Source organism: Papaver somniferum, unplaced genomic scaffold (genome assembly GCF_003573695.1).
Source record: "Papaver somniferum cultivar HN1 unplaced genomic scaffold, ASM357369v1 unplaced-scaffold_80, whole genome shotgun sequence".
Taxonomy (NCBI): domain Eukaryota; kingdom Viridiplantae; phylum Streptophyta; class Magnoliopsida; order Ranunculales; family Papaveraceae; genus Papaver; species Papaver somniferum.
Window position 1 is genome coordinate 787453 of NW_020650971.1, and position 72089 is coordinate 859541.

Consider the following 72089-nt stretch of genomic DNA (forward strand, 5'->3'; position numbering starts at 1 on the left):
GCTTCATAATTGGGAAAACGTTTTAGATATGTAATGGTTTTGTTCATTATCTTCCGTTCGCTAGAGAAAGTCTACAGTTTTGCAGGTGGGTTGGAAGACCTGTATGTAAGCGTTTTTCTATTCGGATCAAGGCTTTATAAGTCCTGCAGTCTTGGCAATGTACTGCAGCTTATGTGTCGTAAGAGTTTCGAGATCTGTACGTCTCTTGATAGTCTCTCAGGCTTGTTTGGGTCCCTGGAATAGTCGGCTTTGGGTTTTAGTTTTTTGTGTTATATAGACAGTGCTTGTATTGCAGGCTCTTTATTGTGATCCCTGTATGCTAGACTCTAGTTTGGCTTTTTCTTTCTCTTTAATACAACCTTTTTTTTCTGGGAAAAAAAAAATTACATGTCTTTTTCGCCAAGGAATTATTATTATTGAATTAATTAACTAATTTTATGTTTTTATTTTGGATCGGTGTGACTATCGTAATCTTGTTAGTCACAACTTAAATGTGTGATGACATAATATATTTGCAACAACGATAATCATGACTTTCAAATAAAAAAGATAAATCATGTAACACCTCCACACAAACACATATATGTACGGAATAATGGAACAATATTTTATGACAAACGATATTTTACCTCAAAATGACATGTTTTACGTGTAAAATTTGTATGGGAATGATGAGAATAACCAGTTTTGAATGATGCTTTGTTGGATGAATCCTATTTATTCGATAATTATATGATTGGAGACAAATATAATAGTATTTATTTTCTTTTTCAAAAAAAAAAGTTGTAACTTGTAAACTTTTAAACAATGGTTGTACGTAGCTCTTACTAAATTTCATAATAATATAACGCGTATATAATTTCAAAAGTAATATTTTAAAAAATTGAAATGAGGAAGGAAATTGAAATTTCAACAAAGTAGGTTAAGATCTTTAATGTCGTCTACAGGTATGGGAAAATCTTTACTTACTACACTATGTGTCTCTAGTCTACATGTCATTCTAACATGTCATTACTACCGGGTATAGATTCTAACAACCAGTAAGCCATCTGGTAGTTCAGTTTTCGTTATCTTTCTGTTAGTGTTGATGTGATAAGTAATACAAAAATGGTAATAGCGTGTTTGGATGCAGTAGTAGAAGTCAGAAGTGCTTCTCCAGAAGCAGAAATCAGAAGCATAAGTCAGAAGTCCAGATTTTTTGTTTCACAAAAAGTCGGCTTTTCTGCTTCTGGAAGTCATTCTGAAATTCTACACCCAAACTGACTTCTTGTTTTTTTACTTCTAGAAGTCAAAAAGTTACTTCTGGATGTGTATCCAAACACGCTATAAATGTACCGTCTAACACAGACAATATAAAAACCGCATAGACACATGGTGGGCCCATAAACAAAACTTCATATTTTCCTGTACACGTGGGCCCATTTTTTATGTGAGTATGCGGTTCATAAATTGTTTGAACTGGTGGTATGTTCAGAACTCCTGATAAGTGTATTAGTTGTAACATACACGTCTCGCTTCTCTCTTGTCCTTGAGCTATGCTTCTCTATAAAAGCATAATGTGTATCACTCTTTTTCTTTTAATTCTCAATACAAGTTCCTAGATCTTATATTACTAACTTAATAACGAGATCTTACGAGCTAGAATGCTAGATCGATATAGTGTCTATGTAATTTAGTCTTTATGTCATAGTGCACACTTCTTGTACATGGACAAATAGAGGTGTAAATTGGGTTGTGCCAGCACGAGCATAGCCCAGCACAACACGTTAAAATCTGAACCCAGCCTAGCACACGATTTAGCCCAGCACGGCCCAACACGTTAGTTTCGTGGGCTATGCTGGGTTAGCCTAATCGACACAGTAACACAGCACAGCACACGACACAGATAAGCACGTGGCCCAGCCCAGCACGTTAAGAAAGCACGTCATAACATGTACAAATACACCATATAACAAAGCATAATATATAATATTTTTTGTATATTTCATAAAAGAGTCACTATTCTAGCTAGTTTTTTACATTTGATGTTGGCTTATTTATAACCACGCATATAATACCTTAATATTTGGAAAATATATTTCAATATCGTTGTTATAATGTCGTCACATATATTTGACTAGAACATTAATTTACATGACAATAATCCAATTTTATATTTGATGGGCTATTTCTTTTTATTGAATAAACTTGTTAATTTTACTTGAAATAATTTCAAATGATATGTTGTCTACTAGAATAACCCGTGTCATAACGGTACGGCATGAAATGATATAATTTTTTATTATAATGATTTAATTAAATACTATAAACTATGATAAGACTTATTTAGACCCATGAGAATTTGTAGTTATGAAAATCTTAGATATGTCATACAAATAACGGAACTGCCTTGATATGATCTGATGTATGATAAATGTATAAATATTTGTTACATTACAATTATTGGTGGTGCACTTTCTGGAAAAATTACCATATGTTTCCTCCTCCATTTGAAGACCCTAATTGTGGTTTTGATAAGGACATAATTTATGGTTTTATTTACTACATAGAATTTAAATAAATTTCTGCTCTCATCAACTGTGATTTTATAAAACAGGTAAAATCTGGAACTTGGCAAGGTTTAAAATTTTAGTACTACCAAACCCTTTGGGTTTAATATGAACTCATCTACTCTAGGATGCGTGCACGATAATTATAACACCTAAAAGTTCCTCAAAAGTTTCCACTAAACATTTAATACATGTACTCAACTGTAATCTTAGTGCACTTTTATTTCAGAAGTACAGTTAGTTTACACATTTGCTCAACACTAGACTCTATTAAAATCAACATGCATACACATTATTGCTCAAATTTTCTCTTGATCGTAACTTATCATATTTTCTTTTTTGATAAAGATTCTAATGTTGTTCATTCTTTATAGTTTGACGAAGGATGGCTAATTTATTACTAATTATAACATTAACTATACATGTTTTAACTCCAAGAGATATAAATGATGGTCTTTATTTACTTTTTTCTCACATTTAATGTTTCTTTATGATCATAATGATGAGGAAATCTAATGAATGCATATTTATAATTCAAGAAGGTTACAAATTTTACATCCGTGGGATATCTTTGGTTGGGATGAGACTGGGATGGTCGGATGCAATAAACCAGACAACACTTTTCACCTGAGGAAACTCCAACTTCAAACCAAAAACTTGAACCACTAATATTATAACTGCTGTTGAATACAGAATTCTCCAATTCCCCAAATTATAGTAAAAAATACATGCATGAACATTTTATTACCATCAATTCTACCGAATACATCTTTCTACTATATTAACTGCAAGTAAATCAATATTTCTCCAATATGGAAACCACCAATTCTGTTTATTTAGAAGTAAAACAAAGAACAAACCCCAAAATCCAACTGCACACCCCAAGGCAACAATAGCATATAACAACAACTTCTCTTTCCCTTCGTCTTGATCGTCTTCCTCAACTTTACTTGAAGGACTGGTATCGCCAATATCAACGTTACTCTCACGGTCACAAACTTTCTCCAAAGGAAATCCACACAATAAATCATTCCCGACAAAAGCATAACCATCCACACTCAATGTATCAAAGTGACTTGCTCTTGGAATCCGACCGGTAAAATTATTATTAGATAAGTTTAGGAACCCAAGGGAGTCGATTGATGTCAAAGATTGTGGGATATGTCCAGATAATCGGTTACAACTTAAATCCAAAGATTCTAAACTTGACATATTTCCAACACTCGATGGGATATTTCCAGAGAGAAGATTATGGGACAGATTAAGCATAGCAAGTCCTTCTAGTAACCCTATCTCTTGTGGAATGTTTCCAGTAAGAAAGTTACACGACAAATCGATTCCTAAACTGTATATATCGGACATCTCAAATTGGGCCATGGTGCCTTTTATAGACACTTGATATTGCATAGTGTAACTTTGATATAAATCCAACGATAATGGCACAGTGATCCCATCAGTGCTTATAAAAAGTTTACTTGTTAGGGTCGTCAAGTTTCCTAGTTTTAATGGAATTGGACCCGAGAAATCGTTTAACGATAAGTCTAGTATTCGAAGTTCTTGCAAATGGATGATGTCGTTAGGAATGGACCCATTAAATCTGTTTGACCTCAAAGAAAGAATCGCAAGGCGTTCGAGTGAACCAAGACCAACGGGTATATTTCCTTCAAATTTGTTGTTTCGTAAGTTGAGAACTCTCAAATACAACAAACTTCGGATCAACATAGGAAACGGACCATTAAGATTGTTGTCACTTAATGCAAGGTATATCAGATTTGTGTGTTGAAGCTCATTAGGAACGTTTCCAGTAAGATTGTTGTTGCTGATGTCTAGAATAATAAGATTTGTGCAGTACCCTATACTATAAGGTACGATGCCAGATAATTTATTGCGGGAGAGGTTAATTATGAGATCATCTTGAAAAATAAGAATAGGAATTATGAGATCCCATTTAGTGTTTCTTGGTTTTTGCGAACATATCGAAGAAGGAATTGAACCTGATAGTTCGTTATTTGATAAATAAAGATTGTTGACACTTGGAGGTACTGGAGGCAGATGACCAGAAAGCCTGTTCTTAGACAAATCTAAGATATTGAGATTTTTGAGTTTAGAGATGCAAGAAGGGATTGCTCCTGTGAGGTTATTAGAGGACAGACCCAAATACTTCAAACGAGTCAAGTTACAAATGGAAGTAGGGATAAATCCTTGCATATTCAGTGCTTCCAGCCTTAAACTCCTTAGTTTAAATTTAGTTGGATATAGGTGCTGATCTGTAACCACAGTTAAATTGTTAGAACTCAGGTCTAATGTAGTTAGGCTTAGCTCATCGATCAAAGAAATCAGTGAAACTGTTCCCGTGATTGAGTTTTTGGAAACATCAAAGGAACCAAGGTTTTGGAGCTTTGTGATGCAACTTGGTATGGTTCCTGTTATATTATTAGACCCTAAATCAAGATATTGAAGAGTTACAATCTTACAGATGGATTCCGGTATGGGTCCTTGGAAATTATTGAAAGACAAATCGAGATAGTTTAGTTCTTTGAGATTCGAGATCGAAGAATGGATATAACTTGTTATTTTGCTGTCGTCAAGGTCTAGGCGCTGCAGCCGAGAAAGATTGTAGATTGAAAAAGGTAAAGATCCTTGAATTGAACACCATGCGGCAGAAAGAGAGACTAATTGCGGTGCATTAGATATTGAGCTTGGAATTGGTCCCGTCATTTCAGTAGCGGATATATCAAGTATTTGCAGTTTAGGCCAACGATATTCAAACATCCTTGTTAGATCAGTGTGAAGATCATCGTTATCACTCACATCAAGTTCTTTAAGTTGAGGAAGATAAGGAAGTGAACCATGTAAACTACAAACAGATAAATCAAGAACAGAAAGTGAAGTTAAATTAGCCAACTGTATTGGGATTGCGGAGTTGATATCATTGCTACTCAGATAGAGAGTGGAAAGATGGGAAAGATTTTGAAACTGGAAGATTGGTAAAATTGGACTAGATATATCGCAAACAGAGATATCAAGATATCTAAGATTGGAAAGATATGAAACATCTTCGGAAAAAGTATCCTTAGAAGATGTTGCCTCAAAGAGATCAATTCCACTCAACTTTAACACATGGAGATTAACTAAACCTCTCAACCATTTTGTAGATGGTGATTCTAAGCAAGAGGAATGGAAAAAATATTCGATTGGTGGGCAAGAAAGATCAAGGTATTGTAAAGATGATACGTTGCTGAAATGTGCCGAAATTGATGTTGTAAAGTTTGTGAATGTGAGATCAAGATGGGCGAGTTTAGTTAGATCAGAAAACCGAAATGGAATTTCTGATTGCTGAAAGTCATTGAAGGAAAGATCTAGATACTCCAGATGATTAATGCGGAGTAGGGAAGGAGACAATTTACCTTGCAGTGCAGTACTTGGTGGATCACCATCTCTGTAACTAAATTCATTGATATAATCTTCAAGCTTGGTGTTCCGAAGATCGATGGAAACCACATGAAGAGACTCTCTTGAACATCCGATTCCTCTCCATTCACAGCAGTTTCGATGCTGGAAGATATCTTGCCACGAAGACAATCGACCTGATGGGTCGTCCAAAGATGACTTAAAGTTTAGCAGAGCCTTTCTTTCCTCTTCATGGCATCCATGAGAGGATAATAGGCATAGAATGATGCTGATTGATAAAAAGAGCAAGAAATTAAGAAGAGTTGGAAATGAAGTTATTTGAGTGGTCTTATTGAATGAATTCATGGCTAACTGTATATATATCAACTTTAATGCTTTTGTTTGATGAATAAATTAATATGCAGAATGACTACTATTTATAGACTTATCATGTATTACAGTGATCTTTTCAACCAAAATCATTTCATTGCTTTGCATTCATATGAGTTCATACGTACAAGTATATTGGAGAATTGTGATTCACGTGTTTGTGGAAGGGTACCCGAGATAAAAATCAAGCCAACATCTGTAAAGAAATGACTCAAGCAGTCAAAGGATCAAAAATATAGGTTTTGCATTTGGTCAAACTGGGTTTAGTCTTAGAACCCTTCAAAGGGTTAGTTTAAAATTCATATGCAATTTCGAAATCTGCCGAATAACTGTTCATCACAAGTTTGGGTAGCTTGCTGAGGAAGCCTACAAGCATTTTGCATTTGCATTTGGAGGTTACCTTGTTTGGCTCTAGAGACTATATTCTTATGTCGTGCGGCTGTGAATTTCTGCCAACTTCTCTTGATGGTTTACATTAAATGATCAGTAAAGCATAGGATGAGTCACCTTCCTCCAGCGCCTACGCCAAGAAAAATAACTAAGATGAGTCACTTCTACAAAACTGTAATCCACACCCCTCTCTTCTCTTTGCCTAACTCTTCTTTCCTCTGTTGTAACGAAAAGTCAGTGAACAAGGGTAGTAATCGTCACTATGGGCCTATACATCCTTATCAAAATTGAAGATATATATTATCGAGAAACAACGTATTCAGCCAATACATTTGTTGTGCGTCTCAGCACAAGTTTAGGGTAGCTATATCGGCAATCACATACTCTCTCCGTTGTACTTACTACTTGATTAATCCACCAAACACGTTCAATATATGGTTTTCTTGTCTAATATTTGTTGAATACTACTACCTAGCTAGTCCTTGCCAACTATGTGTGAAACGCGGGGTTCGTTCATCTAGCTAGAACACGTCTGAATGTTATAATCTCAAAGTTAGCGGAGCCAAGATTTTTACTTGGATGGGGCACCTTCGCACCTTAGGCTTGCTCAAACTCAGCACAGTAACAGAATGTCCAATTCATCATAGTTATGCTTTCAGCTGGCTTTTCATTTTTAAGAACACCACAAATTTAGCTCATGACTTCATGACCTCTAACTCTCAACTCTTGATTTGTCTATAATTCTCAACCTTGATTAGTCACCAAATTATAAATATGCGGTTTACATGTTTGATCAACAGTCACAAACAAGTCGAAAAAAAACTGTTTAAAACTGTTCGAACAAGTAATATCAAACAAATATGGTTAAAGTTGTTTCTTTGAGAGTTATAACAAACAAGTCTCTGAAAACCTGTTCAAAATTGGTCCGAAAACAGTTTAGAAAGTGATTTCGAATATCCAAACCAAACAGGCTCTGATAGGTTAGTCTTTCTCCACTCACAATTTAGTGGAAACAATGTTTTCTCCCTCTAAATTTCAAAAAAAATGGGTGTGTCCAGTGTCTCACCCACTCCTTTAGTGGCGCCGCCCATAGGTCTAGGATATCCTTCATTACTATCTTGTGTCGGGAACAATTGAAAATGGATGACTATGTAAGCAATCTTAGGATATATAGTACATTCGAAAATCAAACTACCGTGCTACTATTGATGAACATGTTTGTGGAAATATGATCACATTTGATAAAATGACTCTCGTTCAGTGAATGGATTCATCATCATCATTCCATATTCTCTCCGTAGAACTTAATCGACCAATCACGTGTGATCTTAAATTGCATGTTTGATCTTAGATTGCCATATAATGTGGGACTAATAATCTCAACACGCCCCTTCCGTGTAGTCTCGTTGGGTCTAACACGTGGACAATAAATCGGGTGACGCGAATAAAGGTGCGGTCAAATGACTCAACACCAATAACCTGCTCTGATACCATGTTAGAATACAGACATCCAACTCGAAACCAATTGGCGATGAGTGGAGAGGCCCTTAAAAATCATAAACTACGGGATCTTGGATTGCCCGTACATTCTGGGACTAATAATCTCAACACCGACGAGAGAAGATACATCATCTTCATTATGCGAGGATAAGATACATTATCTTCATTATGCGAGGATACTCAGTTGAATCTTGACCCTGCTTAGTAAATTTTCCATTATATTTTGTCCTCTGTATCATGGACTTCCACGTCTCATTTGCGAAAGTTTGCAACCCCTACCTCAATACGCGTTTTATATGGCTTTTCGGAATAATCTGCGAATAATTCGTCCGTTGAATATGCCATAGATTCTCAAACGTCCACACATTGGTCTTGCAACTTCACGATGTACACGACCTAACATTTAGGCTCATTCCTACGCACATGTACCACAACTGATTTTCCATTTTAGCACCCACTTTGGTATGCCAATTAAAGTCCCAAATATATCGGTGTCAAATATATAATATAGGGATTACATGACAACGTTTCTAATGAGCGATATGGTGTCCATCGGTGTAAGGTCAAAGCATCACTAGATGGTCATTTCAGCGGTAGCGCTAATCATGATGTCGCTCGCTGGGTTCATATCGCTAATCAGTTCCTCATCCAACGACTACAATTTCCTCCTCTATCAATATCGAAGTTCAAACTCATTTCAACACAAATCAGAATTTTAAAATCTCTTTAGGATTTTTCAATCTGCAATTTTTTTTTATCACTCTTCCAATTCTTCAAATAGTATGGATGAAAATTTCAACATGTCTGAGTTCATAGCAAAAGAACATGCTGCCGAAAATCAAAGAGTTGCTAATGTGCAAAATCGAATTAGGAGGTGATTACCAAAATTTACTACCGAAGAAGATGAATGTATTTGCAGGGATTATGTTTTGATTACTGAGACTATATTTCGCAGATGCATTTCATCCCCAAACATTTATGGGAGAGGATACTTGGAAAATTTCAAGAACAAACAATAAACCCCAACAATCGTGATGTTTCATGGTTATGTTATCGCTTCACTGTAACGAATAAGGAAATTAGTATATATCTTGTTTTACTTGGGCAAGAAGGTCCAAACTTGAGGGATGGTGAAACCATGATGAAACTTGTACAAAGCTGTCGTGCGGAATATCATCGCATCAACGGAAAAGACTTCCATTTTAAAAGTTGTTTCGAGATTTTAAGAGGGTTGCCCAAATATAATCCAATAGTTGGCCTTGTTTGGTAAAATTTATAATTATCTGTTTATGATTATAGATAATCATAAATTGATAAATGATTTTGTTATAATCGTTTTAAAAATAAATTTTTCCAAACACTTTTTTCAGATAATTGATTATCTTAGAATGATGATCTCAAAAAGGAGAGGAAAGAACAATAATCTAGGATATTTGTGTTGTCTTTTTGTCTCTCACTTGATAGTTTAGAGAAAATTCAATTTGAGTTCCTTAGGAAAATAATTGATTATAATAAATTTATTAAAACAACTTTTTCTGTTTATGGAAATAATAGATTTTTTCAATTATGATTAAAATAAACAATTATTCTAATGGTTACCAAACGCATATAGAATCAATTATAATCTGCATAATGGATTATAAGCTGATAATCAATTAAAATAATGGTTACCAAACAACCTCTTTATGTTTTAATCTCTTAATTATCAACCTAAGTTTAAGTATTAAGTTTTAATATTTGTCCACCTTTAGTTTAAAATAAAATGTAACTATAATTAAAATGTAAGACTGAATTAAGAATAGAATCAAACTTAATTTTCAACAATACCAGTCAAATTTTCAAATTCATTAAACTTCAAATTAATCATTAATAATCATTTTACAAGATATAAAACTAGACAATTATAATTTGAAAAATAAAAATAACTAAACTTTAAAAATAAAAATTTGGGACAATGTTCTTCATCTTGTTTATCTTCTTCATTTCATAAAGCTTTTCATAAAACTACAAATCAATGCACTTGAACGGAGTTTCCTTTGTTTATCTTTTTCTTTGTCTTTAAATTTGTTTTGCCTTGATTTTCCTTGCCTTGAAATTTTCTTAGCCTTTTCTTAGTTGCATTTTGACTTGATTAATATCCAAAACTTGAAGACTTCCTTGATTTTTATCTATTTCTTTATAACTATCACATATCTTCTTAACGACATCATGTACTACTCCAGAAAAATCAAGTTGGGTTTGAAATTGTGCCAGTTGGGAAAAAGAATTTTTTTTTATAAATTGTTTCAATTGTTTTGATGGTATAAATGAGCAACTTTTAAAGCATGTCTAACTTTTAAATGGAAAACATAAAAAAATTTGGAGGAGTATAAAAAAAAATTGAATTTTTTTTTTGGTATTGTTAATTATTGATGCTCATTGCGTAGATCATTCATAGGGATTTCCAAATATATAAAGTTCATAAAAATTCAACGTACGTGGAGATTTTAAATATTTATTTTTATTTTTATAAAAATGGCATTTTCGGAAATACAGATTTTTAAATTTATTTTACCTTTAAGTCCTTGTAAATATTCTTTATATAAATCCTTTCAAATCCAACGGGCGATAGAAAAAAGATATCCAATGACAACGTCTAAGAATTTTGTGACAATTTTTTTTTTTTAATATTCCTAGATATAACGGCTAAGAACTAATATAAGACACTACAGGAAAAAACCATGTACACTAAACTTGAAAAGAGTCTTACGACGACATTTTTCATAAGGTCACCGGGGGTTGTAGAAAGTCCCATATTTTCACAACCTTTGGTTTTCGTAGTATGATATTCTTTCTTGAGTTTTGAAAACTGAAGTTGTATCATGTAGAATCTATTAAAATGGTCCAATTATAATTTCGAGTACCATTTCTTCTCCAATTTCAAAGTGCAAGATATGGGCGCTATCGTGCTCTTTTTCTTCGCGGTTTGTTTATGTTTTGTATCTTTCTTTGTATTTATTTCATGTTATGATGTACTTGTTTTTCTTTAAAATCATCGTGTAAACGTTTCTTATGGAATGAAATACGTACGACTTGATGGAGAGTTGGTTGTGGAGGTTTGCAGGGGGCCTGGTTTGTGGAGAGTTTTTTGAGAAGACGCCATTGTCCAAGAGTCATGAAAGAAAATCATACTACGAAAAACAAAGGTTGAGAACATGTGATTGACAAAAAATGATAAAAGTTGTTTCTCAAGATATGACAACATTTGACAGAGTTGTAAAATGCTCTTATGATAGAGGAGTGATTTTCTTAAAAACTCTTAATATGCAGCGACTAACCCGAAACTGTAGATCTATTTTTCTGATGATGAAGAACTTGATATTCGCCCATGTCAAATCGCCGATGTACTTTTATCAAGAAAACCAAACACGAACAAATCGTTAGAAAGAAACACTATTAAAGTGTAGATAAAATCGTCCAAATAGAGAAGATAAAAATCACTTTAATAGCGAACAAATTATTGAAAACAACAAAAATAACTCTTAAATCGAAAAAAAACTATACAATATTACTTAAAACATGTAATCTTTGTTCAGATCCAGCCCCTAAAGGACAATACCTGAGCAAAGAAAGAAGAAGAAGTTGATGGGATTTTCTCTAGTTTTTGAGAAGTGACCTTATTATTGTTACTATGTGCAACAAGAATAAATGATTTATATGTGAGAAATCAAACCTACAAGTTTTAAAGTATTTATTTTACCTATAAATTTATATATTTGTTCGTATTCAAATGTCTTTCTTTATGGAAAGTAGTGAAGAATTTAGAAACCGGTTATAGCGCTAATGTGATAGAGGAAATTGGAAAACTACAAAGCACATGGAATCTGGCTCATGGAAAGCATGTCCTTCTACAATGGTATTATTTTTCATTGAAATATTAAGGAAATGTACTACTACTTCTACAAAAGGTGACTAATTGTTGGAGGATAATATCTGAACAGATTGTCCAGGTAACTAATTGTTGGAAGATAATATCTGAAAATGAATTTAAAGCTTTTAAGTTTTATTTATTTATTTATTTATTTATTTATTTATATTTTTGTGTGTGTGAAATAACTTATTAAGTTGTTTTAAGAGACTATGTAAACCTTTTAGTTCCACATCGGAAAGTTCCCCTTCTTGAGTTGTATTAGTCGATTATACATACCAGATTTTCTCATACTTTTGATATACCCTAGGAAAGAGAGTTTCTTTATATTTTTAAAGACACCTGAAAGAATAAAAATCTCAGGTCCTGTTTGGTATAGTTTTCAAAAACAGTTTTCTGTTTTTAAAAACAGAGAAAACAGAAAACAGGAGAAAACGCGTTTGGTAAGGAAATTTTCAGAAAATGTTTTCTATCTGTTTTCTGTTTTTAAAAACAAAAAAATGAAAACAACAAATTATTGTTTTCTGTGTTTTCTCTTTTTTTCTTTTCTTTATTCTTTTCTTCTTTTCAGAACAAAGTAAGAGATGGGGAATGACTGCAAGTGAGTCATGGATAATATCACTATCTCTTAGACGAATCTTTACATTTGATCTGATTTAGTTGGTTTTCCTTGTTTTCAAAAACAGTTTACCAAACAATTTTTAGAAAATGAAAACAAGGAAAAAAGGGTATGTTTTTAAAACAGTGGAAATCTATTTTTGAAAACTGTTTTTCAAAACTGTACCAAACAGGCCCTTAAGCTCTCATGTTTTCATGATTTTCCTTTTGGTTTTTTTCTTTCTGAGTGCCAACTGTTGATGGTAGTTTTTAGCTTAGGATTAAAATCGTAAAACCTTAGTCTGATGTGACGTCGCTCTGTAAGGAAACGGAGCCGCGAGTATCAATATCTCCACTAGCGCATTTATTGAGCCTTTCAATATGTCAACGAGAAATTTACCAGGGTAACTTTTATATATATATATATACGCTATGTTCCACGACAGAACCCTCAAGTATCGACTGGCATTGTCTCCACACATGCCCGTCGCGCATGCTAACCAAGTGTGCCAACGACATTCTAAAATTTAAAAGGTTCGTCCCATTCTATCAATTATAAACTATCCAAATTATTATCAGTCTCCACATGCAACTCAACATCCAAAAGTTTATAGAGAGTAGATAAAAAAAAGGAGACATGAAAAAGAAAATATACATATTTATTCGATATATTGCTCACTCTTGTCAGTACAGCCAAAAAAATATGGCGCTTAATGTCTCGAGTCATTAGAAAGATAATATGGTAAATTTCTATTCATCAACATCCCATTTTTACTTAGGAATTTTGTCAAACATGTTGTGGGCATGACTCTGTTGCCAAACACAAGGTCATAAGAACATAAAAATCAAATCTACCAACAAAAAAAAAATGTTTCTCAGTACATGAGACAAACTAGACGTCTGCAACTAACACATGATCAAATATAAAATTTTTCCAAAGACTCAAAACTATTAATCCATTGAATATGCAAGAATCAACAGTGCTTTGAAATGAGTTTACAAGAGAAATGCAATTAATTGGACAGGGAAATGTTCGGAATCATTAAAAACTAGAATCCGTAAGTAATAACACCTTCACCCAATTCTTGCTAATCAAAACTGGACCCTTAAGTATTTCAGTAATTGGTTTCTAATAACTTCATGAACAACAAATGTATACCCTCATTGATCAAAGCAATACATAACTCATCGAAATTAAAGTACAATAAACATAGCATACCAGCAGATCATAGTATTTACCCTGGCTGCGTAAGGTTTTCCAGCTTCAAAACCAAGCACCTGCATCAAGTAGAAAAAAAAATTAACTATTAAAATCAAGCAAACCAAGCACATTTTCATTGAACATTCTTAAAGCAAACCAAGCACTTTTCCATTAAACATAGCATACCAACAGATCATAGTATTTTTCCTGACTGTGTAGGGTCTTCCAGCTTCAAAACCAAGAACCTGCATCAAGTAGAAAAGAAAATTAACTATTAAAATCAAGCAAACCAAGCACTTAACATTCTTGAATCAAAATTTTCTAATGAGATTCAAATTGAAATTGAAATTGAAATTGAAATTGAAATGAAAATTGAGATAAAACAAACTTACATGTTTCTGCCATAATCCCCAAAAGTTTAATTAGCTATATACACATAACGGTTTCTGCCATAACCCCCATGGCACAAAGACTTACCAACTGCGAGCAAGGGAAAACAAAAATGCTCATCTAAATTCAAACGATCCAGAGATCAATGAAAAACAATTAATTAAACATGGGACATCCAATCAGTGGGATAAAAATAATTTGGAGTGAAACCTCCTTATTAGGAATCCAATATCAGACCCATAACTCCAAACACTCAATGGACATTAAAGGTAAAAAAAATCAAAAATAAATAAAATCTTTTACCAATTTTTTTGTATAAAATTGAGGAAAAAGGAATACTTCAACTAGATCTTGAATCCAACAAAGATCCTAGCAGCTAGATCTTCTGAGATTATAGCAAAATCACAAATCCTAGATTATCAAAACAAGTAGAGTTGATAATCGAACCCTGATTCATCAAACCAAAATAAACCGAAAATTGTTGAGACTAATTAAGAAAAATGCCTAAATGGCTATCAATAGAAAGAAGAGACCTTGGATTAAATCACGAGAATACTATGCATGAAAGGAACAAGAAAAAATAACAAACAAAAGGAACAAGAAAAAAATTGAAGAAAAATCAAAAAGTAAACCCTAATTACCTTAAGAAATTTATAGAAACAAACCCAATGATTTAATTAAACTGGAAAATGGGTGTTTCTTTTAATTTATAGAAACTAACCCTGGGTTTAAGAGCAATGATTTAATTGATTTCTTCTGGGGTTTTTTAAGTTTCGATTTGGTCGATGAAGAAGATGGATAAGAGACCGAGAGAGAAGATGATTTAATTGATTTGTTCTGGGTTTTCTTTTCAGTTTCGGTTTGGTGGATGAAGAAGATGGCTAAGAGATTGAGAGATATTTAATTGATTTCTTCTGTTTTTTCTTTCAGTTTGGTGGATGAAATGGACAAAGAAGATATGGATAAGACATAAGAGGCCGCGAAAACAAAAGAAGAAAAAAGAGAAAGTGAGATTAAAAATGGGGAGAGAGAAAGAGGTATTCATATGCTCGGTCAAATAATAAAATATTATCACATCTCAATCGGTTTTTATGGGTCGTGGCGGCAACAGATTTAGGGCAAAATAGTAATAATTCAGAGACGGCTATTAATCATCTCTGAATTTTTCCGTGTTTTTATTATATCAGAGACCGCTATGTTCGGTCAACGGTCCAACTACGGTCAATGAGGGTCTCGGATGTGAGTCCTAGAAACCCCATTTTCCACTAGTGTATGGGTATGAGGTAAGGATTTCATCATAGGGAACAATGTTTACATGTGTTCTAAGGAAGTAAATTCATGATGCTTCAAAAAAAAAATCATGAACTTGGTTTGTGAATCGAAAAGGAAATCGCCAGGTGTTATTGGTTTTGTTATTCATTGCTTATCTTATGTACAACCAGTATGTGTGATTAGTAGAACCGCTCATGACTTGTTTGTGTTCTTGGTAAAACTATTCACAAAGGCCTGATTTATGTATTGATATGACTTTTATTAGTGAAACCGATCTTAAGTAATCACCTGAGATGGTATGATCGAGTTTGTGATTTTATGTCTGACCAAAACTGGGAAAAGGGAAACCGGTCCTAGTGAGAGGTGTAGTACATTACAAAGGGGAATCGATCCTTTTATGAGGTGCAGCAGGTTTATAGCAGAAAGGGGAACCGATCCTATGGACATGTGAAACACGTTTTTATGCAAAGGGGAACCGATCCTATGGACATGTGAACACATTCAAGTTATATACCATATATATATGGGGAACCGATCCTAGTACCTAGTCAACCGAATTTTGAAAGCTAGTGTGGCTATGCACAATCTCACATGGAAGTAGAACCGAAACTTGTTTTGGTAGAACCGTTACACTCATGATTTGTGATTGAATGTTATTTGATCAATCACATAGTTCTTGAAAGTCAGATGAACCAATTCTAAACTTGTTTGGAAGTGTGAAAAATCGGGTTCAAGGTTGTAAGTATGAAAGAGAACTTACAAAGTAAGGATGTCGACACACTTTGAACACGTGTTGTGAATGTTTATTATTTAATTGTTCAAAGTTATTCCTTAATAGTTAAGAGAAGAAAATCCTAGGATCGAAACAGAAATAAGTTAAGAATATTTTAATTAGGGTTATTAATTTCATTTTTAGGAGAATAAGAATTAGTAATGTGCATTTACTAATTAAAGATTTTCCAGAGAGATTTCGATCATTATTTTTGGACTGAGCATTTCCAGGAATTATGGAAACCGAATTTGTGCTTTAATGAATATCTTGAGAATATTTTCAGTTTTGGAAATTCCTTGGTGTCCAAAATTCCTAGTCTAAATACTTGAAGTTTGCATTTCTAGCAAACTAATCCTTCGTAACAGCAAACTACCTCTTGTTGTGCTGCTACTGGTGAAGCCGCCTATTCGGAAAGGAGAGTAACCTAATTAAGCAAAATCTCTTACGGCCGCTCGGTTTAAAGTCTTCTTTGGGATTGAGAAGCTCTATTAGTACTGTTGATGGGAAACTAGATAATTGTGGTTTATCTTTTGTTTTCATTGATTTGATTGACTAACGACGGTTGAACTTTGATTGCACCTAATTTGTTTATTCTTGAGGATCTTCTCCTCTGATATAAGATTCACTCAAACTAGTTTGTTTCGACAGGGATATTTAGACTGTTGTTAGTTCTAAAGACGATCTTGTGATAATCCATTGTTAACAGACTCCGTTATGTGCGTGATTGATAACAAGAGATTCAACTGATTATGTGCAGGTGTTTATTGAAGATCTAAGAAGATTTGAAGACGAAGAAGATATTGAAGATTTCTGATTTGTGGTTTCATAATCATGGCGTGCATAATACTTGTTTCGGTAAAAAGAGGATCCAATTAATAATCAGTTTTATCCTTGTGATAGAATTGAATTGATTACTTGAGTAGATCAGCGTCAACACAATTCTTTGGATTAAGAGTGTTGATCGCAAAATCTTAACGATTACTTTGGTAATTGAACATAAGATAAATCTAAGGACATGACGAAGGAGTTTATGTTAAGATAAACATAAGAGCCTTTGTCCGACTCATATCACTTGGTTGAAGAGAGTTGATACCAAATAAATTTGTTGTTCCTTTACTGTTTGGAATACGAACCAAAGGAATTGTTCCAACTACGTGACTTATTTATAAGTTGGAGGCTTGGGAATACAGACCGAACTAGGTGAACTATAGGTTTAGTTGCTTGGTCTCGAATTTACGAAGTTAGGTGTAATTTTGTGTAGCGACTTAATCCTGAGAGTATTCAATTCTGGACAAGGTCCTGGGGTTTTTCTGCATTTGCGGTTTCCTCGTTAACGAAATATTGTTGTGTCATTTACTTTTATTTTCCGCATTATAATTGTTTTATTATAATTAAAGTAAATCACACAAATGTTAAATCATATTTACTTGATAAGTGAATTTATTGTGTTTGGTTAAGTCCGAACCTTTTTATCAAGTAAACATACTTCGTTGTTGTTTTGTCTCGATCTCGTATCCATAGACGATCACACGAAGTGTGAACCGATGAGTTGATTGTCTCGACTCAGTCCATAGATAATCATTTTCGAAGAAAGGACTTATAGGTAGGAAAAGTTTTAGATTGAGGTATATTTGGGTACCCTCGTCTTTTCACAAATCCATATCCTTCTACACTTGTATTACCTCTAGAAGCTCCATCATAACAAATGAGTGCTTGATTTATTGCAGGTAAATGGAATCTAACTTATACAATCTTGATTTTTTAGATCAAAAATTCTTGAAAACAATGAAATCATAACTACAATCCCACGTGAAACTCTTTATATATTCCCACTGCACAATCTTTTGTGTATTGTTTTATTCTCCTCTTGAACTTCAGTAATGGAAGCTACCAAAATCCAGATATCCTTAAATGCTCCACTTTTATTTTTAGTAAAATTCATTACATCTTCATAATCTTTAGGATTACAGAACAAGAAAATTCCACCAAGCCACTTCCATATCAATTGGCTGAAATTACAGTACCACAATATGTGCTCCAGGTTGTCTGTATTGTTATCACATATGTAACATTTTAAGGCTACGCTGAAACCTTTGCTTTGTCTCTTCTCATCAGTAGCACATATGCCTCTCACTATCTTCCAAACATTACTTGTTGTTGTAGGATGTAGAACTGGATCCTAAACATATTTTTCCCATTTCACTTTTTGATATTTATTTCTAATCACTTCAACAGCTAATGACACAATAAATTTTCCTAACATAGTACCAGTCCACATTCTTGTATCTTTTTGTCTTGAAATGATTGGCAATTCCTCCTCTTGAAAATATTTTAAAAGGCTGAAAGGTATAAGCCATTTCCCATTGACAATCAAATCAGCCACTTTCATGTCTATATTTTGTAGCATATATTCATCCTCATCAAAAATTTCAACCAAAGGCTTTTCTTTGATCCAAGCATCCCTCCATATTGATATTGAAGTAAAAGTACCTGTAATCCATCTAGTATTCTGCTTTACTTCCTCCATAACCATTTTAAACCTGGCCATATTGAGGATTTCTTATAGCCTGATATCCATTCACCTGCTATTGTAGTAAATTTATCTCTCATAAACTTGGCCCATTCAGCTTCAGAATTCTGTATTTTCCATACAAGCTTCATTAACAAAGCCTTATTAATAATCTCCAATATCCTTATGCCTAAACCTCCTTCCTCCATTGGTGCACATGTTTCTTCCTATTTTAGTGTAACACTCTTCCTCTCATATGGATCCTCTGTCCACAAGAAATTCCTTATAAGCCTTTCACAAATTTTCACCACACCTACATGCCACTTATAAACTGACATGTTGTAAATACGGATGCTGCATAATACTGATTTTACTAGAGTGGTTCTATCTTTAAAAGCCAACAGTTTACCAATCCAGCTTGCTAATCTATTTTGAATCATTTCTACCACTCCCCAAACAATGCTTGATTTCACAGCTTCAGGTTTCAAGATAACTCCTAAATACTTGTCAGGAAGTTGAGATAGATTCATTTGCAACTCAGAAGCAATTTTTTGTTGTCTTGCAACAGTTACACCACCTACAAAAATTTTACTCTTCATCTGATTGATTACGTGTCCAGAAGATGATTGATAATATTTTAATAGCTTCATCACCTTTTGTAAATTCGTTTTGTGTCCATTGAAGAATAGAAAAACATCATCTGCAAATAAAATGTGTGTTGGATGAACACCTATTTAGTTTAACTTTGGCATAATCTCATTTTCCTCCACCATTTTTCTCAATTTTCTACTCAAGACATCTTCAGATATTACAAAGAGAATTGGTGATAATGGATCACCTTGTCTCAATCCTCTACTAACATCAAAAAACCTCACTGGTCAACCAACCAAGTGTAAAGCCTATGGACATACATGATTATTTTTCACCATGCGCAGTGAGAATAATGAGATCATAAAGTATAAAGACTTGCCTTGTGGCGCGAGGTTTCTCACAATGCACTGGAATTGTTATCTTATAATGAACATTATAATGTTCCGCTACTTAGTTAGCTTGGTAATTTCAAAAGGACTTGAAATGCAGCATATGTATGTGGTTGTTACGTATATATGAAATAATCAAGAGATAACAGATATTTACAAAAGTACTTGATAGCCTTTTGTTGCCCAAATCAAATGACTCTAAACCACAGAGTGCGTTCACAGTTAGATAGAACGTCCACTTATAGATTGAAGCAATCAGGCGGATGTGGTATACCCGTCTAATTAAGTGGCTATTTGATTTGGAGGTGATAGACAAGTAAGTTATTTTTCCTTGTATATTAAAAAGAAATATCCTGATTTGGAATTGTAGCTATTTATGTCGATGGTACATACATGATGGGTACTCTTGATGTAATAAAATACCTTAAAAGCTATTTTAAATCCGAATTTGAGATGAAAAATCTGGGGAAAGCTCGACCGAATACTGAGCTTGTGGTATATCACCGGTTTGCATATGTCTAAAGTTGTCAGGAAATTTAATAAAGAGATGCATCCTGATAGTCGAGGTTAAAATGTAAGTAAGTGACCATTTTATCTAAAGGAAGATGACGAAGATGTGTTGGGAGATGGAATTCTCATATCTAATTAAAATATACGGTTTGTTGTACTTAATATAATAATTTACTCAATCAAATTTTGCATCCTCAGGAAACTTTTTAGCTAGATATAGCTCAGCGCCAGCGCAACATCATTCGATTGGTACAGTGAATGTAATCATGAACTTAAAGTAACCATTGAAATATGTTTTATCCCTGCAAAGACATAAAAAGGAATGCTAATGAAAGTGCAATCCAAAAGTTGTTGATTATGAAAGAATAATAATCTCTTCTCTAACGAAAGTAATCAGGGGAAATATGGTAGATTATTTTCTAAGTCATTACCAATATTCAATTTCGAAAAGTACATGAATAAAGGAACTGTCTGAAACAACTCTGAAAGTAATCAGGGGGAGATGCCGACATCAGGGAGAGGATCCAATGATATGATGTCGACATATTTTACTTCGAAATTGAAGTTGTGTTGCACTCTTTTTCCCTTCGATCGAGAATAGTTTTTCCCAAATGGTTTACTTGACAAGGTTTTTAGCGAGAAAAAGCTAAAAGCATCAAGTTTGTTGAACTTTGAAGACATAAAGATCGCGTTGATATTACTGATCAAAAAATATCCGAATCAAATAAATGAAACACGATAGTCTGTTAAGCAACTTAACTTCCAAAATCAACAACAAGGTCTAATAAACATTCAAGTCACCAAAGTAAAGTGTGATAATCTCCTTTTGACTGCATTAGACTAATGAAAATTGTCTGACATCAGGGGGAGCATCTAATTGTGTGTTGAACTATTTTCTATCACCGAGGTTGCTTTTTCCCACAGGGTTTTGTTACTTGGAAAGGTTTTTAATGAGACAACGACAAACACCGGAATGTAATTTCTCAGCTAAAGCTATTAGTCCCATGAGGGGTCTGTCTTGGGAGTTGTGAAGAAACTAGTCAACTTCAACAGAGCAAAGCGATCATCTGCAACGGATCACCTTTACTTGCATTTGTCACGTTATACTCTTTTCCCTTCGTCAAGGTTTTATCCCACTGGGTTTGCCTTGTCAAGGTTTTAATGAGAAAACGTATATGCATCCATCAGTGTTCTAAGTTTACTTAATATTGTACTAGTGGTGCCAAAAAATCGTTCTTTTGGTTCAGGGTGGTTTAACTGCCGTGATATAGTCCAAGCCCATTACCAGTAACCACCCAAGCCCATTACCAGTAACCACCAGTCCAGAAACCCATTAGCCCACCAGTCCAAGTACCATAACTACGGTCTATAAAACCAATCTACTAACTTTGCCCTACTATAAACATTCCTTTAAAACCCTAATTTTCCACCTCCAAATCGAAAACAGAAGAGAAGACGAAGTTCCACCCTCCACAAATCTTCAATCATGGGTATCTCCCCCCCTCTATCCATCTGTTTCGTTTTGTCTCAAATTTTGAATCTGTGATATGTGAATCTAACGCCGGTGATGGTGGTGATTTGATGCAGGTAAGGTTCACGGATCTTTGGCTCGTGCTGGTAAAGTTAGAGGACAAACCCCAAAGGTTGCTAAACAAGACAAGAAGAAGAAGCCCAGAGGTAGAGCTCACAAGAGGATGCAATACAACAGACGTTTCGTCACTGCTGGTAAGATTCTGCTGTGTTTACTGGTTTTTTGAAGTGATTTTTGGATTTGGATTTGGATTTTTTTTTTCAAGGGTTTGTGGATTGGGGTTATTAAATGTGAAATTGGTAATTGGATGTGCAGTTAAATGTTATTGTTATAAACAGTGATTGATTGATTTAGTGAGAAAATGAACCAAGGGTATTGGATTTTTTTTTTTTTTTAGGGTTTGTGGGTTGGGGTTTTTAGATGTGAAATTGGTAGTTGGATGTGTTGTTAAATTGTTATTGTTATAGATATTGATTGATTTGGTGAAGAAATGAACTTCAAGGGTATTCAGATTTTTTTGGTAGAATCTTATGATTTGGTTTATGAAACAAAATTGGGAATTAGAACTGTGGTTAGTTTGTTTTTGAGGATTGTTAGTGTGGCTTAAGTTGTTGTGGACTGATGGTGCATTAGTCTGTTTCCAGCTGTGTGGATTGATATGATTTGGTTACCTAAACAATTGGGAATGAGGACTGTGCTTAGTTTGTTTTTTAAGCTTGCTAGTGTAGCTTAAGTTGTTATATGTGGAGTACGTTGGTTTGAGACTGCATTTTCTGTTACCAATAGTGTCCATTGTTTTTTATTTCTTCAATTTGCATTTTGTAATACTGTCTAATTTTTTGAGTGTGTTTGTAGAGTTGCTGGTTTCTTAAACAACTTTTTGCGAGGTTATTGTTAGAGACTAGTTTCTTGTTCTAGTATGAGTCACAGTTCCCTGAACTGCATTATTTCTTATTGTGTGCGCCATGAGAGCAAATCTCTGACAGTGACCTGAGTAAACTTGGAAGTTCAAAGTTGTACTTGGGCCATGTTTTTTCTATTTTGTAAATGAAACCTACTTCACCCTGATGCACCTCTCTCAGATTAGCAAGTTCTAATCAGCAATGGTTGTTTGTAGGTTTAAACTCTTTTTCCTTCTGTAGGGGTTTCTTACTAATTTATTAAATTTGAGGAAGATTTTGTTGAAATTTGCAAGTGATGATAAAACAGACAGGGACATCAGAAATCCTATTTCAGGATAGTATAATGTTGACACGTCTTGGGAATCTCTCTGATGCATTTTCATCAAATATTTACGGGTTCTTTTAGGTTAATTTTACAACAATTCTTTGCAGACACAAAAGAAATCGAGCAGAAAAACCGACTCTCACATGGGGTGGCTCCCAATTTGCACGATTAACAGGGGCCCCACCTCATGTGAGTGTCGGTTTTTTTTTGCTCGTTTTTAGTGATGTTTGATCTTTTTCGTTAATCGTTTCGTCTTGTTTTAGTCTGTTATGAATGGGTTATCTAAACAATCAGAAATGAGGACCGTGCTTAGTTTGGTTTGAAGCTTGCTGGTGTAGTCATGATTGGATATGAACCATGTTTGTCTGAGACTGTATTTCTATATTACAAACAGTGTCATCATGTCAATTGTTTTGTTTTTTCATTGCATCTCTACAAGACTGTCTGATTTTCTTAAGTGTGTCACAAGTTATTTAAGAATGTAAGCCAGTTTCATGAAGACATTGTTTTATAACTAGTTGCTTATGGTATCTGATGAACTTGGAACCTGAACTGAAAGAATTTCAGAACTGTATGCTTCCAAGTGTCACATGTATTTATCAATGAACTTATAAACTTGAGAGTTTATAATAGATGTTGTTCTAGGCCCATGAGTTTATAATAGTTGTTGTTCTAGGCCCATGTTCTGTAGATGTTATTATTATTTTTTTTTAATTTTAGTTTTCGGTACTAGTTATTTTGAGTTTATACTTGGAACTTTGCTTAAAATGAGACCTACTTCACCACTTGCCTACATTAGCAAGTTCTAGTGTTGAAATTTGCAAGTGATGATAAAACATAAAGGGACATCAGAAATCATATTTTAGGATGGTAAAATGTTGGCACCTCTTGGGAAATCTCTCTGATGCATTTTCATCTAATATCTGGGGGTTCTATTATGTTAAGCTTATCATTTTGTGCAATAGATTTTGTGTAGTTTAGTGTTTGTATTTCTTGACTAGTGCCAATGATGGTTTTAAATATACTATGAGTTAACAGCTGTGAACACATCTTAAAGCTGAGGCACCGATCGACAATTTTGTTTTTACATTCTATAGCATAATTAGTAGTTAAATGTGATCCTTGTTCTTTCTTTGATATTCATTTGGAAGTTGAATCACTGATTTCCTGTTTCTTTATGTCTTTCAGTTGTTGGCTTTGGAAAGAAGAGAGGACCTAACTCTTCAGAGAAGTAAGCTGGAGACACAATGTGAGGAGTTATAGGTGTAGGGTAGCTGCTGTATTTTCTTATGCCGTGATTAAGTTTGTTTTTCCCGAATGACAGAATTTCTTTTGTTGAATCACTTCGATGCTTAAGGGTCAACTCTTTGGTGAATTCATGTGAAAATCCAACTTTAGAAGGAGGTTTATTAAGAAGCTTTATTACATTACTGTTTGTGTTTTGAGTTCGAATCAATCTTTAACTCTCTGTTGGAGGAAAAACTGTGCTGGATAATCTATAGCCAATACCAGAAGCAGGATTTAGTAACCCTGGTAATTGGTTCGAATCAATCGGTTAAAAAATATAAGTTGGGGAAGATAAAGTTTTCTTTCTTATCGAACTTCTAAGTTAGAGAAGATGCAACTTTCAGTTTGGCTTGCATTTTGTTATCAATAGAACCAAAGCCCTTCAAAGAAACTAATATTTGTGATTGGCAAACTGTTATATGAAGTAAAATTTCTCTTAAGTAGCAAGACTTGCTCCATCATCAAGCTGGTTAATCAGTGTCTTCAAGGCCTCTCGCGCTTAATTTCTTCATTCTTTGAGCTCTCTCCTAGGGGTTTCAATGAAATATATCTGTTCATGTGGGGAAATGCACTCCCGATTCACGGCATCCACATCCCAAAGTTCTATCGCCGTATTTGCTTTTGGATCACAGCTTCAGGGTTCACAAAGAGGACTTTGTTCTTTGTAATTAATTTCGGGGTAGCCGGATATTTGCAATAGGCCGAGGAGTCGTACGCTATACTGAAGTCCCTACTCCAACTCTCCCCCCTTGCGTAGTTCTGTAGAGACCATATGTCTAGAAGATTGTGTTTGCTCCTGCGATGATAAATGCACAAATTCACCCTCGATGTTTGCAGCCTATAGTCACAGTTTGGGAGAAATGGTCCAGAATCCCTTAATTTCTTGCATGAGTTAGCTTACAGATACTTACAGCCAATGAAATTCCCATGTGTTGCCTTGACAACACCCAAGCAAATGTGCGGTTAATTTCTGCACATCAGGAAGATCCCTGATTAATAAGTATTTGTGCAACTTAAAAAAAGGTCTGCAAGTATAAGCTTGAACTTGTAGTCTTACCCCATTGGTCATTATCGGAACCAATGGATTATAAACATTGAATTGGCTTCCACCTTTCATGGTTAAAGCCACATTTGGAGACTTTGGTGTACGAGCTTGAGCTGAATCTGTGCTGCATGAGTGCACAGTCCAAAGAGAGCAAAAATTCGAGTAAGAATGGATGTCAACGGGATAAAAATAAAGAAAAAATAGCGTATGACTAACAGATGTTCAAGATGTTCTGAACATGGGCCGGCCCGCAGCACTAACTATAGAGGCTGCTCTTTCTGTGAATAGAAGACTTTGTTTCTCGCCTTCTGCTAATGCTATTGAATCTTTTGACATTGCTTCTCCTGTTATTCCTGCATCTGAGAATATCGAATCTGCATCATCTTCATTGCATCTGACACAACATATAAGTATAGACTCATCATTCATCACCCCAATTTCCCAACCTAAATCAACCTTTAAAATTTCGGTATCTGACTTTTTATCATCTTCTTCATTGGAAGGGTTTGTTCCTTTCTTGCTGAGGATGGCCTTATCCTTGCATTGATCAATTTAGATCCAATCTCCAGGCGAATCTTGACAAACGGATGAGTTTCTCCCGATTCCATTTCTTTCTCTTACCCCCTCAAAGCGATAGGAGGAGACACAAATATTTACCAAATTCTGATTTGACCTACTTTTTAAATTTGATATTGCCTATAGCATCAATCACATTCCAACATATTATATGCAACAAACTATCCCCTTGCTTGTTTTATTACTTAGAATTTTATCGGCTTGAGAATTTTTATTGGCCTGATAGACCTAATTTGCTTGCTGTTAGACTCAAATTAGGAATCTTATTTTCATTTCTGCTTTCCTTTTTGTGTCTTTTTCTTAACATCTCTTTAATTATGAAACTTTTAGTTTGGAATGTTCAGGGTTGTAGTAACCCCTTTACTCAAAACCATCTCCATTATCTTATAGCTCAACAGAAACCTGAAATCCTTTTTCTCTCTGAAACTAAATCTCAAAGATACCTAGTTAAAATATAATAGCTTCCTTCACTAATTACCACATTGTGGATCCTATAGTTACTGCAGGAGGCTTAGTCATCGCCAGGGTAGATGGATTTCACTTTGGCATTGTACAATGGAACACCAATATGATAAATGTAATTGTTCAAACCAACTTTGATTCTAGTAAATGGGTCCTTACTTGCTTCTATGGGAGCCCTTACCCCATCAATATGAATGTAGTTTGGGACTTTTTAGAAGAAATAAGACACCAAGTAAATCGTAGGAATATGCCTTGGATAGTTATAGGTGATTACAACATGATCTTTGACCAGTCAGAGAAGTTAGGAGGACTGCCCTTTAATAAAAGAGACAGTGAATATTATCATAGAATTCTAGAAAGAGTAGGACTTTTTGATGTAGGTTTCTCGGGATATGAATTTACTTGGGATAATCATAGGAAAGGAGATAAGAATATTCAGGAAAGATTAGATAGAGCTTCACAAAATGCAGAATGGGACCTTCAATTACCTTATGCATCCCTAAAACATTTAGTGGCGGTAGGATCTGATCATTCTCATATCCTTTTAAATTAAAATGGTATTGATAAGAAAGGAGAATGGACTTTTAAATTCAGAAGGAGAATGACCAACTCTATGGTAAGTAATATTCCTTCTCTCCCTCTACTCCTTTTTCCAATCGTTTTCCTTTATCTAATTATCCATTTTTGCAGACGTTTATGGTCTTGCTGAAGAAGCCACATTTCTTCGCACCTTTCCCCATTCCATGGATGATGATACCCTTCTTGAACGTCTTAACATTTTTTTAAGTAGTTTTACAAATGACAAAACAAAGTCTCTTCCCTTAAGTGAACTCAGATCTAAATTCCATCTTTTAGAAATCGACCATAGATCCAGCTTGAAACTAGCCAATAATTTTAGACGCTGCTACCTTGATTCTAAAGATGAAGTTAATGGTTTAAGAGTCAAGATTAGTAATCTTATAGATGATAAAGATCGCATTACTAGTCAAGGTGCTCAAGCTTTAAAGAACTTTCACCTAATCCTTCTTGAAACCCAACTTGAGCGAGACGAAGCTAATCGCAAAAATGTAGTGCTCACTGAAAGAGGGAATCAACTTCGCTCTCATCTCCTCATAACTAATGATGATGAGTTCGCTTGCGCTGCGAAAATCTTAGATGATTCCAGAAATAATTTAGGTGTAATGTTAGCCTCCAAGTTGATCATTCGGCCTTGGTTAGAGATATCAATTCTGACAGAGAAGGTTGTTAACTTTGCTTCCTAATTAACTGCTCTCTTTTTACAAATTTCAACCAAGTTACTGACTTGCTATTATATGTTCGCAGAAGCTGAAAATGCATTTCGCAAGAGAATTGAAGAATTGGAGGCTCAGAATAAAGATCTTGAAGCTGAAAAAGTAAAACTCGCAGAAGATTTCTCTGCTAGCAATGATAAATGTCGCAGGATCAAGAATCAATTAAAGATCACTGTTGCGAACTTTGGGAATGACGTTCTTCACTTTCGCAATAAAACTATTATGAGAGTCTGCGACGATAACAACATTCCCCACTCTACATATCCCTGTATCTCAGAGGAAGTTCCAGAGAATATACCTCCTCCAGACATTTCAGATAGCGATAATAGCAAAGAAAGAAGAAGAAGAAGGAAAAGAAGAAGAAGAAATTGATGAAGAAGAGGAAGGATCGAGCAAGAAATAGTTTTTCTTTCTTTGTTAAACTTTTCCCCCTCTTGTAATATTTGTAACATTTGTATATCTGTTCTTCCATCCTTGGCTCTTTATGTTTTTTGTAATCTACTGTTGTGAACTTCTTCAACTTCAAAAATCTTTCTCAATATAAGCTCCATCTCTTTTATTTTACCTGCATGTGTTAGTAAAGCAATTCCTTTTCGCAATACCATATATTTAATCAATACATAATCATCAGTCACATACAATTTTCAGTTCATGCGTAAATCTATCAGATGGGGGAAAATAACACTTTCTCGTTCTATACATTCCCATACTTGTCTCTGTTATTTGTGTCCAAATGAAAGATTAAGAAGGTTACCTCTTAGCAATAAGATTTATGCGATATTTTGTTGTCTATGCCTCAATATCGCCGTCTTATCTGCATTTCTTTTCATAATCTCGCTATCGTACATTTTATCAGATATATCTTGGAATTTTCCAAGACTCCATTCATTATTATTCTCTTATGTGGTCTTATTTTGCCTTCCTAAGTAAAGGTCTCATTTCTCCACCCCTTGTATTCGCGACAAAATCGAAGGACGTTTTTACAGTAATGACCCATTGATCTTGTCTTAATTTTTTCTTGTATTATTTTTCGTGCGACAATATGACAGGCCTAAATATTCTTTCGAAAGTAAAGTCCCATGACATTGCCGTCTTGCGACGAAATCGCAGGACGTCCTTACACTTTTGTGTATTGACCCATTGATCTCGTCTTATCTCTCTTTTGTATTATTGCCTTTGCAGGATTGTTGCACAAATATGACAAGATTTAATACTCCCGTGAGTAAAAAGCCTCACGGCATTTGCATCTTTGACACTTATCAGCTCCCTAATGGAGGGTCCCGTCCTTATCATCCCCTTGTTTGCCCCTTCAAGGAGGCGTACCTTTACCATACAAGGTTGGCTCCTCTCATCCGGTCTTAACAACAACCAGTTGGTTTCACAGCCTCTTATCCCTTCGCCGATATGGCTCATGGTTACAAGACTACACCCTAAGAGGGGTTTTCTTCGGAACGAGTGCATCATAAGCCAAGACTTGCCAGGTACGCTCCAGAAGCCCCAGGCACTCTTAGTTCAACCATGTACCTCGGCGCCTTGATCAAATTCTGCATTCCTTAGGAGAGACCTTCTCACCTTAATAGTCCAACCTAAGTCATAAGCTTAGGCTAAAAATCCAAGGCGCTCTCCTGGATGGGCTTTATTGACCCCAAATCTCCATGACTCAGGTTCCGGGGGAGGTGTAACCTTTCCCCGAGCCATGCAATAGGTTCTCCCCTTCTACGACGCACTTTAGGTCTTACATTTGCCTCTTGCGAAATTTTATTTCGCGAACTAGGTGTACGCCATAATTGGGTGCCTCTTTCATTCTTTGTTCATTCTATTGCTTTAGGCTCTGTTGTAATATCTCTTTTTTATCTTTTTCAATCAATAAAAATATTTTTCAAATCTACTTTGACAAATTTTTTTTCTTTCTCTCTTCTCTTAATTTCATCAATTTCATTCTCATTTCACATTTTAAGTTTCTTACTTTTGCTACCTTCTGCCTGGGCATCTTTCAGTTCTCGCACGCTATTGTTTATTTCATTTCGCAGAGTATTCATTTCTCGCTCCGTGTTATCACTTCCACTTACAGCATACTTTCACAGATATTTTCCATTATACACTGCAGTTGGCTCACCCTCTAACTCATATTTTCCTTCCTTGAGTACGTTTGTTACCGTATAGGGTCCTTCCCATATGTTCGCAAGATCACCTTCAACATTCCTCTGATAAGTCGGCGGTAGAAGTAATACAAGATCTCCTCTGCGAAATATTCGCCAATTCTTGTTTTCAGCTAATATTGCTCTCGCAGCACTCCCTTCTTCTCCACGCTCTATTGCGTCTACCATCAGCCTTTCGCTTCTTTGCTTTTCTTTGATATTATGCCTCCAATTCTTCTTTTTAGTTGATCTTTTTTCGCACGACTCTACATCAATTGCATGGCATTTTTTCCCCTCAACCCAATTTCCTCTTATGATTCCAACACCGCTAGGATGAGGAAATTTGATGCACTGATGGAAGGTTGATGCTACCCCCAGGATACCATGCAACCAAGGTCGGACAATTAGCGCATTATATGGTGACTCCACATCAACAACACAGAACAAAATTTTGGAAGATAATCCCTTCAAAGGAATTCGCATAGCAACCTCCCCTTTAGGTTTGTTCTCAGTACCATTAAAGCCATAAATATTGTAAGTCGAAGGTATTAAGTCCTCATCCTTTCCTCCCATAGTCTTGTAAGCATGGTAGAATAAAATGTCCACAGAACTTCCAGTATCAAATAAGATCCTATTGAGTGCCCATGAATTGTCAGCTTCATCATCTTCTTCATCATTAGGTTTCGGGTTGATCTCTAGTCTTACCACCAAGGGATTATCATGCATTTCTACACCTTCAGGTACCTCTTCTGCTGTAAAGAAAATAGACTGTTTCTGCCATTCTTGTGGCGGCGAAATCCTCGCAATGTTCAAAATTTCTCTATCATCAACATCCCTTGCGAAAACTCTGTTTAGAACGTTATCATGAAAATCTTCAATTGTTTTGTACGAATGTACAATATAATGACAAAACAAGTTCTTTGCTTTCGCACCAACTTCTATTAGAAATGTGTTTTGCTTTCGCAAAACAGGTTCTTTGCTTACTCTGCGATCTTCTGGTGGTAATGGTAAAGGCAGTGTTTGCCTTATCATAAAATGGTTCAGCTTTCCCTGGTCTGTCATCCTAAGGATAATTCTCTTTACATTCCTGCAATCATTTTTCGAACGTCCATGGAAGTGATGATATAAGCAAAATTCGTGACTTCTGTGGGTTGGAGGTAGCTCATTCCCCATGTTCCAAGGTGTTGGAATGTTTTCCATTAAGATTATGGCTTCCCATATCTTTTCTACACTAGCATTTAGAGGATGCATCTTTATTTCTTCCCACACTACTCTGTGAGTTCCCTGTCCCCCTATGATAGTTAGGTTTTTGACCACCATAACTTTCTTGTGGATGATCAAGTCTCTGAATCTTGTTATTTTCGCCACGGCTATAGAATCTTCTTTCTCTCTCAAACTCTTCTTGGTAACGACTTCCTATTGCTACCAGCTTCTGTTGATTTTCGACCACCACTTTTCCTTGTTGTTCTTGCGAAGTATTCGCTACTGTATTTATTAACTTGGGTAGTAAGCTTGCATTCCCTACCTTTGAAATTTTGTTCACAACTGGGTACGACTCCATTTCATTTTGCTTTTCCTCAAGAGCAATATACTCTTCTTGATAATCTCGCAACTCAGTCATCGTAATAGTATTCTTGATTCTAAATATTTTAACATACAACAAATTTGTTGCGAACGTTGCATTGATGAATGACAAAATAAGGTATCTTTCATCCACACGGCCAGCCATATCGCTACACATTGTCTTCCACCTCATAGTCAAATGTTTCAAACTTTCGCCACATCTTTGCCTTAATCCAAACACATCTTCAATGCCCCGTCGCGAGGAATTTTTACTTATGTAAGCCCCAAAAAACACCGTTTTTAAGTGATTGAAAGATGCTATGGTATTAATTTGGTAGTCCTTCAAACCATTTTAACGCTTCTCCTGTCAAACTTTATGCAAAGTATTTGCACAACACAACATCGTGGTTTTCCCACTGTAATATGCATCTCACGTAAGCCTTGATATGCTGAACTGCACAAGTTGTTCCATCAAAAATGCTAGTTAACGCAGGTAGATTACATTTTGGTGGTATTCCCCTCACTTGTACTTCTTGTGTAAATGGTGTTTTCGCAGCTTCCTCTATTGCTTCATCCAACTGTCTCCTGCCTTCTTCCTTTCTGTTGTTGAGCATCCCTCTCATCTCCGCCAATTCTCTTAAGATTTGTTCATTCACACCTGACCCTTGGTCCACTGGCCTCTTTAATCTTGCTTCTCTTCTCCTACGTTCATGTCTGTTTTGCCTTGCGAAATCTTGTGCTTCCTCTTCATCATCCTCTTCTTATCTTCCCCTGCGATTTTATCTTTCATTCCTTACATTTATTCGCACATGATTGTGCCTCTCATTTTCTCCCCTGCAACCTTTCTCATTCCTCATTATTTCTCTTTCTTGCCTTTCAATTTTTCCTTGTGTTCTATCAAATTCTTCATTATTGTTGTGGTATTGTTCACGCCTTCTCTCTTGGTTATCGCGACTGTTCTGGCGTATTTCCTCTTGGAGATCTTGTTCTTGAACTTCTGCCCTCAGTTTTTGTCGTTCTCTTTCGCAGGCTATACGTGCTTGTTCGGCATAACGCCTCTCAATTTCATCTTCTACGACTTGCTGATTTCTTTGCATTTCTCTCCCATGTAATATTCTCCTTCCTTCCTCTCAGTTTTCTTCACCATCTTGATCATTTCTCTCGTGACATTGTTCATCCCCTTGATCTCTGTCATTTTGTTCATTGTGGTAATTTTCGCCATGTTGAACGTAACGATCTTCAATTATTTCTCTTTCTTCGCGACGCCCTTCATTTGGATTCTTTACTCATTCTTGAACATCTTCATCAACATCCCTCACAGGCGAATCTCGTAGTACTTCTTGACCTTGTATTTTGAAGCCTTATATTTTCCATTCTATTTCCGTGTTAAATTTGCACATTCTGCTGCTTCTAAACTCCTTTCTTCGAATAATCTTTGCCTTAATGCCTCTAACGTTTCATTCTCTTCATTTCCATGAATTATTTCCCCAACTACTTCTCTGTCTCTCTCTATTCTTCTCAATTGATGTTCTTCTTCTACTTCCTCTGCTGAGTACGACTGCCAAGTGTTTATACTGACTCTATCGTAATCGATGACTCTATCTTGTAATGGTGTACGCTGAATTGGTGGTTGAATTCGATTTTCTCCATTATTTCTTGCTCCCATCCTAGAAGATTCCCCAATTTCATTTCTCCTTCTTCCAGCAATTCTTTTACTTATCCTTGGTTGTTCCAAAGTATTTGTTCGTCTTACCATCTTTCCGATTTTAATGATCTGTTAAAAACCACACAAATTCTTCACCAATTTCTCCAAATTATTTCAAATCTCAATAACAATCTTCAACCTTGTTTTCCTATAATCTTCCATCTTAATTCCCTGTTTCTAGCGCCATTATGTAGTTGCAGGAAATCCTACAACTACACCCCTTAATGATTTCTACAATGATTTACACAAATTTTAAGACTAATAATCAAACTTTCATTAATTTGTTTATGATCTTCTTGCAAGAATGAGGGGAAATCAAGGAAATGAGAATTACTCTAGACTTTATCTCTCCTATTTGCTTTCTCACCCTTCAAAAAAGATCTCTCCTCTCTCAAGCCTGCTCGGATCTTTATATAGGGTATTGCATAGTGGATGATAGCTAAGTCAACCTTTTTCTTCGGATCTGGCTTGCGACATTCTCGCAAACTTACAAGGGTTTCCTTCGCAACGTTCTATAATCTCGCAAGATCTTCACACTTTCCTCGTGATTAGGTTGATGTCACTTGCCACGTCGTTTCTTCGAATAGTCTGCGAAATCTTCGCTGAAGTATTGTTGTTGCGAGATTCTGTTCCTACAACATGATCTAGGATTTACAGGCTACCCATTTACATGGAATAATAGAAGAGATGTTATAGATTTTACTGAGCAAAGATTAGACAAAGCATTAGTTAATAATGCGTGGTTTAACGCCTTTCCCCGTTGTAACATCACCCATATGGCCCCTCTGATCTCTAACCATGTCCCTATTTGCCTGAACAACCATGTTAATTGGAATGATGGGGCTAAGCCATTCATGTATTTTGGTCCTTGGATGAACCATCCTCAATGCAAAACCCTCGTTGATTCTTCTTGAAATATCAATTTTAATGGTTCTCCTTCTTTTTGCTTTACAAAAAGATTGCTTAACATCAAACACATTCTGAGGAGATGGAATAAGGAAACATTTTGCAACATTAATCAAACATAAACAATATCAAGCATAAACTAGATGAGGCCAACAAAAACCCTCCTCAACTATAAAAGCTAGAGAGATTTACAAGACTTACTTCTGAGCTGTCAATCTGGTATAATATTAAAGAAGAACCAGATAGTAACCCGTGCTTCGCACCGGGAGTATCCTATCGGCTCTTCTCTGGGTTAGCGAGCCAATGTTAAGTTGTCATAAGCTCATAATCAATCTCTATATATGATGTTTTGTCGCAAGATGGAATCGAGTTTGATTTGTCATTAAAGGGAAAAACGATACGCAAATTAATCTACTCAAACTCATGGTAGTTCGAAAACGCAGAGCATATATTAAGTAAACCACAAACGGAGGAAATATGATCAAATACATGAGAGTTTGTAAATTGTTTTCAATTATATGAATACATTTTAAATTGATTCATTGTTCAGAGATAATTGATTCATTAGTCTGTCAAATTACCAAATGTGATTCGAAAGAATAAAGCCCATAGAAAATCCATAACCAAGCACATTTCCTCAAGAATCTAGATAAACCTTTTAGCAACAGTGAAAAAAAAAATCTCAAATTTCCCTGTAATAAGACGGAAAGTAAAAACCAACTGAACTACTAAACACTAAACTGATCTTCTCGCTCTGGTGGTGGTTCGTACTGGTGCCAACACACCGAGGGTGGGCATTAATTTGTACAGAGTTGCACCATTGCCAGAGTTGGAGCAGAATGTCTGAATTTCCACACTGTCAAAGATTGGCACGTCACCATGAAACTGAAGCCTTGCCAAAATTGATTTTATGAGTTGCCAAAGCTTGATTTCCAACTTTACTGAAGCCTTGCCAAAAGATGAAGTGCCTAAAAGCTCTAAGTATCTGAATTTGAATTGCCAAAATCTGCCTTGTCTAAAAATATCCAATAATAAACCTGGGCAGCATCAAATTCACTTGATTTATGTATCACTGAACAGGAGTTGCATCAGAAAAATACATTTAATTTTTAAAATGCAAATAACTGATTTATGAAAACAACGTCAAATAACTTGTGTGTCAGCAACATTCTTCAGGTATTTCCCACCTCTCCTAAGACCTTGCCAGCATTGCAGTTCTTTCAGTGACACCACAGCCACTAACCTTAAGGTCAAGTTGAGAAAAATTATCAGCAACTAAATAAACAAAACAAAAACAAAAAAGCATTATCTCCAGCATTAGCAAGAAGATTAATGTAAGAAAATCGAAAGTAGAAATGTGTGAGAAATTGAAAGTTGTTTCTGGTGTTTGGTGGAAATTTATACCATAACAAAGACGAATGCGACTACGCATTAATTTTGTGTCAATAATTGTTGGTGCAAACCACGCCTTGAAAAAAGAAGCAAAAGGAAGAGTAGAATATTACAGTAAATATGTAATATATAGAATTCAGACTTAATCAGGAAGGGTGTGATTCTGCTCAATATAGTTAACTGAATAAGTAATTTATGTTTAATGCTTGACACTACCATGGAGAAGATAGAATTCACCTAGAACAAGCACTATGGTGGCATGACCATTACTTTTCTTGTGCTCCCATAAGTGATCACCATATATCAAATCCCTTCAACTCAAAAATTGAAGTTTTCAATACAACGATTCCCGTTGTTCATGATCTAGTAGCGAGTCACATTAATCTCAACCATTCTGGCAACCACTATGAGGGGAGACCTTATCGTGGAAAACATAGTTTGTTGCGTATTTTTTGCTCGCATTGTTTCCCCTGCAACAAAAAAAGTAAATATAGTTAGAGTGCAACAATTATAACTTTGGGATATGTAACTATCACCAGTTTTGGAATTCAAATACACATCATATTAGTGCAAAAATTTACATGGTTCCTGGTATATATAGAAGAAAACATAAGTCTTTCAATTTTTAATTACACAGGTTATGGGTGTATTTTGTAGATCAGATGAACACCTGTTTTGACAAAAATGCAAAGCAGCTCATCATTTGTACTTTAACCTTGAGTAAAGCACATCATGTACAATCGTTTAGTCACCATTATCACTCACTTTTTCCTTTAAAAACATCAATAACATACTGATTTTAACGGCGACCGAAAATTTCAGTAAAGAATACTCACTGACATGCCTTTGTGCTTCTTCCCCATGCCAGGAATGCTAATAAACTTGGTCATAGCCAGTGGAAACTCTTATGGAGTAGGTTTGCAGAGATATCCCGTGACCCCATCCTTGAAACTCCTATTGAAGTCACCCAATAGGACCACCACTTGCCATTTACCTTAAAACTCACCCTGCAAGCATTGAACTGTTAAGGTAAACCAAAGTACCAATTACCATCTTGGTTGTAGTTCATCCACACCCCATTTGTCAATTGAATGTTAATTCAGCCTTTACATCTGCAATGGGTAGGTGCCAGAAATTCTATTAAAACGAAAACCGATTAAGCATTGTCTTAAACCATCAATGAAAAAGAAAATATATAGTTACCTGAATCTTAGACTCAACACTAAAAGAGAACCACAGAATCAACCCTGCAACTGAAAATTACAGAATCAAAACAAAAACTAAATGGAAAACAGAAAAGAAAATAAATGAAGAAAAGAAGAATACCCACCTGAATCTTAGACTCAATGTTACTGATGGTTCCCAAAACAGTGGAGAGATAATTTGTGATGAATTTGTGGTTCGTATTTCCACAAACAGTTAATGCGCGTATAGTGGGCACTCTTAAATTAACCAAAAAAATGAACACAATGCTAGGTGAGGTTTGTTTTAAATTAAAATTTGGAAAATAAAAAGAGTGAATGAATAGACATACTACCTGCAATATATGAATTTCTGTAATAAGAATTCTGAAAGAACAAACAGTGCCTGCGATATATCAAATACAATATCATCTAATTTAGTAACTACCAAAATTATTAGTTGACAAAACTGAGAAACCCTAATGAATTATAAAAATCAATTAATACTAAATTCGAATAAACCCAAACCAATCTGCGTATAAACTAAGATAGATTTAGAAGGAAGATTTTGAGTAGTACCCGTCTATGAATACATCAATAAGATTTGGAGCAGTAACATTCAAAATCAAAAAGGAAAGCGAGTGGTTTGTTTTGGTGATGGATTATGTGCTCTCTGTTCAGGAAGTGGGAGTTGGAACGGTTTGTTTTGATGGAAGGGTAGAAAAACCAAATGGAGATAGAGAAGCAGTTTTGATTATCGTCGGTTACAGGAGAAAGTGGAATTCAGAAGGTGACATGGGTAAAGTGGGGGTGTAAATCATGTGTAAGAAAGTATTAAAATTAATTGTGTGGGGTTCGAATTAATGAGAGAGTTTTATTTTGTAATACTCTCATTATAGGTGCCCACATCAGCTTTTTATGGGGCCAGAATGATTGAGAATCAAGTATTGAGTTTGGATTATCATTTTGTTGGATTTTGGAAAATAAAAAGTAAGGAACAAAGCATAGCTCTTGGAGATAGGAACACTCAGTTTTTCCATGACTCCGCTAGGCAAAGATATAGGAGAAATAGGATTGATACCATTAGGGAACATAGAGGAAACTGGTTACAAGGAAAGAATGAAATTGCGAACTGCCTTTCTCAACATTTCAAGAACATTGCTACATCTTTCAACCCTGTGATTGATGATAACTTGATTGATCTTTATTTACTATGGAAGCTAACAAAAGTCCTGGTCCCGATGGGTTTCCTCCTAATTTTTTTTAGAAAAATTGGGAGACCATAAGTATTGACCTAGTGATGATACAGACATTCTTTAGAACAAGTTTTTTGCTTAGAGAACTTAATTCAACATTCATACCTCTCATTCCCAAGGTACCCAAACCTATTACTACTGCGGAATTTAGGCAAACTGTCTTATGTAACACAACATACAAAGACAATCCAAACTCATAGCCAATAGAATGAAGCCTTTGCTTAGTAGAATTATCTCTCCGTACCAATCTGCCTTCATCCCTGGAAAGCAGATCTCAAATAACATTGATATAGTACAAAAGTTGATAACAACATGAGGAAGAAAAAAGGCCTTATGGGTTTGAAATTGATATATCTAAGGCGTTTGATAGGGTAGAATGGAATTTTTCGATGGAAATTATGAGAAAAATGGGTTTTTCTGAAGTTTGGTGTAATCGTATTCTCTAATGCATATCAACAACTAACCTCTCTATCATGATGAATGGATCTCCCTGTGGTTTTTTCAAACCAACAAGAGGATTGAGACAAGGGGATCCGATGTCCCCTTATCTTTTTCTTTTTTTGTATGGAATCTTTGTCATAGGATTAATAATCATGCCCCTTCTATCACTCACCTTTTATTTGCAGATGACTACCTTTTGTTTTGTGAAGCTTTTACTCATGCCAGCAACAATCTTGTTAAACTTTTTTCTGATTTTGGTAAAGCATCAGGCCAGTTGATCAACCTTAGTAAATCATGGGTTTTCTTTAGTTCCCATACCGACCTTGATATCATGAATGCAATCCAATATGGCCTTAATGTTCAATCCATCCCTCTTAATGATAAATATTTAGGGTCACCATTGTTTACAAATAGGTCTAAGATCAAATGCTTTGAACCAATGGTAGAAAACATGAAATCTAGGATCTTAGGTTGGAAATAGAAAACTATTACGATCCCGGGAAAAACAGTCATGATTAAAACTGTAACGTCTTCCATGAGTATTTATCAGATGTCCTGTTCTAAACTTCCTAAGAACATATTCAAAGATATGAACAAAATTCAAAGGGGTTTTTCGTGGGGGAAAAAACATAGAGTCTCCGAAAGGAGTTTTTTTTTTGAAACTGAAAGAAGAATTTGATTAATTATGAGCATTTAAAAAGGATGTATCCTCCTGTAGCTGAGCAACAATATTACTAGGAGGAAATGTAAGCCAAACACTACTTAATCTTTTTACTCTAGCTAGCTTGGACAAAATGTCAGCTACTTTATTTTTTTTTCCTTTGGAACATAAGAACAACTCCAAAGGTTAAACACTTTAAATAAAATTTTATATGTACTTTATTATGAATTCTCCCGTCGATACTAAACTCTCATTTTTCACAGAATCTGCAACAAGCTTTGAATCGAGCTCGAACTCCACTCTTCCCAGCTTCATCTCCTTTGCCCATTGAACAGCTTCCCAAAGTGCTCTGCATTCTGCCTGTTCTGGATTCTCCACTCTATTCAAGAAGATACACTTGGAACCTTGATGTTCACGTGCAAAATTACTAATGATTAGTCTCAGACCACATGTTTTATCTGTATCAAGAAATGAGCCATCACAATTAATTTTCAGAGAGTTTATATCAGGTGGTATCCAATGAAGATCACGTCTATCTTCATGAGAAGGAGATATAGTCATCACATGGGGTTTATTTTCGCACTGAAAGATTTCTTTTTTGCAGGTTAGCACAATAGCATTCGGTGGAGTAGCTTTCCCATTGAAGACTTTATCACAGCGAGCATTCCATAAGCACCAGGCCACAATAGCTATTTTACAAAGAAGATCTTATTGTAACTGATTAGTGAAGTACTTCTCAAACATTTCACAAATCCAGTGTTGACTATTATTTATGCATTGAGTCTGAATTCCCAGCACTGCAAACCAAACCCCTCTAGAATTTGAGCAATTCAAAATGCAGTGGGTGCTAGTTTCTGTAACTTGAGAACAAGTTGGAAAAATTAGATTTCCATATTGGATAACATGTAGAAGCTTATCCCTTGTAGGAAATGTCTTTGAGACATTTCCAGAAGAACTGAATTATCCTTGCCAATAAGTTTCCAAAGTTTCTTGAAAATATTCTTCATTCTTTGGTTCACTGGAGTATGTATATTCTTCTCCTCAAACATCTTTCTATACGCTGATTTAACCGAAAACACTCCGTTCTTTTCCAACGTCCAAACAATTCTATATTCATGTTGATAATGAATAATTTGTTGCAGAATTAGACTTGCTGTTGTGGTTCACTGGACCTGTGATAGACGCATTTATGCGTCTAATTTGTCCTCAATGTTCCGTATTGTTAGTACTCGATATCGTACTTATTATGGTGTTTTGTGTGTTTTTAGGTATTTTTTGGAAATAAACAATTTTGGAAAAATCAGCTCGAAAAGTTGCCCGGTTGGAGGACACGTGTTATTCGGACTCTCACTGTTGGTTAAGGGGAACTCAATTACTAAGGGGCACCTTCTTTGATATTCACACCCCAGCTGTTGGACAAAGGGAAACCCTTTCTTTTTCGTTTAAATTTGTTTTTTTGGAGGGAAAATCTTCTTTCTCAACTGTGGATTTTTCGATCGGAATTTGGAGGGGTTATAGGTTGAATCAATCGCTGAAACTTCAAGGGTAGGCGTGATTTGAGTATAAGAAGCTGTTTTGGGTGATTTTATCGATGAAATTTGGATGGATAACTTGGTTTAATCGAAACAGAGAGTTTGAAGATAAACACGAGCTTACACGAGTTGAAGTGAATTCAAACGTGTACTGCATGTGTTTGGAAGACTTAATCGACACTCTGGAACGTGAAGAAGAGTTATAAGGAATTTAATCCAGCTGCAGATGCGCAAGAATCAAAATCTTTAATAAAAAAGTAAAGAAAATATCCCGAGTAAAACAAGATTATTTGGGATTAATGGAAGGGATTCAACGCGTGTTTTTGGTTTAGATAGTCTCTCTGGGAGTCCTAGAAGAGGTGTGGAGAGATTGGGAGAGTTGCATAGCATCAGAGAGTCGAGATAATCAAGTGGAAGGAACCACCATTTCTGCTGCTGTGAAGAACACGAAGAACATAAGACCATCCGAGACAGTCGTTCATGATACAGTAATTGCGACACCGTGGTCGCAGTCTTAGAAGCTACAGTAACAGCGACCGCTCCACGACAGTCTTATATGCTACAAAAACAACGACAGTTTGCATTTATCGTTCTCTGTAACTTTAATCATTCTCATCATTTGTAAACCATTTTTGAGCATAAATGAAATCAACTTTTGAGCGTGTTTCCAACATGATGATGAGCTAAAACCAAACCTTGGGGCTATGGAGGAAGTTGTTGTTTCGGCAAAAGTGATTTATCTTTATTTTAATTAATTATAACAACTCTATTATGATTTTTGCATTGAACTCAAAATTGATTATATAATTTTTATTAGTTAGGTGTATTTTCTCTTGATAGAATATGCTTGCTTTAGTGTTTTGATATTCTATGCTTGGATTAACATCTATTCTTTTGGAAATCTACATGTCTAGGCAACACTATCAGAATCAATTTGAATGTTGAGTTGCATAATTATTATTTTATTAAATCACTAATATCGACCAATGGTGGAATCCTAGCCCCAGTCTCTCCATAATTTGCACAACAACTTTTTATTTTGAGTTTTGTCATATTTTAGTTTTAAAATTAAGTCTAAAAATCAGCTTTCACAAGACTTAACGAACTCTGCTACTACAACATCATTGAAAATAACCATCAATTTTTGGCACCGCTGCCGGGGACTTGTCTTTAGGCTTGAGTTTTTAGATTTTTTTTTTAGGGTTTCATTTGTTTTTCATTTTTATTTTATTTGTTCTTCTTTACGTTTTTGGGTTTTTGTCATTTCCTTATAGAATTTGGAATTTGGAACGAAAGAAAATTTTTGCCAAAGCTTTTGGTGAATACTTAAAGACTTGGAATAAAAGGCAAAGCGAAAGGAGCGAAATAAGAAGAATTTTTTTTTGTGTTTATTAAAAAAAAGAGAGAAAAAAAAAGAGAGAGACATTTTTTATTCTTTTGATTTTATTGTTTTAGACTTTCCTTTTCTTTTGCACTTTATTTTTTTGGACTTTAGACTGTGGACATTTGGACTTTAATTTTTTTTTAAAACCCTACGGAAGGGTCGTTTAAATATAAATTATTTGCAGAGAAGAATGGCGATTACTATATCGCCTCGGGCCCTCGGGTTCGTACATGACATAGGAGTCGTGGCCCGAGTCGACTACAACGGTTCGTACCCCGTCTGGAACGGGAGGTAATTTTGTCGAAACACTCGCAAATCCCCTGTCAGCGAGTTACTGTCTTCCTTCGTGTGAATATATGTTGAGGACTTGAATGCGGCTGCTTTAATTCCCTAGTAAAGGGCAAGGACTGGCCATACAAGATAGGTGTTCGGATTTCATCACCGTTCTCTTCTTTCCCGCCTTAGGAAAACGATACCAAACGCGAACCTAAGCTTAAAATACTGACTAGAACGAGACCGATAGGGTAACGATCTTAATAGGAAAGTCAGTCGAAAAATATTGGTTACTCTTTTAAGCATACTTCGAAGTTCATGATGGTTTCTGTGAGTTGAATGCGTGACTGCGCCGCCTTGTAATGCCGGTGAGGCCTTGGGTATCAAAGCTCCACTGACCTTCCCTCGCCTCTATTCAACTTAGTTTGAATCGGATTGATTCCAGAGGGGGTTTGCTTAAATTGTAACGAATTTCCTTTCGAAGGATTAGAAGCTGGTCTAGAAACAATCTAAGTGGATCCATCATGCTTTTTGTTTGCTAGAAATCTTTAGGTTTGCTTTGGTGGAGTCAGCCTTCTGTGTGTTTGCTTAGAACCTCCCTTCCTTTGGGATTTTTATTTTGTTTTTTTGTTTTTTCTAGTGTATGCCAGAAAGGGCTTGGAAAAGAAATAATTTTGTCCGTTTGATTAGTGACGTGCCTAGAAGTTCTTCTTGTGAAAGCGGGGAGCTCGAAGACTCTTCTTTTGAGAGCCCCGTTTTTGGAAACTTCAGTTTTGAGAATCTGTCTCTTCGTGAGGAAAGTACCCCTAGTACTTCAGCTGTGCCGGCAATGGCAACTTTGAAAGATTACATGTTCCCAACTAGGACTAACCGAGCTTCGTGCATTAAATTGCCATCCACTACGGCTAATTTCGGGATAAAAGCTAGTACTCTTCAAATGATCCCTATATTCTTAGGGAAAGATGATGAGAACCCTTATTTTCATATTAGGGACTTTGAGGAAATTTGTGGGATAATTAGAATAAAAGACCTGACTGATGAAGTTTTGAAACTTAAGATGTTCCCCTTTTTCTTGAAAGATAAAGCCAAGACCTGGCTGAATAACCTACCGGCTGAATCCATTGAAACATGGCAAGAACTTGTTGCTACTTTATATATGAAATTCTACCCTAAGCATAAAACTGCAGCTGTTAGGCAGAAAATTAGTGCTAGTGTGCAACAAGAGGGAGAGTCTCTTTATAGGTTTTTAGAGAGATTCAATGATCTCCTATCCCAGTGTCCTCACCATGGATTTGATAAAATGAAACTTGTAGAGATTATTTATGATGGTTTAGACTATTCGACCACATCCATGGTCGAGTCAATGTGCGCTGGTGAGTTCACTAGTAAAAATGTTGATGATGCTTTTATCTTCTTAGGAGTTATCGCTGAAAAATCCCAACAGTGGGAGTCTTGTGTTAAACCCCCTAAAAGACTCTTGGTTAATAGAAGTAGCACCAATATGGTAGATACGAGTTTTGCATCAGATGCTAAGTTTGCTGCTTTGTCTAGAAGGTTAGAAGCTTTGGAAATGGGTCAGTCTAAAAATAGGTCCCTTGTTGAACCTAATAGAGCCTCTCAAGTCTCTAGTTGTGGAATAGAGCCCGATAACTCATTTTGGGAAGGTCAGGTTAGTGAAAAGCAAGCCCATGCATTCTACAAAAACTCTAGGTTTGAAAACCGTCAGAAGTTTGAACCATACTCAAAGACCTACAACCCTGGATGGAGAAACCATCCTAATTTTTCTTGGTCTAAGGGCCAGAATCCATGTCAGTCTAGTAATTCTCAGCCTCCCCCAGGTTTTGGTTATAACTCTTCAGGTCAACCCCAGTTTCAGGATGAGAAAAATATCTCCACCTTAGAAGAAACTCTTACTATGTTAGCAAAGAACCATGAGATGTTATCAAAGAACCACTATGGTTTTCAAGAAGAAACCATGCAAAATTTTAAGAATAATTCCCAGTCTCTTGCTAAATTAGAACTTCAAGTTGGCCAAATAGCTAAGTTTCTTAGTGAGAGAGAAGATGGAAGGTTCCCTAGTCATACTGATCCTAATCCCAAAGGAGAGAAATTGTACAATCATGTGAATTCTATTACAACCCTTAGGAGTGGAAGGAAAGTTGACAATAAGGTTGTCATGCCTGACAGTGAACATGCTGTAATTCACCCTTCTGAGCCAGAAATTGAGGAGACTGATAAAGTCTCTAAAGAGAACATTGAGGGTCCTGTAGATCCCACATTTGTGCCTAAATCCCCATATCCCCAGTTGCTAGCCCGAACAAAGAATGAGTCGACTTTGAACGAGATAATGGAAATATTTAAGCAGGTGAACATCAACATTCCATTATTAGAATCAATTAGGAAGATGTCTGCTTATGCCAAGTTCCTTAAAGATCTTTGTACATGAAAGTGTAAGCTTAATGTCCATAAGAAAGTCTTTTTAGCTGGTCAAGTAAGTTCAAATCTTTTGAACCAAACACCCCCTAAGTATAAGGACCCTGGATGCCCCACCATTTCTTGTGAAATTGGTAATCACATGATCAATAAGGCATTACTTGACTTAGGACCTAGTGTTAACTTACTCCTGTATCATGTATACACCCAGCTGGGTCTTGGTCAGTTGAAACCGACTAAAATGACACTACAATTAGCTGATAGGTCTGTCAAAGTCTCTCGTGGTGTCATAGAGGATGTTCTGATTGAGGTAGATAAGTTTATTTATCCAGTGGATTTTGTTGTTTTAGATACCCAGCCAATTCAGGACCCAAGTGCTCAAATCCCGGTGATTTTAGGTCGCCCATTTTTAGCCACAGCTAACACTGTCATCAACTGTATGACCGGACTTATGAACATATCCTTTGGTAATATGACCACTGAACTAAATGTCTTTAATGTTACTAGACAACCTTCTGAGAATGATTATTTAGAAGAAGTGAATATGATTAGCACTTTAGTTCAGGACTTTGTTCAGGATAATTGACATGACACTTTACTGGGAGATTCTTTAGATGAATTTGAGGAAACCATTCTCTTAAAACCAGATGTTTGATCAATCTTTAGAAGAATCCCTTGAGTATTTTAAAGACTCTACAGACCCAGAAATTCAGGCAATAATGTTAGGCCTTTCTCAGAGAAATGATGACCCTAAGTTTGGGGGTAGAGAACTAGAAGAAGCTCTTGAGTATTTTAGGAACTCTGAGGATCCAGAAATTCAAGCAATAGTTAGAGGTTTGTTTGTGAGTAGTGAAAACCCTAAGTTTAGGGGTAGTGATGGTTCTTGTGATCATCAAATATCCCTGATTGAAGTCCCTAACTTGGGACTCGAGCCTTGTGCGCCCGAGATATTACCTGAGTCTATTCAGACTCCGCAACCCGATCCTCCGGATACTGTCCAGGAGGTAACCCAGGTATTAGAGACCCGTTTTTCGGATGAATATATTTATCGAGACACACATATGAAGTTCAATTACGCGCCGCAGATAAACCCAGTTGTCTTGACAGAAACCTTAGATGAGGATGTGCTCCTTCTTTTCATTTTTCTAGACCAGTGCAGTTGTCTCATACTGGTGTCAGCTTTATTTGGTCTTATGGACCCACAATTGTTTCGACTATTGATATATGACTTTGGAAGGTGACAATCCTTTTTGAGGTATTTGATGTCTAGCTAAAGACTTTAAATTTAGAATTTCCTGGGAGGCACCCACATGCTTACGGTAATATCCTTCCTTAGTTCTTTTTCCATCCATCAAGTGGTAACAGTTTCTTCTTGTTCATGTTTTTAATTTCATCTTTAGAACATTGAGGACAATGTTAGATTTAAGTTTGGGGATGGGGAAGAAACTTTTTGTTAGCTTTTAGCTGCAATAAACTCCAGATCCTAGAAATTTATGCTTACTAAGGTTGGCACTAACTAATCTAAGTGGATGGGAACATCTTGGTTGTAGGAGTTGAGGAACCAATCTGATTAGATGAAAACATCTAGAAGAGTCTATTCATAAAAGCACAGAGCTCAGGTGTTAGAAAAAAAGAAAACATGGTAGTTTCGCCATATCCTCGTGATGGAAACATCGAAAGAATCCTGATCACTTCTTCTTCTTCTTTTACCATTGCTAGGGTGAAATAAAGTGACTCAGGTACCAAAAAGAAAAACAAATTTAGACCAGACCACCAGACCAACCAGAATAAATAAAATAAAGTCGACCACTGGTACCCTTGTATATGCCAGCTGAGTTGACCTAGAGTTAGGATTATCGACCACTGGTTCCCTTGTATATGCCAGTGTGTTGATATTAGTCCAGACCAGTATCTCAGTCCATTAGGATAGGTTCATCCTAGTCAACATGATCCACGTTTTTCTCTGCATCCATCTTCTTAATCTATCCATGTGATTGGTTGACTCCGGTTTATGATGTCCAGAAACTATCTGAGTAGAGCTCTGCCACTTTATATGAATTTTAGTATGCTTGAGTGCAAACTCGTGTATATCAATTGGAATTTCGCATCAGAGTACTTCCTCCTATAGTCAATGATTGTTAACCAAGGAGATTCTTTAATGCCTTCCAAGGTTTTGCGTAGATAGCTAAGGTCTGGAGTAAAGGTTTTGTGGGTACACCTCTGGTAAACCCTCCCAAGATTAACTCGGTCACTGGGGCCACCCAGTGAGTTAAGTTTTTATTTTCTAGAATTAATTTTGCTCGAGGACTAGAAAATAATAAGTTTGGGGGTATTTTATAGACGCATTTATGTGTCTAATTTGTCCTCAATGTTCCGTATTGTTAGTAATCGATATCGTACTTATTATGGTGTTTTGTGTGTTTTTTAGGTATTTTTTGGAAATAAACAATTTTGGAAAAATCAGCTCGAAAAGTTGCCCGGGGCACCCTTGGAGGACACGTGTTATTCGGACTCTCACTGTTGGTTAAGGGGCACATTAATTACTAAGGGGCACCTTCTTTGATATTCACACCCCAGCTGTTGGATAAAGGGCAACCCTTTCTTTTTCGTTTAAATTTGTTTTTTTTGGCGGGAAAATCTTCTTTCTCAACTGTGGATTTTTCAATCGGAATTTGGAGGGGTTATAGGTTGAATCAATCGCTGAAACTTCAAGGGTAGGTGTGATTTGAGTATAGGAAGCTGTTTTGGGTGATTTTATCGATCAAATTTTGCTAGATAACTTGGTTTAATCGAAACAGGGAGTTTGAAGATAAAGACGAGCTTACACGAGTTGCAGTGAATTCAAACGTGTATTGCATGTGTTTGGAAGACTTAATCGACACTCTGGAACGTGAAGAAGAGTTATAAGGAATTTAATCCAGCTGCAGATGCGCAAGAATCAAAATCTTTAATAAAAAAGGAAAGAAAATATCCCGAGTAAAAGAAGATTATTTGGGATTAATGGAAGGGATTCAACGCGTGTTTTTGGTTTAAATAGTCTCCCTGGGAGTCCTAGAAGAGGTGTGGAGAGATTGGGAGAGTTGCAGAGCATCAGAAAGTCGAGATAATCAAGTGGCAGGAACCACCATTTCTGCTGCTGTGAAGAACACAAAGAACATGAGACCATCCGAGACAGTCGTTCATGATACAGTAATTGCGACACCGTGGTCGCAGTCTTAGAAGCTACAGTAACAGCGACCGCTCCATGACAGTCTTATATGCTACAAAAACAACGACAGTTTGCATTTATCGTTCTTTGTAACTTTAATCATTCTCATCATTTGTAAACCATCTTTGAGCATAAATGAAATCAACTTTTGAGCGTGTTTCCAACATGATGATGAGCTAAAACCAAACCTTGGGGCTATGGAGGAAGTTGTTGTTTCGGTAAAAGTGATTTATCTTTATTTTAATTAATTATAACAACTCTATTATGATTTTTGCATTGAACTCAAAATTTATTATATGATTTTTATTAGTTAGGTGTATTTTCTCTTGATAGAATATGCTTGCTTTAGTGTTTTGATATTCTATGCTTGGAATAACATTTATTCTTTTGGAAATCTACATGTCTAGGAAACACTATCAGAATCAATTTGAATGTTGAGTTGCATAATTATTGTTTTATTAAATCACTAATATCGACCAATGGTGGAATCCTAGCCCCAGTCTCTCCATAATTTGCACAACAACTTTTTATTTTGAGTTTGTCATATTTTAGTTTTAAAATTTAGTCTAAAAATCAACTTTTACAAGTATTAACGAACTATACTACTACAACATAATTGAAAATAACCATCAACCTGCTGAATCCATTAACCATCTGTGCGTCCAAATCATGATCCTCTTACCATTTCTCAGGCTCCAGCAACTGTCTTTTTGAATGAAACCCATTTCGCTGTGGATCCTTCTCCACGACTATGTGTAATTCCCATTTTCCTACGCATTAAAGATATCTCCATCCTTGTAATATTTTGCCTTGAGGGATTTTGGACACGCCGAACTGTCGTCTGTACATAACATCCACGCACTTTTAGCTAGCAAAGCTCTATTGAACAAGGATAAATCTCTGAATCCCAAACCTCTCTCCTCCTTTGGCTTATTGACACTTGACCACGAAATATGATGTTTGCCTCTGTTTGTTTTCTTATTTCTCCAATACTTTTGCTGCAAAAATCTTAGTTTACCAATTGTTTCATCTGGTAATTTGAAGCTTATCATATGATGAACAGGTATGGCATTAGTGACATTCCTGATCATTATAGAACGGCCTGATTCAGATATATTCGAGCCACTCCATCTTGTTAATCTTGTCTCCATCTTTTCATAAAGTGTTGAGAAGGGAATTTTTTTATTTCTACCCACAAATATTGGCGAACCTAAATAATTCTCTTGCTTGATATCTAGCTGTCTTACCTGAAGTAATCCACTGATAAGTTGTCCTTGACGTGGTAGAACATTTCTACTGAAGAAGACTGCCGAATTATGGAAATTTATTAGTTGAACTAAGCATGAACTGAAAGCTTCAATGAGTTCGATTAGTTTGTTAACTTGCACTTTATTAGCCTTACCAAATAGAATACAATCATCAACGAAGAGCAGGTGATTTATCTTTGGCGCAGACCTTGATATTTTCATACCTGTGAGCTGGTTGGTTTGTTCACAACGACTAAGTTGTCTCGAGAATGCTTCAATTGCAAGAATAAATAGATAAGGGTATAGAGGGTCCCCTTGTATAATTCCTCTTGTCGGCTTAAATTTTTTTGAAGGTGTCCCATTGATTGTAATCTGAACTTGAGTTGTACTTATGCATTGATGAATTAAGTGGCTGAGTTTATCACAGGAACCAAACTTCTTCAGCACTTCTATAAGAAAAACCCATTCCAACTTGTCGAACGCCTTGGACATGTCCATTTTTAAGGCTAGAAAACCACCTCTCACCCTTTTTCTCTCCATTGCTTTAACTAACTCTTGAACCATGCAGATGTTTTCAGAGATCAATCTGCCAGGAACATACAACGACTGCATTGGAGATATTATTTTGTTCATGTGCTTCTTCAACTTAAGAGCAATTATTTTGGAAATCAACTTGTAGACGGTGTTGCAAAGATCAATTGGCCCAAAGTCCTCTGGCTTATGTGCTGAGTTTGTTTTCGGAATTAGAGTAACCCTAGTGTGATTGAGTTTCTTGAGTAGAAAACTAGAGTCGAAGAAGGACTGAACCACTTTGCAAACATCTTCCTTAACCACTTTCCATTGTATTTGATAGAATCCTGAAGGAAATCCATCCGGCCCTGGAGATTTCCACGATTCCATTGACATCAAAGCTGAATAGACCTCTTGTTCATTTTGGATAGAAATAAGTAGATCACTGTCTTCACTTGAAATACATGTGGGGATGTGGTGCAGAAAATCCTGACTGTCAGCAGGTGAGGACGTGGAATTGATGCTTTCAAAGTGACTTACAAGAAGAGATTCAATGGAGTTTCTATTTTCACACCATGAGCCATATGGAGCCTGTAAGGAATCTATCTTGTTTTTGATTGTTCTTTGATTTTCTCTTATATGGAAGTACTTTGAATTCCTATCCATGTCATTGTATAAATGGTCTCTTGACTTTTGCCTGTTGGAGCTGGTTTGAATTTCATTTAGCATATCTATTTCTTGTTCCACCTTCATTGCTTCAGCCATGTTGTTTCCATTTGTATCACTAGCTTTGTGAGAGTAAAATATTAACTCGACACGTGGCGCAAGATCTAGAAGGGAGCACCATATAATACTACACGCAACTACACAATAATACCACCATTTGTAATCCTTATCCCATCTAGTCATTATCTAGTCAGCCCTAAGGGAATAAATGTAATTTGATGTACAATACCCCCCTATATAAGAGAAGGAGATATAGGGTAAAGGGGTTCCTTCTTATTCTCTCTCCGAGCTAGACGCTAGCTCATCGTCTACTTCCATGGATGGAGTTTCAAGTCCCATGAGGACCTCCATTCATGGATCTTTGTGTATCACCACCAATAATAGCGAAAACAAAGTGGATGTAGGTCTTTTAATGGCCCGAACCACTATAAAATCCTTGTGTTAATCTTTACTTTTATGCACTTTTATCTTTCATGTTTGATTTTCAATGATTTATGCTCATTAGATCTTGTTAGATGTAGTATTCATATTTTATGCTACTACATTTTGGCGCTAGAAACAGGGAGGTATGAAGATATAATCTACCTCCCTAATAATATCTCTATATTGTTTTCATAATCTCCATGAGCGTAGTGAATTTCATACCACTGTGTATAATTCTATCGAAGTTCATGAGTAGATCTCGGACTCAACACGATCTACACGATCAGTGGAGTTCTGAGGACCCTCATACTCAATAGATCTACACCCTTTTAGTTGATTTTATTTATTTTTATGTTCTTTTAAGATCTCCTGTATCTTCCTCAAGATACTCAAGAGAGTTGAAGATCCCAGTGAAAATGAAGTTTCAAACACTTCGGCACTTAAGCGATCTCCTCCATGAAAGGGATGATAAGAATCGTTAGCCAAAGGGAGAAAACGTAATTATTGTTTTTATCTCCGATGGAGGAGCACGATGTCCCTCCCAACCAACCTTCACAATAGTGTCGGGAAGCAACATGGTGTCCCGAAGGGAGCTTGGATAATACCAATCTCATTAATTACAACAGTTAGTTGGAATTAATCACCAATTACTAATCTAATAAATCTAAAAATCAAACTCAAAGGCGAAATAACATGATGAATTGAATCAAGCAGGGGCACCACCTATGCCTTGGAACTGAATATGAGAATAGGGGAAAGTATGCATACTAGAAAAGAGCAAATCGTATTCCCCTACACAGTTCCTTCATCAACAGTAGTGCCAAAAAATGGAGCAACAAAAGAAGAGGGTCATCACCCCACAGCGACGATTAATGATTAAATTTCTTATCCCACTATCCGTTGTTCAAGGAGAGTCCTTAAGAAGGACTGATAACGATGGAGAAGCTAGGCGCGCAAGGGCAATTCCCCTCTACACACCATGAGCAAAGGAGAAAAAAACACTCCAATAAGGAGCAAGATGATAAATAAAATGGAGAAAATGAAATTTTAAAGGACCAAGTTACCTTAGCAAAAACGCCCATGGGAGATATATCTCGGAGCACAAAAATGAAGTGCAAGCCTTCGGAGCACAAAAATGAAGTGCAAGCCTACTTGCTCATAAGAATCTAAGGCACATCTGGAGAATGTCATAATGGAGCATGACGAAGAAACAACTTCGCGAATCCTATTCAAAGCATTAATGGTGGAAATAGTACAACAAAAACGGAGAGGATCGTCACCCTAAAAAGGCGAATAAATAAAGTCTGCTTTTGTATTTTATGTTTTAGTGAAAACTTGGAGCACTCATCTACCCACAAAAATAATACCTAAAGAATATTTTCATGAAGATTCTTCTTCGAAGAACCTCCAAGAAAAGGAGGAAAATGTGAGAGTCAAAAATCAACTCAACACGTTGCGCAAGATCTAGACGAGAGAACCATATAATACTACAAGCAACTACACAATAATACCACCTTTTGTAATTCATATCCTATCTAGTCAGCCCTAAGGGCATAAAGGTAATTCGATGTATAATATCCCCTATATAAGAGAAGGAGATATAGGGTAAAGGGGTTCCTTCTTCTTCATTTTCTCTGCGAGCTAGACGCTAGCTCCTCCTCTTCTTCCATGGATGGAGTTTCAAGTCCCATGAGGACCTCCATTCATGGATCTTTGTGTATCACCACCTATAATAGTGAAAACAAAGTGGATGTAGGTCTTTTAATGGCCGAACCACTATAATATCCTTGTGTTAATCTTTACTTTTGTGCACTTTTATCTTTCATGTTTGATTTTCAATGATTTATGCTCATTAGATCTTGTTGGATGTAGCAGTCAGATTTTATGCTACTACAAGCTTGCAATTGAGATAATTGTTGTCGAAGAGAAGAGATTATAGATTGTATATGACCAAAATTATTCTTGGTCCATATTGAAAGACTGTGTCTAGTATTTGCTAACTTGTCAGAAAAACAAATGCTGCAGAGCCAAAAACATTATATTTCCAAGCATTTAAAATTTCATCTTTACAAGAGTCATTGCTTAACCAGTGTTCAAAAAACTTCTAGTTCCTTCCCGAAATAGATGTATTAGAGTAATGAGATAGTAAAATTGGGGAGTGATCCGAAACCATTTAAGCTAAATGATCCAATTTAGCGTCAGGGTAAGCAATAATCAATTCACTATTTGTTAAAGCTCTATATAACCTTGATTTAATCCTTCCAGTGTCGTGACTATTGCTAGTCCAGGTGTATGGGTTTCCGCTAAAACCCATGTCTTGAAGGTCTGAATCTCTAATGTACTCTAGGACTTCTAAAGGAGTATGAGAAGTATTAGTATTTTTTTCAGACACATATAGAGTGATGTTAAGATCGCATATAAGAACCCAAGGGATATGGACTGTGGTACTAAGGTCTTTGATGTATTTCCATTGGCTAGGTTGTTCAATAATATACGGGGTTCCATAAAGGCAGGAAATAAACCACTCTCCTTTGGCAGGATCGTTGTTGATAATTGCATGTATCATGTTACTAGAGGACTGGAGAATATCTAGTGAAAAACCATCTTTCCACAAAACCCAACCATGTTATTATGTTACCCTTAAAAAATAAAATTTATTAAGTTAGTCCACCTGATCCACTAAATTAGTCCACTTGTTCCCGTAATTTAGTCCACCAAAACCTTAATATCCGCCTTCCGAATCAAAAATCTATCAGTGCTTAGTGATTTCATTTGGGGAGTTGGAAGAAGAGAGAGCAAAATAGGCTGATAGAGAAATTTTAATGAGCTAAAAAATTCAGCTCATCATTCAGCTCACCACTTTCACTATTTTGGTCCCATCACGTCCAAAAAAAATTCCAGAGGACTTCGGCCGCCTTCGTGTTTTCTTTTTTTAGCCCCCTAGTTAGAAAATCCTGGCTCCGCCACTGAGAGTAATATAAGACCACCTGCTTGACCTATGCTAGGAACATAACATCTATTAGGGAGATTTAGGAATCTAGTTAATCCGAGAATGGTGGCCTTGGGTTTCAGAATATTGAACTTTTCAATAGTGTCATGATTACCAGATTAGGATGGAGGCTTAAGGAAGACGCTAACTCTCTCATGGCTTCAATTTTTAAATGTAAATTCTTCCCTGATAAGGATGTGATGCATTTAGATACTAAACCCAAACAAACAGACAGTTGGATGCGGAAAGGCATAAAGAACGGTATTGCTCTAATTCAAAAAAAAAAATGTTTTTGGAATATTGGAAGGAGACAAGATAGATATCTGGATCGACTACTGGATCCCTAATAAGAAACCTCCTATAGTGAAGCCAAATATAGACACCGAAGGTCTCGACCATGTTAATGATTTGATCACTACAGAGAAAAATTGGAATATTGTGAAACTTAATGCTTGTTTTGACACTCAGACTGTGAACATAATAAAATAAATCCACATCCCAATGGACAACACAAAAGATAAGGCTATTTGGATTTTGATTAATGACGAGAAATTTTCTATTAAATCTCTTGATAATAACCTCAATACCAGCAACAACATAGCTACTGACTAGGGACCCATTTGAAACTTCAAGGTTTCGCCTTCAATAAAAATGTTCATGTGGAAAGTTGTAGAATCCATACTTCCCAACAGTATGCGAGTTGTTGCTGTCCTTCCGAGCATTAATACTACTTGTCAACTTTGCAATAATCATTGCGAAACTTTAACTCACTTGTTTTAGAATGTAACTTTGCTTCACAGGTTCGGAATCATCTCAACTTTCAGATGAGTTACGTGAAACACATCGATAACCCTTGTCATGAATGGATAAACTGTTGGTTTAAGAATGCAGGTAGAGATGGAGTTTACATGGGGTGGGCAGAGTTATGTAGTACCATAACTTGGCGCATATAGAAAGCTCGTTGTGACAAAGTTTTCCAAAAAAAAGTACAAAAAAGTTGGAAGACAACTAAAACCATAGTGAAATTCATAAACTCCACTATGAATGTTTATAATGCTAACTATATAACATTAATCAAAGTCTTTATTATGATCCTACGCAGAACTCTAACCTCCAAATAACTAACCTCAATTCTATCCTGGTTTTATGTGATACATAATTAACATTGCAATATCACTGTTATCAGATATTTGTGATTTAGCTATAGGATTAACTTTGATTGATGATGCAGGTAACTGAAAAGAAGCTAGAGGGGAATCTTTCGGATGGAACTCAAGAGAATAATCAGAGCTAAATGGTGCTAAAGCAGCCTTCCAGTGGGCAACAGATCTATCTGGCCACCACATAGAATTCCAGAGTGATTCAGAATCTATCCTTGGCGTTGCTTATTGGAATGTACGCTAAGGCGAAAAAAGAAAGATTCACGAATAACTCTTATTTTTGGAGATCACAACTCAAAAATTGTTAACTTTAAAGCTATATCTTTAAGTTTGGTTAGTAGATTTAACAATTTTCTATCGGCTAGTATTTCAAAACTTTGTAATCAGAATGTCATCCATAGAAGATGGATAAATGAAGACCTAATTGATTTAATTCAGGAACTAACTAATAATCCTGATTTCAGTTAGGCATTGCATTATCCTACCTATATATACTGTTTAAGTAAAGGTAGTGTACGTTCTCCTTTTCTTATAGAAGAAAAAAAACCGAAAAGTTCACACAAATATAAGCCTCAAACCCAGTACGTACACAGTCAACAGATCGCCAATTTGGACTGTATGCTGTAAGTTTTCACAACAAATTTTAAATCTATCAGCCTAAACTTACATAGACAACTTTTAATCATGTGTATGTAATGAAGAATATTCTAGTTTATAACAGACTTGCGATCCATTTAGTGAAGCAATTTCATAAGTCTCCATGCCATTAGACAAGGTTAGAAACTTAGAACCATCTTCAGAATTTTCAGCAATACCACGACCATGGAGAACTATGTCCCGTTGAGCAACAACGGCATAGTACTCCGTCTCCATATTCCCGATAAATTATCAGAACCCATTATAACTTTAACCTAATCAGAAAATATGTTGTGTGTTTAAAAACCAAAGGTTTGAAATGCATTACAGTACTTTACCTTCTAAACATACATCGAGAACAGTAAGAATAGAGTAATTAGACTTTTATGAGCACAATAACAAGAAAAAGCAATGGGTTATGAATTTGAACAAATTTTGATATCGTTTTTGAAGTTGGACAAAATCACTTCATTTAAAGGAGGGATTTTTAAGCTGGGTTTTAGTAGACAATTTGTGTTTTAAGGAGCAGTGTTGCCGCGTTATTCACTACGACTTATAAAAAAAGAATAAAGTCATAGTCCAGCCAAACATAAAAAGACGTTGAGCAAAATTTACTGCCAAGTCGACATCATCAAAAGAATTACCAATTTTAAAATTTTGTCTACTCATTTTTTATTTTTTTTTTGCAAAACACACAAAGTGATTTTGTAGTCTTATTAATTGTAGGGCCAGAATATCGCACAATCAATAAGTATGCGAAGTGAAGACTATCTAACGTAAGCGAGGGCTATCGCACATAGCAAAGTTGAGATGATGTATTTAATGATGTCAGCAAAGTCACGAGTAAAATGTGATGATCTATGCGAAATCGAGAATGAGTGAGTGAAATGAGCGAATGTAACGCACAGAGATTCCAAAAATAGTGGATCTCTTAGCTGTCATCCACTATGTAAACACCTATATAAAGAGAAAGGCAGGAGAGAGAAAGGAAGATACACACTTTAGAGGGGGACACATTTGTAGAGAGAGAAAACAGAATTTGTATTATTATTGTTATAATCTCCTTCTTCTTCCCTCACCAACCTAGAACTCCAAATACTCATTAATGGAATTTAAATGTAATCCAAATGTAATTTCAACAATCATAGTGAACCCTAACCCCGTGGATGTAGATCACATTGATCGAACCACTTAAATCTTGTGTCTTACTTTACATTTCCATAATTTTTATCTTCATTTTCATGTTAAATAAGTTTAGATCTAGAAATTCTTAATGGGGTGTTAGTTGTGGGATTTCCTGCAACTACATTTTTGGCGCTACAAACACTACCTGCTACTTGTTAGATTGAAGAAGATTCAAAGAATTAGCTATTATGAGAGTTAAACCTCACTGGATCTATCAATTTTGAAAGGAAAAGTGGAAATTTCAATGGATAAATTGTGTCTTCAAGCGGCAAACATCGACAACAGTTAAAGAAAGTAAAATAAAAAGATGAAGATGTAAAGCTAAATCAAAAGAACAAATCTCTACATCAGCAGAATCTACATCAGCTACGAGTCTCAAAAGGACAAATCTTACCAGATCTACAAAATTCGGAGGGAAAAACCAAAGCTTAAGTGGAAGATATTGATGTTCAGGATTAAAGAGTAAGAGGCGAATTGTTGAAGGAAGTGAAGGAATACGAAGATAAAGATAAGAGGCACTTGCTAAGATTTCTGTGACAAGCGAATAATAGCACGGATGGTTTAAGATCGAGAGAATAAACAATAAGTCACGGGTTCGAATTCGCACAGATACATGTTTTTCATTTTCTTCTTATTCCCAAAGACGTATAAAGGGTAAGGATAAAACAAAGTAATTTCCTTCGCACAGATAAAGTCAATACAGATAGTCATGAGTGAATATAAGGAGTTGAGCATCGCACGTTCGAATCCCACATTACTCATATTTTTTACTAGGATTGCTCCCAGTGCGAATAATATAATAAAAAAAAGATGTTATACGTTTATTTTGCATAAAGGTGCTTGAACAGTTGGTTAAGAGTGAAGAGTGAATAATTTGCATTCATGGTCGCATGATTGAATCCCAACACACAAATTTTATTCATTTTTCGCACCCTTACAAAGGGCCTAATAAGGAATAAGTTAAGCGAATAATACCTCACCAACAGAAGCAGGAAATGGTATAGATGGTCAGGGACTTGGATTACGAATTAAATGTCGCATGATCCATTATCACCGCACTCATAGTTTTTTATATATTTTCTCCAACTCCCAAAAGCGATGATAATCCAAAATTTCGGTAATTTACGTGTATTTCGCACCAGAGATCAGCACAGTGGGTTCACAGGGCAGAGTACAAGCTAAGAGTCGCGTGTTCGAATCCTACCTGAAGCATGGTATTTTTAGATTATGTTATGTGCGATGCTTTCGCACAGATGGACCGTTATTCCAAAAATAAACTTTGTGCGTTTCTTACGCACAAGAGAACCAGCACAGTTGACTACGAGCGAATACAATGAGTTTGATGACACACGTTTGAATATCCCCATCCTTTTCTTTTTTCGCATAATTTTGAGCTTCTAAGGGCAAAAAATGGAATAGAATTACAGCGTTGTGATTTTAGTTCGCACAGTTGGTTGGGTGCGTTTAATTCGTGCAGCAGGAAGCAAGATCGAATCTCACCATACACATAGTTTTGGATAAAGGCAGTATGCGAAGATAAAGTCAATTCAGCAGTATGCGAAGATTGTCAACAACAAAAAACGCACAGATAGAAGTCAAACTTCAGCTTTGTGCAATTATTTCGCATGAGAGAAGGTGCACTGATGGTCAATCAAGGAATATGCAAACCATAGGTCCAAAGTTTGAGTCCCACCTCTTTAACAAAATTTTTTGCAGAATTTTGCTGAAAGATCATTCCACCATATTACACCAAGTTCCTCATACTAGATCAACACCAATAAAGATTATCATCACATGGAAGCATACTATTAAGAAGAAAAGAAGCCAAGGCTACAATTATCTTAATCAAAGGCGATATCTACCCACCAAGAGGAACTCACATCCAGAGAAATATAGCGCTAAAACAAGAAGAAAGAAAAGCAAAGAATGAGACATTTTATGATAATATCATATCCAGAGACATACAAAAATAAGACCCTAATAAAAGACAGTAGAAAAGAGGAAGGGAATCCGAATATGGCGTGCAACTTAGTTCGCATACATGCAAGAGGCAAAAAGTAAGACCTAAAGCACGTCATAGTTTGGGTAAACCTGGTATGCATGACTCAAGGGAAAGAAACACCGACCCTAGAACTTGAGTCATGGATATTTGGGGTGAGAAAAACGAGAAACCCATCCGGGAAGAGGTTCCTTAAATTTCCAGTCTAAGTTTGTAATCTTAGATTGGAAGAGCAAGTGAGAAAGTCTCTCATAAGGAGTGCAGAAACTCGATCAGGGCGCCGAGGTACACGGTTGAGTCAAGAGTACCCGGGGCATCTGGAGCGTACCTTTCCAGTCTTGACAAGTCCTGACTATGATGCACTAGGTCCGAAGATACCCCACTTACGGTGCGGTCTCGTAACCATAAACCTTATCGGTGGTGGGATAAGAGACTGCGAAATCAACTGGTTGTTGTATTACCGGATGTGAGGAGCCAACCTTAACCCGGTAGAGGTAAGCTTCCTTGAAGAGGCAACCAGGGGGGAAGATAAGGACGACACCCTCCATTAGGGAGATGAATTGTGTCAAAAGACGTAAATGTCATGAGCCTTTTTATTCGTAAGAATATTAAGACTTGTCATATTTATGCACAAGAAAACTTGCAGAGGAAAAAATACAAGAGATGATAAGGCAAGATAAATGGGTCATTACTTGAAAGGGTAAAGACCGCCTGCGATTTTGCCGCCCGACCAAATAGAGGCAAAATTAGACCTCTACACAGGGAGGCGAAATAAAACCACACTAGAAACACAAAGACCTATATATTGTGATTATATTATTATTATGCGATTCTAATAGTGCAGAAATAAGGAAGATAAGAAACGATACGACGCGATACAATGAGCTAAAGATGGAGAAAGAACAAAGGTGAGAAAGACGAAACACAAGCAAGAGTATGCGAAAAATAATAAGTGCGCGAAGATGAATGCTTATACTAAAGACAAAGCCAAAGAAATGAAGAATGGAAGCAATTTGAAGTAACATCAACATTAGTGCGGCAAAATAAGCTAAGTAACACAATCATTATCTATATATTACATCAACAATAGATAAGCATTTCATGGCATAAGCATCGCATACACATTTCATGGCATAAGTATCGCATACACATTTCATAAACATAAACATGTCATCCAACACTTTATCAAGGATTCTCCCCTCATTGATAAAGAACAGAGGCAACTATGGATTACCAAAGAAACATTTTTTGTTCTTTATCTTCTCGGTCAGAATAATTTCCAAAGAAGTATCACCAACAACGGACACAAAATGAGGCAGAGAACATGGAGTAATAATTTTGCATAATTAGATGGCAATACTTATTATTCGCATTCAAGGACAAATACTTCTTATATTTTGAGGATTAGTACTTCTTATACTTCTTCAAGGATACTTCATACTTCGCATACTTCAATAAATGATACTTCATATATACTTCCCAAAGCTTCGGAACTTCATAAAAGAATAGAGGCAAGTACGTACTTTTCAAGAAACATATTCTTTCGTTCGTTCCTTCAACAACAAAGATCAAAGACTAGTTCAACATCATACGACTCACTCCAAGAACTACACCAATACGGATTTTTTTATTAAAGATCGCTCTTCAAGCAATATTCAAGAAAAAAGAGGCAAAATGTAGGGCCAGAATGTCGCACAATCAATAAGTATGCGAAGTGAAGACTATCTAATGTAAGAGAGGGCTATCGCACATAGCAAAGTTGAGATGACGTATTTAATGATGTTAGCAAAGTCACGAGTAAAATGTGATGATCTATGCGAAATATAATCTGTGCGAGAATGAGTGAGTGTACATGAGCGAATGTAACGCACAAAGATTCCGAAAATAGTGGATCTCTTAGCTGGCATCCACTATGTAAACACATATATAAAGAGAAAGGCAGGAGAGAGAAAGGAAGATACATACTTTAGAGGGGGACACATTTGTAGATAGAGAAAACAAAATTTGTATTATTATTGTTATTATCTCCTTCTTCTTCTCTCACCAACCTAGAACTCCAAATACTCATTAATGGAGTCTCAATGTAATCCAAATGTAATTTCAACAATCATAGTGAACCCTAACCCCGTGGATGTAGATCACATTGATCGAACCACGTAAATTTTGTGTCTTACTTTACATTTCCATCATTTTTATCTTCATTTTCATGTTAAATAAGTTTAAATTTAGAAATTGTTAATGGGGTGTTAGTTGTGGGATTTTCTGCAACTACGTTAATTATTAAGTAGAATCAGGTTCTATATATTGTATTAAACCCTATAAAACATGGACTTCCAAAAACAAACAATTAATAAATGAAAATAAAGCTACATATTTATTATTCTTCAAATGCCAGGTGCATCCATCTTCTCCTCATATTCCCATAAAGTTGTCAGATATTATTTTCATGTACTTCTGATTTAACATGTCGTTATAAATAAATGACTTTACCATGTCATATTGGAGGTAGATTTTATGTACTTTGCAATTTATCAGTTTCCTCCACCACCTCGAATTGTAAGAACTTGTTTCTAAATTTCCGAACTTCTTCATTACCCTTACAAACATGGGAAACCTCGGATGAACAAATTTATAGGTTAACAAATCTTATAAATTTAATGATTCCCATTTTCACGTATAATTCATTCATTCTTATTAGCATGCAAATTGCAAATGTGTGTAATAATAATCTTGAATTTCAAATGAGAAAGAGCAATCAATACAGACCAATTTTACACCCATCGAGACAAGTTGATTTTGTGGAATCATCTTGAAAACATGCTTTTAGCTAGTCCTGAAATATAAAAATAAATACGTGCTTTATGCTTGGTATTGAAACGATTCTAAGCGCTACAAAAAACGTTCAATCTGGTCGCATTTTATTTTAATTTGCATTCTTCGATCACTAAAAGAACAAAAAAAGCGATCATACAATTTGCAAAATGGGAAGAAACAGCACGACAAGTGATGAGGCGACAAGGTATAAATTTCGTTTGCCAACCGAAAACTGCGGAGCCATATTAGAATTCGAACCATTCCTAGGAGTTCCGCCGTCTATGGAAGGTGGTTGAACATTCATCGCAGGGGCGGGGGAGATGCTGGTGAGTCTGCGCGGTCATTGACGGAGGGTGGCTGAACATTAATTGTTGGGGGTGACGCTGCTCCGTCATTTACATAAGGCGGCTGAACATCTATTGTCGGGGTTGGTGCTGGTGACGCTGCTGGAATTGGAGGAAGTTTATCATTCCTTGAATGGACAATTCCATCAGTACCTGCAGGGAAACAAGAAGATAAATAATTGATATGCTAGCATCCTAAGCAGTTGTTTAACAACAATATATTAAAATCGAATCGGCTTTGGAGAAATTATACTCACAGTTAGACGCCTTCCAGCCCAACACCATTTTCTCCCGATCGAAAACAATATTGTGACCGATCATAAAACTATCTGCATAAAGAAAGCAAACAATGTGCTATGAGCAAAGCAAGAATTCTTGGTACGTTGAACATCCTAAGTTGAAAGCATCCTCACTATGCTGTCTACGGACTGACACGAGACTTTCCCCAGAAGGACCCTATTAAGTTGGTAAACATATGCATTTGGTAAACAAATATATATACTTACTGCCAATGAAATTCCCTCCAGAAGACTTGATAACACCCAAGCAATATGCGGTAACAGTCTGCAAATTAAGAGATGACGGATTAAGTGTTTGGTATAAATTTAAAAGGTATTCAAATATAACGTGAACCTGATGTCGTACCCCATCAGATGTTATCGGAACCATTGGGTAATAAACATTGAATTTGCTCCCACCCTTCATGATGAAAGTGATATTTGGTATGTCCGAGCTGCACACATTAGAGTAGATATCTTAGTTAAGAATGGATACCAGTGATGGAGAGCATGTTAATGGAAATAACCATATAGAAAAGAACGGAACAGTTTGTTAGTGTGTGAGACCTAACCTAATAAAACTAACATCGTAACAGTATTCAAAACTGATCGTTGGGTCAGCAGAATATCGTTTATCTATCTGTAAGTCGAACTGCAAAAAAGAACAGCACACGTTACATTATGTTGGACACAAATTCAATTTATGTTTTAAAGTTCAGAGAAGAATAGAAGTCGTTACTTGAACTACTTACAGTATCACATAGAGCCGTGTATGCTGGATCTTCTAAGTATGTATATTCTGCACCAGAGTAAAATATTGCAGTAACATCCAGCTCGTCACTTAGATTCCCCCCCACACTCAATTGAGAGACACTAATGTTATACATTGTGCTGTGGAATGAGTTTGAAGATAAACAGAATGAGAAACTCCTCAATTGTTTTGATGGAAAACAGAGAAAACAAGAGAAATGGAAGATTACTCGAGATTGAAAGGAGTTTTTTGGTCTGAGCTTCCTTTGTCCCCAAAGCTAATTCTTCCAACCCCATCAGTTCCAAAACACATGGAAAACGAATCTGCTACTAGGCCTTCCCTTGACAAAATGCTTGGAACAGATGTGTTCCCAATAACCCATTGCGAGCCATACCGTCCAAATAAAAACCAGTCTGAACCTGACCGCAACTACATACCGGAAGCATGTGTTACTGTCAGATTAACAACCCGTATATTGTTGCATGTTGTACCTGAAAATTGTGTATTCAACCAATAGCGAAAGCTACTTACCCGAATGTTATCCTTGCATCAATGTCTTTTGGCTTATGATTGTCTGTTTTCAAACGCAAGACATCCTCTACCAAAACTCCGGAAGAAGAAATATTAGCATTATATGAAACTTGATAAGGGCATTGACTAGATGACGTAGAGCAGTTGCTTTTACATAAACTACTGTTGCAGGTCACAACTTTGCTTGTCGAGGAAGAGCTCATGCTGTATGTATTGAGATTTGTTTCCTGGTAAGAGTGACGTCCATTATTGTAAGTAGCAGAAATAACTAACAAAAAAATACACATACATAACAGCATATTCACTGTAGAACACACTAAAAAGCCCACGTGTATCCTCTTACCCGTCACCGGACTTTTGAAGACAAAAAAGCTAATAAAGGAGAGCTAAAGAGAATTTTCTTACAAAAGAGATTTTTCACAAAGAGACTAGAAAGTAGGTATATCATTTATTCCATGACTAGTGGAGTGCACCCATGTAGACGGATATAACCTCTCCTTACGTTTGAAGCAATAGTTTCCCATCACCAACTTGATAGGGAGAGAATAGATAATTAGATATCCAGCAATAGTTATTGGTTACCATTTGGGACGAATATTAACTTTGCATCATTAACGGCTGGATGGTTACGCCTGACACTGTAGGGCGCAGGTGTCATAGAATCATGGGGACAGGTGGCAGATATGGTCATGTTTTTTTCTATGATAGTAGAAAACTAGAAACGGATATAAAGGTTGTTAATATATGATAGTATTTATTTTTGTAAACTAAGACCTTTATTCAATTTTCATGCACGTAGCAAAATTAGTAAACTGTGGTCAAGAAACAATGAAAAGGTAAGGAAAAAGAGAGAAGACACAAATACAGACTTCTCTGTTCATATAGTTCTGACCACATGGCACCCACAGCAATTTGGTCCCTGTATCAAGCGCGACCAAGAACGACAAACTTGGTGTCCCCAACGAAATATTAGCATAGTGCAAACTGAAAAATTGACACCAAGATTCAGTAAAAATGAGCATCAGCTTTCTCAATGATATGAATTTTGGCAACAACTTTTCAAACTTGTCAAACAACAACGAATTTGGTTGTCTGCAAAATTTAAGATTTCGCGAAATACCATTCCCGACCTAAGATTTAATCTTGGGTATATAATGTTGGAGTCTTGCAACAATAGAAGAAACATCAGATGTATCAAACAATAAATATAAAGAACCGTATCAAACAACTCTACCACGAAAAAATTGATGAGGGCAGAATCACAGGTTCAACAAGTTATCCTTAACACATTAGTTCGCGGGTATATTCTAAAGTAATGCTAAACCCCAACGTGCGAAGATGTGTCCATGATAAGACTGCCCGATATAACTTGTATTAGCACAATATAAGTTACCCACTCTTAAACTCAGCAACGGGGATGTAAGTAAAACGCCGTACGAAAATAAAAGCAAGAAGATGAAGAAAAGTAGACCTAGAGATGGTCGCTGCTTATGTGTTTTGAAAAAAGATTTTCGAGTTGTATTTATAGGAAAATTAACTTGCAAATCAAGTTATCTTTAGGTTTTTTCTTATAAAACGAGATTTGTTTATTGTAAAACAATTAAACATAAAAAAAGAATTTTTTCCATAAACAAAACTTTTAAATAAATTATTTATCAAGTTAAAAACTTGCAAAAAAAAATTTCAAGTAGACACGGACTTGGTGCTTGGTACACGCGCATGGGCATGGGTCGAAACATGTATTTTGAAAAGTAGACCTGGTCGCTGCTTATGTGTTTTGAAAAAAGATTTTCGAGTTGTATTTATAGGAAAATTAACTTGCAAATCAAGTAAGCTTTAGGTTTTTTCTTATAAAACGAGATTTGTTTATTGTAAAACAATTAAACATAAAAAAATAATTTTTTCCATAAACAAAACTCTTAAATAAATTATTTATCAAGTTAAAAACTTGCAAAAACTAATTTCAAGTAGACACGGACTTGGTGCTTGGTACACGCGCATGGGAATGGGTCAAAACATGTATTTTTCGCCCCACCCGCTCCACCCACATTGTTTTACCACATATCCATGAGAACATGGTAATATAGTGGAGCACCTCTTTAGTTTTCCACAATGTGGGACTAAAGGTTCCATTTCATTCACTCAAAAATGAGTGAGTATCCTTAGACCCTTAGGTCATGAGATCAAACCACACCAAGACCAAAAAATCATTTATTAAATCACTCATTTTCTCCAATAATCCCCACATGGATGAAATCTCGGTAAAACACGAAAAATCAGAGTACGGAAAATACCATTTAGGCAAAGGTGTCCATGAGGTGTTGAACCTTGATTAGTGAGAAGTTACCGGAACTACTAGCTAGACAGTGAACTATGTCTTGAACTGCTAGCGTTTGGTGTAATTCTAATAACATCCATGCATGATATCCTCCAAGTGTTGCTAAGTTCGTGTCGTTTAGTCCATTTTGGCCCTGGACAAATCCTGTTTCTCAAAATGCTTTAGAGAATCGGCTCCATTCTCATTGGAAGCGACTCACTTCCTCATTCAGATAGCTGAGTTCCATCAAGAGTGTTTACTTCTACACCCCACTTTAATCTTAAATTGAAACTATAGAACTCATTAAGACTTAATTAAAAGTCATCCTCCACATGAAGTCACACTATCACATCAACGCCATATGGAAGGGACGGAGAATGAAATTCTATGATAGTGTTTACCTTTACCCACCATAAATTAGTTGTCTCATTCGAAACCTTGTTATTGGAATCTCCAGTCATCAAGGTTGAGTATCCTTCATGGCAAGTTTAATTATTTGAGCCTAAGCCCCATCCCCTTTGATGCTTTACTAACTATATCCTTGGGCAAACCTTTCGTCAAAGGGTCCGCGATATTCTCCTTGGACCTTGTCCAATCTATGGAAATAACGCCTGTGGAGATTAGTAATTTCAAAGAATCATGTCTTCTACGCATATGTATAGACTTTCCATTGTAAAAGCTATTCTTAGCTCCACCTATTGCAGATTTGTTGTCACAATGTATAAATATAGCTGGCACAGGCCTATGCCAGAGAGGAATATCTTCTAAAAAGTTTCTTAGCCATTCAGCCTTCTCTCCTGCTTTATCTAACGCAAAAAAATCCGACTCCATAGTTGAGCGAGCTATACATGTCTGTTTGGGACTCTTCCAAGATACAGACGCACCTGCTAGAGTGAATACATATCCACTCGTAGACTTAGACTCCTCTGAGTCTGCTATCCAGTTCGCATCGCAAAATCCCTCAAGGACGGACGGATACCCTTCATAATTCAAACAAAAGGTCATTGTGTACTTCAAGTACTTTAGCACTCTATTAAGTGCATCCCATTGATTCTGCCCTGGATTACAAGTATACCTGCTTAACCTACTCACATCATAAGAAATGTCTGGTCTCGTACAATTCATCAAATACATCAGACTTCCTATGACTCTCGAGTATTCAAGTTGGTTAACACCTACACCCTTATTCTTCATGAGTTTGCAAGAAGAATCATATGGAGTGCAAACAGGTTTACAGTCAAACTGATTATATTTCTTAAGTATGGATTCAACATAATGAGACTGACTCAGACTATAGCCATTATAAGTTTTTCTAATCTTCATCCCTAATATGACATCAGCGGGGCCTAAGTCTTTCATGTCAAAGTTCTCATTCAACATTTTCTTAGTGGTATTAATAACATCCATGTTTGTACCTAGTATAAGCATATCATCAACATACAAGCATACAATCACACAAGCATCCTTCACAAGTTTAGTATAAACACACTTATCAGATTCATTAATTCTAAAACCACTAGAAATCATCACATGATCAAATTTCTCATGACACTGTTTAGGTGCTTGTTTCAATCCATACAAACATTTCTTCAGTTTACAAACCTTCTTCTCACAACCTTTAACTAAAAAGCCTTCGGGTTGTTCCATACAAATTTCTTCATCTAATTCACCATTCAAAAACGCTGTCTTTACATCCATTTGATGTATCTGTAGGTTATGGACAGAAGCTATAGCAATTAACATCCTAACGGAGCTAATTCTACTTACTGGTGAATATGTATCATAGAAGTCTATGCCTTTTATCTGTTTATAGCCTTTCGCTACCACCCTAGCCTTGTATTTTTCAATAGTTCCATTTATATTACGTTTTCTCTTGAAAATCCATTGACAACCTATGACCTTAGACCCTGGAGGTAAATCTACAAGTTCAAAAGTACCGTTTCCTCGAATGGAATCCATTTCACTAATTGAAGCTTCTTTCCACCACGGAGCTTCAGGAAAAGTCATGGCTTCTTTATAAGTCTGAGGATCAGACTCGGCTAGGTATGTAATGCAACCAGCATAGGTTTTCATAGTTTTAACCCTTTTACCTCTTCTAGGTTCTATTTCTTGTTCATATTCCTCTAGAGGTAATGACTGACTGGATGATGGAAATTCTAGGGGATCATCTAAACATCTCTTTCGAGAATCACGTTTCATAGGAAAAACATTCTCAAAGAACTCAGCATCCCTAGACTCCATGATAGTATTCAACCCTATGTCAGAAATTTCAGAACACACAACCATAAACCTATGAGCACTAGAATGCTAAGGATACCCTATAAAAACACAATCAACGGTTTTGGGTCCTATCTTATTTGTCTTAGGAAAAGGGATGGCCAACTTTGCCAAGCACCCCCACACTTTGAAGTAATCATAAGATGGTTGTTTACCTTTCCGTAACTGATATGGAGTTTTATCTGATCCTTTAAAGGGTACTCTGTTCAGGATGTAATTGGCTGAGAGGATAGCCTCCCCCCACAAATTCGAAGGTAATCCTGAACTAATCAACATGGCATTCATCATATCCTTAAGGGTACGGTTCTTACGTTCAGCTACACCATTGGATTGAGGTGAATAAGGGGCTGTAGTTTCATGTATTATGCCATGTTCTTCACAGAAATCTCCAATAGGAATTAGATACTCACCACCACGGTCAGACCTAAAAGTTTTAATGGTAGCATTCAATTGGTTTTGAACTTCACGTTTATATATCTTAAAGGATTCTAAGGCATCGTCCTTCCCTCTAAGAAAATAAACCTGACAGTACCTCGTACAATCATCTATAAAAGTGACAAACCATTTCTTACCACCTCTAGTTTGAACTGACTTCATGTAAACTACGTCTGAATGAATCAATTCTAAGGGTTTAGTGTTTCTCTGGACATTCTTCCTGAATGATTTCTTAGCATGCTTAGATTCTACGCAAATCTCACACTTATGACTTTTATCTAAAGTGAATTTGGTTATGCAGCCTACGCTAGCCAGTTTATGCATTGCTTTGTAAGACCCCCAGTCTTATAACCCTTACCCACATAATCATTACCCTTAGTTACTATAAGTTTTCCAGACTCAATTGAAACTTTAAAACCCTTATCATCTAAAACAGAACAAGAAACAAGATTTTTGCAGATGTCTGGAACATGAAGAACTTCATTCAATGTGAGAGTATTGCCAGATGTGAGCTTCAGACAGACCTTTCCTTTTCCTGCAACCTCTGATGCAGATGAGTTACCCATATAGAGTTTCTCGCCTTCTCCTACCCTATGGTAGGAGGTGAACAGGTCTCTGTTCCCAAAAACATGCTTGGTAGATCTAGAGTCTACCCACCAGTCCATAACATTGGTCACCAAATTAACTTCAGACACTACAGCAGAAAACTCATCCTTGTTCTTTTCAACCAAGTTAGCATTATCCTTCTTGTCCTTACGATGTCTACAGTGAACTGCCATATGGCTAGTAACTCCACACACATAACAAGCACCCTTAATTTTAGTAATGCTAGACTCTGGCTTTCGAAACATACCTTTCTTGGGAGGACCACGCTTAGAGTTACGATTGTTACTCTCACCTTTTCCAGCTTTGGAAGATCTATGTTCAGTCATATGAGTTTTATTACTCATGTCCCTTGCAGAAGACACGTTCTTATCTTTGGAGCACAACAACTATTCCACTTGAATATTCTTCCCTAATTCAACCATGTTGATCTCGCCAGTTTCATGTCTTAGCTTTTTCTTGTACTCAGACCAGGAAGTTGGTAACTTCTCAATTACCGCAGATACTTGAAACGTCTCATCAATGACCATACCTTCAACAAGAATCTCATTAATAATCTGTTGAAATTCGAGGAATTGATCAACAACATGCTTATCATTCGTCATCTTGAAGTCCATAAACTTCGCCACCAGAAATTTCTTGCTACCTGCAGTCTCCGCTTGATACTTTGCTTCTAACGCAGTCCACAAATCATAAGCACTGAAATTTTCTTTAGCATTGTAAAAATCATACATCGTATCTTCCAAACCATTCATGATATGATTTTTCGCCAGAAAATTACACCGCTTGTTATACTCGATCACCTCCTCAGTTAAAGCTTCAGCATTCATCAATTCATCATGTGGAACAAGTACATAATCCAGTTCATGATGGCTTAGATAAAACAACATCTTGGATTGCCATCTCTTGAAATCGTTTCCATTAAACTTATGTGGTCTTTCAACATCGTTCTTTCCCATTGTTACAAGGATTAATAATGTGTTAAGATTGTTGGAGTCTTGCAACAATAGAAGAAACGTCAGATGTGTCAAACAATAAATATAAAGAACCGTATCAAACAACTCTACCACGAACAAATTGATGAGGGCAGAATCACAGGTTCAACAAGTTGTCCTTAACACATTAGTTCGCGGGTATACTCTAAAGTAATGCTAAACCCCAACGTGCGAAGATGTGTCCATGATAAGACTGCCCGATATAACTTGTATTAGCACAATATAAGTTACCCACTCTTAAACTCAGCAACGGGGATGGAAGTAAAACGCCGCACGAAAATAAAAGCAAGAAGATGAAGAAAAGTAGACCTAGAGATGGTCGCTGCTTATGTGTTCTGAAAAAAGATTTTCGAGTTGTATTTATAGGAAAATTAACTTGCAAATCAAGTTAGCTTTAGGTTTTTTCTTATAAAACGAGATTTGTTTATTGTAAAACAATTAAACATAAAAAAAGAATTTTTTCCATAAACAAAACTTTTAAATAAATTATTTATCAAGTTAAAAACTTGCAAAAAATAATTTCAAGTAGACACGGACTTGGTGCTTGGTACACGCGCATGGGCATGGGTCGAAACATGTATTTTGAAAAGTAGACCTGGTCGCTGCTTATGTGTTTTGAAAAAAGATTTTCGAGTTGTATTTATAGGAAAATTAACTTGCAAATCAAGTAAGCTTTAGGTTTTTTCTTATAAAACGAGATTTGTTTATTGTAAAACAATTAAACATAAAAAAATAATTTTTTCCATAAACAAAACTCTTAGATGAATTATTTATCAAGTTAAAAACTTGCAAAAACTAATTTCAAGTAGACATGGACTTAGTATTTTTCGCCCCACCCGCTCCACCCACATTGTTTTACAACATATCCATGAGAACATGGTAATATAGTGGAGCACCTCTTTAATTTTCCACAATGTGGGACTAAAGGTTCCATTTCATTCACTCAAAAATGAGTGAGTATTCTTAGACCCTTAGGTCATGAGATCAAACCACACCAAGACCAAAAAATCATTTATTAAATAACTCATTTTCTCCAACAATCCCCACATGAATGAAATCTCGGTAAAACACGAAAAATCAGAGTACGGAAAATACCATTTAGGCAAAGGTGACCATGAGGTCTTCAACCTTGCTCAGTGAGAAGTTACCGGAACTACTAGCTAGACAGTGAATTATGTCTTGAACTGCTAGCGTTTGGTGTAATTCTAATAACATCCATGCATGATATCCTCCAAGTGTTGCTAAGTTCGTGTCGTTTAGTCCATTTTGGCCCTGGACATATCTTGTTTCTAAAAATGCTTTCGAGAATCCGCTCCATTCTCATTGGAAGCGACCCAGTTCCTCATTCAGATAGCTGAGTTCCATCAAGAGTGTTTACTGCTACACCCCACTTCAATCTTAAATTGAAATTATAGAACTCATTAAGACTTAATTAAAAGTCATCCTCCACATGCAATCACACTATTACATCAACACCATAGGGAAGGGACAGAGAATGAGATTCTCTGATAGTGTTTACCTTTACCCACCATAAATTAGTTGTCTCATTCGAAACCTTGTTATTGGAATCTCCAGTCAGCAAGGTTGAGTATCCTTCATGGAAAGTTTAATTATTTGAGCCTAAGCCCCATCCCCTTCGATGCTTTACTAACTATCTCCTTGGGAAAACCTTTCGTCAAAGGGTCCGCGATATTCTCCTTGGACCTTGTCCAATCTATGGAAATAACGCCTGTGGAGATTAGTAATTTCAAAGAATCATGTCTTCTACGCATATGTATAGACTTTCCATTGTAGAAGCTATTCTTAGCTCTACCTACTGCAGATTTGTTGTCACAATGTATAGATATAGCTGACACAGGCCTATGCCAGAGAGGAATATCTTTTAAAAAATTTCTTAGCCATTCGGCCTCCTCTCCTGCTTTATCTAACGCAATAAACTTCGACTCCATAGTTGAGCGAGCTATACATGTCTGTTTGGAACTCTTCCAAGATACAGACGCACCTGCTAGAGTGAATACA

The 72089-nt window shown here is 36.1% G+C and overlaps 2 protein-coding genes, 1 long non-coding RNA gene, 3 other non-coding genes and 1 pseudogene across 14 annotated transcripts; 4 read left to right on the forward strand and 3 right to left on the reverse strand.

Moving 5' to 3' along the window:
- Positions 1-3305: 3305 nt before the first annotated feature.
- Positions 3306-19076, reverse strand: LOC113344894 (receptor-like protein EIX2). Its single transcript, XM_026588783.1, has 5 exons — positions 18941-19076; positions 18586-18848; positions 14089-14169; positions 13943-14001; positions 3306-6228 (listed from the first exon to the last, which is right to left on the reverse strand). Exons 1-5 carry the CDS (start codon positions 19074-19076, stop codon positions 3306-3308), a joined length of 3462 nt encoding a protein of 1153 aa, XP_026444568.1.
- Positions 19077-21746: 2670 nt separating this feature from the next.
- On the forward strand, positions 21747-24571 carry LOC113344939 (40S ribosomal protein S30). Its single transcript, XM_026588808.1, has 3 exons — positions 21747-21847; positions 21945-22082; positions 24304-24571. The coding sequence occupies exons 1-3, from the start codon at positions 21844-21846 to the stop codon at positions 24348-24350; spliced, it is 189 nt and encodes a 62-aa protein (XP_026444593.1). The 5' UTR covers positions 21747-21843; the 3' UTR covers positions 24351-24571.
- Positions 23076-23168, forward strand: LOC113345096. Its single transcript, XR_003358003.1, has one exon. It is a non-coding gene; the product is annotated as a small nucleolar RNA R44/J54/Z268 family (small nucleolar RNA).
- On the forward strand, positions 23933-24026 carry LOC113345097. Its single transcript, XR_003358004.1, has one exon. It is a non-coding gene; the product is annotated as a small nucleolar RNA R44/J54/Z268 family (small nucleolar RNA).
- LOC113345095 lies at positions 24113-24184 on the forward strand. The gene has a single exon (XR_003358002.1). It is a non-coding gene; the product is annotated as a small nucleolar RNA Z267 (small nucleolar RNA).
- Positions 24572-34639: 10068 nt separating the features above from the next.
- LOC113344972 lies at positions 34640-37443 on the reverse strand. 9 transcript variants are annotated; one of them, XR_003357967.1, is made up of 8 exons: positions 37242-37443; positions 37019-37068; positions 36812-36923; positions 36685-36734; positions 36318-36593; positions 35494-35951; positions 35277-35332; positions 34641-35126 (listed from the first exon to the last, which is right to left on the reverse strand). It is a non-coding gene; the product is annotated as an uncharacterized LOC113344972 (long non-coding RNA). The 9 variants fall into 9 exon arrangements; XR_003357966.1 differs by having other exon boundaries at positions 34642-35327; positions 35494-35557; positions 35719-35951; XR_003357963.1 differs by having other exon boundaries at positions 34642-35332; positions 35494-35557; positions 35719-35951.
- Positions 37444-62208: 24765 nt separating this feature from the next.
- Positions 62209-64134, reverse strand: LOC113344895 (annotated as a pseudogene).
- Between the last annotated feature and the right edge of the window lie 7955 nt (positions 64135-72089).

Excerpts from the sequence above, each read along its gene's own strand:
- LOC113344894 (XM_026588783.1), bottom strand. The coding sequence starts at position 19,076 with ATGGAGGAAGGAGGTTTAGGCATAAGGATATTGGAGATTATTAATAAG. Across the intron at positions 14,170-18,585 it reads TTGTGTCATTAGCTGTTGAA|GTTCTTGGTTTTGAAGCTGG; the intron begins GTGATTAGAAAT and ends TACTTGATGCAG. Across the intron at positions 6,229-13,942 it reads GTAAATACTATGATCTGCTG|CATCATTCTATGCCTATTAT; the intron begins GTATGCTATGTT and ends TTTATCAATCAG.
- LOC113344939 (XM_026588808.1), top strand. Across the intron at positions 22,083-24,303 it reads CAGACGTTTCGTCACTGCTG|TTGTTGGCTTTGGAAAGAAG; the intron begins GTAAGATTCTGC and ends TATGTCTTTCAG.